Raw genomic sequence first — 72,089 nt, 5'->3', positions numbered from 1 at the left:
AAATAGCAATCATTATCTCTTCCCCTAAACTCTACCCTGTTCCTAACTTCCCTATTTATGGCAAAGCACAAATTTTCCTAGCTACCCAGCTGGACAATTTAGGAATCACCTTCAACCCTTCATTCTCATGGACCATCCCCACAAAGCTTTTCAGTTGATGGTTCTATTTGATTCTATTTAAATATCTGCCACATCTGTTGCCTTCCCTCCATTCACATCAAAACCTCACTAACAAAACCGTCATCACTTCTTTTCTGGATTATTACAACGGCTTCCTAATTGGTCTACACCCACCTCCTCCTTTCTTTAATTTATTCTCCACATAGCCTTTGGATAGATATTCTGAAAGCACAGATATGCTGTCACTCTTCTGCTCAAGGAGATTCATTGGATTTCTATTGATGCTAAGATAAAAGAAACTCATCTGTTTGACATTTAAAGTCATTCACAATTTGGTTTCAGCCTGTATTTTCAGGTTGACTGCACATTACTCTTCCTCAAATACACTGCTCCAGGAAAAAATACCTGCTTGTAGCCTATATAGCATTGCATCTCTTGCCTTTGTTTTTTGGTAAAGATTTTCACATATGTCTATTTGAAGTATTTAAAACTTTTCCTTTATCAGGTTGCTTTTGCTCACTTTTTTCCCTTTTGAAACCATCCTACTATTGTTTTCTCAAAAGTAATGATTCTACTTTTCTATTCTATATTTATATTATATTATGTTCTGTTACATTATGTTATGTTATGTTGTGTCTTGTTATGTCGTGTTGTGTTGTGTTGTGTCTTGTTATGTCGTGTTGTGTTGTGTTGTGTCTTGTTATGTCGTGTTGTGTCTTGTTATGTCGTGTTGTGTCTTGTTATGTCGTGTTGTGTCTTGTTATGTCGTGTTAGGTCTTGTTATGTCGTGTTAGGTCTTGTTATATTGTGTTATGTCATGTTATATCATGTTATAGCTTGTTATGTTGTATTCTATCATGTTATATCATATCATGTCATATCATGTAATATCATATCATATTATATCATGTTATATTATAATGTTATATCATATCATGTTATACCATATCATATCATACTATACTATACTGTACTGTATTGCATTGTATTATACTACACTATACCACATTACATTACCTTACATTATATTATATTATGTTATGTTATATCTATGTAATATTCTATATTATATATTTCTGAAAAATATGCTTTTTATGATTGGATCATATAAATTTTTTCAGAAATCTTTTCTTGGCTGGAAAAGATTTTAATTTCCTTTTTATGCATAATATCATGTATGTATATATGCATAATATTCATAGTATCTGTATACTCATGTACATACATGCATATGGTATATATAATCACATATATTTTAATACATATGTGCATATATGGTATTATACATGAAGAAAATCCATCAATCTTTACTTAAATATATACATACATAATATATATATATAATATGTAAATATTATGTCTGTATGTGTATTTTTAAATGATGGCAAGTATTATCGAATGATTCTAAATGGTATTGTTTTTATCTGATCTCTATTTTCCTGAGTGTTTAATAATAGTCTCTTTAACATAGGAGTTTTGGAGCATAGCAATGACATTTCTATAGGAGTTAAATCCCAAATCCGTTTCTGGTGGTATCTTGTGGATTTTATGGTTCTGCATTCCCCACCCTACTTGACTATATTTTTAGGATAAGTAAAAGCAAAATTATTTTCTTAAATATGGTACTCATTTTTTTTTTGTTTTGATGGTTTGTTTGTTTTTTCCTCATATTTTCCTTCTAGGAGATCAATGACTTAAAAAAATTGCCTCTGTAATTGCTGCCTTCTAGGTAAATTATTCGTGATTACAGATCTCTAAGTAGCTTTGTAAGGCAATGATTGCTTTAAAAAATATCACAATCTTAGTTTTTTAACATTTTCCTTAGCAATCTATCACATAGTCTTCAAATTTGGTATCTTTGGGGGCGGAGCCAAGATGGTGGCTGGTAAGCAGGGACTACTGTGAGCTCCGTACCGAGTCCCTCCAAAAACCTATAAAAAATGGCTCTGAACCAATTCTAGAATGGCAGAATCCACAGAACAGCAGAGGGAAGTAGAGCTCCAGCACAGGACAGCCTGGATGGTCTCTGGGTGATGTCTATCCCACACGGAGCTGGGAGCTGGGAACTGGGAATGGAGTGGAACAGAGCCCAGCCTGAGTGGCATGGAACAACCAAACTTGGAGTCGGGCGAATGGGGCCTCTAGCACCCTGAATATGTGAGCTGCGGCAGTTACCAGACTCCTCAACCCACAAACACCAAAGACTGCGGAGAAGGTTAGTGGGAAAAGCTGCAGGAGTGGAAGGAATTCATGGTTCGGCTTCCAGCCCCGGGGGCAGCGGAGGTGGGGCATCTACAGCTGCTGCTGCTTCTGGCCCCAGGCACACCTGGTGGGAGGAATTAAGTGGCAGATCAGAGGAGGAGTGCACAGCCTGCTGAAGATCTAAGCCCAGCCTGGGCTAGGGTTCTTGGGGAAGGAGTAGTGCTTGTGTGACAGAGCTGGCACCTCCCCCCCAAACGTGGAACATAGAACTCGTTAGTCTACAAACAGTCATACCCCACTGAAAAACTCAAGGGTCAAGTTAGTTGGTTGGGAATATGGCCAGGCAGCGAAAGCACACCCAGATTCAGTCTCAGACTTTGCATTCTTTCTTTGGTGACAAAGAAGACCAAAACATACAGCCTAAAGAAGACAACAAAGTACAAGAGCCTACACCAAAAGCCTCTAAGAAAAACATGAACTGGTCCCAGAACATGGAAGAGCTCACAAAAGATTTGGAAAAGCAAGTTAGAGAAGTAGAGAAAAAATTGGGAAGAGAAATGAGAAGGATGCAAGAAAACCATGAAAAACAAGTCAATGACTTGCTAAAGGAGACCCAAAAAAAATACTGAAAAATACACTGAAGAAAACAACACCTTAAAAAATAGATTAACTCAAATGGCAAAAGAGCTCCAAAAAGCCAATAAGGAGAAGAATGCCTTGAAAGGCAGAATTAGCCAAATGGAAAAGGAGGTCCAAAAGACCACTGAAGAAAATACTACTTTAAAAATTAGATTGGAGCAAGTGGAAGTTAGTGACTTTATGAGAAATCAAGATATTATAAAACAGAACCAAAGGAATGAAAAAATGGAAGATAATGTGAAATATCTCAATGGAAAAACCACTGACCTGGAAAATAGATCCAGGAGAGAGAATTTAAAAATTATTGGACTACCTGAAAGCCATGATCAAAAAAAGAGCCTAGATACCATCTTTCAAGAAATTATCAAGGAGAACTGCCCTGATATTCTAGAGCCACAGGGTAAAATAGAAATTGAAAGAATCCACCGATCTCCTCCTGAAAAAGATCCCAAAAAGAAATCTGCTAGGAATATTGTCGCCAAATTCCAGAGCTCCCAGATCAAGGAGAAAATACTGCAAGCAGCCAGAAAGAAACAATTTGAGTATTGTGGAAACCCAATCAGAATAACCCAAGATCTGGCAGCTTCTACATTAAGAGATCGAAGGGCTTGGAATGTGATATTCCAGAGGTCAATGGAGCTAGGATTAAAACCTAGAATCACCTACCCAGCAAAACTGAGTATCATGCTCCAAGGCAAAATATGGATTTTCAATAAAATAGAGGACTTTCAAGCTTTCTCAGTGAAAAGACCAGAACTGAAGAGAAAATTTGACTTTTAAACACAAGAATCAAGAGAAGCATGAAAAGGTAATCAAGAAACAGAAATTGCAAGGGACTTATTAAAGTTGAACTGTTTTGTTTACATTCCTACATGGAAAGATGACATGTATGATTCAGGAGACCTCAGTATTAGGGTAGCTGAAGGGAATATGCATATATATATATGTTTATGTATATATGTATATATATGTTTATGTATATATGTATATATATGTTTATGTATATATAAGTGAATGTGTATGTATGTATATATCTATGTGTATATGTATGTATGTGTATGTATGTATACATATATATGTGTATATCTGTATGTATATATATATATATATGTAAAAGAGAGAGAGCAGACACAGGGTGAGTTGAAGACGAAGGGAAGATATCTAAAAGAAATAAAATGAAATTAAGGGATGAGAGAGCAACATACTGAGAGAGGGAGATAGGGAGAGATAGAATGGGGTGGATTATCTCGCATAAAGGTGGCAAGAGGAAGCAGTTCTGTGGGAGGAGGGGAGAGGGCAGGTGAGGGGGGAATGGGTGAACCTTGCTCTCATCAGATTTGGCCTGAGGAGGGAATACCATACATACTCAGTTGGGTATCTTACCCCACAGGAAAGAAGAGGGAGGAAGATTAAAAAAAAATAAAAGGGGGGGATGATAGAGGAGAGGGCAGATGGGGGTGGAGGTAATCAAAACAAACACTTTGGAAAGGGGACAGGGTCAAGGGAGAAAATTCAATAAAGCAGGATGGGTTGGGAAGGAGCAAAATGTAGTTAGTCTTTCACAACATGAGTATTGTGGAAGGGTTATACATAACAATACACACATGGCCTAGGTTGAATTGCTCAACTTCTTAGGGAGGGTGGGTGGGAAGGGAAGAGGGGAGAGAATTTGGAACTCAAAGTTTTAAAAACAGATGTTCAAAAAAAATAAAAAAAAAAGTTTTTGCATGCAACTAAAAAATAAGATACACAGGCAATGGGGCCTAGAAATTTATCTTGCCCTACAAGAAAGGAAGGGAAAAGGGGATGAGAGGGGAATGGGGTGATAGAGGGGAGAACTGACTGGGGAACAGGGCAACCAGAATATATGCCATCTTGGAGTGGAGGGGAGAGTAGAAATGGAGAGAAAATTTGTAATTCAAACTGTTGTGAAAATCAATGCTGAAAACTAAATATGTTAAATAAATTTAAAAAATTTGGCATCTTTTTTATTGGCTCTACAATTTGTTTTTGAATATTTTAATTTTTGACATGTATTTACCATTTTTGTTCAGGATATTCTCTGGTTTGCTAGGACTTTAAAGTTTTTGTTATAATTAACAGATTATCCTTCTGAGTTTTTCACTCAAAGCTCAATTTTCATACTTTATGTCTTTCTTCAATTTTTTAATTAGGCTTTTCATCCACTCTTGGATTTCTTGTACCTATTCTACTCTTTTTATTGACATTCTATTTGTAGTTATTATAAAGTTATTTTACTTCATGTGCTGTTACAACTCCCCCCTTCCCTATCTCACACAGATTATGAAATATTTAAGGGAATACATATTATCTTTTTCAATCTTTATTCTCCTTATTCTGGCCTTCAGTCTAGTATATTGTCATTCTTCTGAGAGATTTTTTTTTCCATTTCTTTTTGAAAGTGAGTCAACAAATGGTATACTTGGGTGTTGAGGATTTAGTTATATTCCTCTAAGACTAATTATATTGTATATGTAAAAAACTTAGAAAAAATACCACAAAATGCTTATTGTAGAATTTCCAGGATAATTGTGTAAAATATTTTGGAGAGTATCCAATATTTCATATCTATCTATATGTGTACATATGCATGTGTGTATACACACACACATATACATACACATGTATATATATATATATATGTATATGTATATACTTATGCATATATATACTGTCCACTCCACTTTTTCATAAATTTGTTGTGTGGTACTCCTTTGGTATATTCTACTCTGGGCAAGTCAGGGACAAAGTCCTCTTATTCTTAGAATTTTTTTCGTACACAAGAACAGATAGTAGAGATAACAGTGCTAATGTTTATTCATTAATAATACTGACTTTACATTCTCTAGACTTCCTTTATCTCAACTTCCTCTGTGTTCAATTGACAGAAGAAGCAACTTTTTACATCTGAACATTATCCCTAGGCTCTATGATCAAAACTTTAGCAACCAAACACACTAGTAAGTTAAAAAGGCCCAGGAATCTTGGGGGATACTACAGCTATGCCACTTCCTGTCAGTATTTCTATAGTCCTTTCGGCCCTACACCCAGTGGCTGAAAGGCCTTCTGACTAACTGGCTTTCTTGGATATAGAAAAAAAATCTGTGTTTCTGCTTAGTTCTGGTTTGATAGCTCCTTTCCTAGCTATCCTCTTAATCAAACTAAGTCACGCCTTATTTGATACTCTGTTTTCCCTTCTGTTCTTTATTTTGCTTCCTCAGGTTCAGAAAATTATTAATTCATAGGCACCAATATCCTGACTTGGGTTTCACATTTTTTTCTACACTGTACGGATTAGACAGGAAGATACACACACACATACATACACATATATGTATGCCTGTATATGTATATAAACCCATTGTTTCTCTATTCATTATAAATTCAGCAAAAAAGGGTTCCTTCTGTGAGTGATAGAATATTAGCAAAGGGGAGGAGAAGGAGCTGTTTATATTTCTCTGTCTTCATGTAATTTCTACTGACATCTTTGAATGTATCTGCTCAATTCTCATGGGAGCCACATGGCACATGATGGAGACAGAGGACAAAATTCAACCTCTTGTAGTCTATTTGCTGACTTTATCATAATTACTGCATACAGTTTCTTAAAGTAGGAGAAATCTTTAATATATATATTTATGTATTTGTGTGCCTGTATAGACATACATACGCACATATCCATACAAACACATATACATGCATACATATTTATATGGAGAGAGAGAGAGGAAGAGAGAGGGAGAGAGAGGGAGAGAGAGGGAGAGAGAGGGAGAGAGAGGGAGAGAGAGGGGGTGGAGAGGGAAAGGGAGAGGGGGGGGACAGGGAGAGGGAGAGGGGGGGGACAGGGAGAGGGAGAGGGGGGGAGAGGGAGAGGGAGAGGGAGAGGGAGAAAGCAAAGTCAATGTTCCATTCTCTGGAGGGGAAAGCTGTAGACTGAAAGAATAATTGAAACTCTAGCAAACCTCTTGGTATTTGTTTTAGCCAAAACAATAAATGGGATTTGAATCCTTTCCCTTTCACTGTGATTGAAGTATAAACTTTTCTTCACAGCTCTCTGGTTTTAATTCAGCCTGGACTGATTCTCCACAAACAGCACTATACCAAAGATCTTTTCAAAGTTGCTTACTCACTTATCAACTTAGGTCAAGCTGCTGTGAACCTATATTCTGAATCTAAAACTCAAAAATATTTCTATTGGTTGAAAATTATGACATGAAAGAATAGAATTTACACAAAGACACTGACAAGAGTTTTTTTTAAAAAAAACTCTATAAAGCAAATTTATAAAAATTAGTCTGAAGAATAAATTGATAAAATAAAAAACAACTCATTAATGTGTAATCCAAAGATTTTGGGGAAAAAAAACATACTTGAAACTCTAGATAATAAATACATTTCACAAATCTCAAATTTTCTGCACCATGGATAAACCATAGGGTACACTGCAAGTAAAAAAGTGAAATATATAAAACTCTTCTTATCTCTATTCACAAATAGCTAGATAATTAATGTTTCAAGTTTTAGCTTTAACCGTTTTAGAAAGGAAAAAAAAAAGACAATTGCCATAAAATAATGAAGATGAGTGAATGATTTGTTTTTCTCCAAAATTTAGAGAATTTGTAGTGGCTGTCTTGAGCCACATACTTACTTGAATTGCACCATGATTAATAGCTTCATAATTCTAATTTTAATAATAAAAGATTTCTCAATTTCCCTTATTTAGCTGTCCTGCAATATCTAAGAAATTATTTTATCCATTAACATTACTTAACCAGATGTGCTTGTGTGTGTGTGTGTGTGTGTGTGTGTGTGTGTGTGTATTTATGACAGACTATAGGTTATGGATGACATAGCCATCTTTGCATTAAGATTCTGGCACACACTTTCTGATTTTCTCATTCTCTTTGATCTCACTCCCCTTTTTTTTTGAAAATGGTTATTGATTTTTCGAATAAACAGATATGCAATGCAATCAAGCCTGGAGAATATTTTAAGAGTACCAAACAGTGCCCCTCCCCCTCCAAAAAAAGAAAGAAAATTACGTGAAGAGAAAAACTGATAATGATAGCAAAGGGGTATGGCAAGGGAGCAATTATCCAAACAGAGAAGACAGAAAAGCTATATGCTTTGCATAGAAATTGGAGTAGCACAAATAGTATAACCCATTTCAGATTTTGACCTCTCATTTATTAGTGTTCCATGACATCATCATACTACAGAATAAAGAAAAATAATTTAAAACAAGATGACAGAATTTCTATTACTACTTTTTCCTTCTCATGAAATGATGATGATATGAGGGGTGGGAGAAATTGTTGATATTTTCACAGCTGCAGTGAGAGATCATTGTAAAGCATGTTCATCCCAATCTTTCCAGTGCCTGAGATATTTTCTAGGAGAAAGTGAACTACCTTTCCATAGTGAATTAACTCTTGGGTTTCTGAATTCAATATCACACCAGGGTGCTTCATGAGTTACTGAATAGCACTGAGTACTATTTCTTTTACTAGTGGTATTCTATTCCCAAACATTTTGTTGACCTGATAGATCTCTCTCTCTCTGTGTGTGTGTGTGTGTGTGTGTGTGTGTGTGTGTGTGTGCACGCACGTGTGTGTGTGTGTATTTCTTTTAGTTCTATTATTAACATTGAAAGACCAAAAAGATTAATCTACATTTCTTGTGATGCAATGTATTGAGGTACCATCTAAAGGTATTGTAATACTCTGGATAAATTTTAGAACTAGAAGGAAGCATACTACTACTTTCATAGTGGGGCAGTACAGCTTTCATTTACATCTAAATTTTTTAATAAGCTGAGAACAGATTAAATTATTTCTTTCAACCTGTACTTCCATAAGAGGACAATGTGCTCAGGTGCTACCATTGTACAAAAACAAATAAAGAAAGAGAAACAAAGAAAGGAAGGAAGGAAACTAATTTACATAAAATAATAATCTGAAGAAGTCCCTGAAAAATAGATAAAGGGCAAAGCCTAAACTATCTCTATTAGAGTTTCCATAATATATTTGTTTCATATTCTACCACAAATTGAATAGAATGTGGGCACTCTTATATGCTGACCATTACTAGTATAAAAGTTATTAGTTTAACAAGTAATTTATAATGAAATACCTAGCCAGTCATCAGAATCCTGAGTCATATGTTTTTTAGTTTGACCAACACATTTGCATAGTGTTTATGTATAATAAATTACAGCAAATTGAAAAATCTGCTGACAAGAAATAAGTCGCAAAAAGGGTAGAGACGTGTATTAAATCCTTCATTCCGGATCATTTAGGTAATGTTCCCTTCATTTTAGATTCATGAGTAGGGGCCTTTACAGACTGGGTGTGCATACCATAAATCTGGAGTTATCCATTATTAGGTGGTGTTTTGCTGTTTGCAATTGCACATGTTTACTTTGTGCATAATTAACTGCATAATAGCTGTCTGTGTTGTGCACAGAATTTACGCTCTGGCTCTCATCGAAACAAATGACTCCAGAAACTAGGCCACTTCCATTAAGCTTCCTGCGATCAGCATTTCCCTCATACACATTTACAGGAATGGCTTTGTTGCCGGCTGTAGTATAGGAATGCTCTTAGAGCTGGGTTTCCACTGTGGAATTTAATTTATTAAAACCTGGAAATGTTTTAATAGCTCCAAAGGCTTGTGATAAAAAGAAGCAGAATATACCAGTAATTCTGGAATTTCCATTAAAATAATACATGCCAAGCTACTGAGGACAGCCGACTGATCATTGTATAGCACACTGTTACAGATCACAGACTCCTCCCAGAAGTTTTTCTGTTTCAGCCTGTGATTACCATCTGGAGGTCAAGTGCCTGGGGCACAGTGACTTCTCCATGCCCTATTGGAAGAGAAAGCAACATGCCATCCTTTTCTTGCAATTTAAACTTGAGAAGAACAATAAAATGGATTGATCAAAGGAAAGACTAAAAGGTATTGCCATAAAGAAAACTGAATTTAAAAAAAACCCTAAACCAAGAATTGTGGCTAGAATAAAGGCTTTTAGAAAGATATTTATTTTCCCATGCCTATTTGTGCCAGCTGGTACACGTGGCCAAATCATACAGTCTTAGATCAAAAGCTTGAAGGGACCGTAGAGGCTGTCTAAAGGTATTTCACCTCCCTCCTCTTATAGATGAACTAACTCTGGCCCAAGGAGGTTAAGCAAATTGTCCATGGCCTTATAAATAATGTGTCATAGTTGGGATTTGAACCCAGTTCCCATGAATTCATACACCAATGCTCTTTACGTAGCACTAAGCTATTTCTGAGATGCTCCATTAGCATAAGTACTAAGGATAATTGATGGAAAAAGATCTATTTAAAGTATGTATTGTTTCACTCTTGATTAACATCTTAATATTGTTCGGCAATGTATTTTTTTTCAAAAATACATTATAACAGAAAAAGAAAGGGGAGAGAATGGAAGGCCACATAATGACCCACTTAATGCCTCAGAAATATGTTAGAATTTGCTCACAACAAAATGTTCTACTTTGAGGGTGGAAAATATAAACCTTAAAAATAAAAATATTTGCTTGGTACAAATTTAGGGTAAAAATAAACAATATGTGTGTTAAAAGTTGTTTATGTTCTTCATTTCTCACCTGCAATCATGGCAACTAAGCTGAAAAATGTTAACTTACTGTAAGAATTGCTGTAATTTATACAACCTTTAGGTTTAATGCAAGACAACAGAAACTATCACACATTTTCTATATTATAGTTGTGATAATACATGAACTAGCAGTGAGAAAGTCTGAATTTTACTTTAAGCTCTAACAGTAACATGCAAACTAACTCTTATAACTCACATTGTATCTTCTTGAATACTATTTCTAGACTTCCATTCTATTACAATTACTCAACCACCTCTCTTCGTTTAAGGGAAATGCTAATTAAATACAGCAACCAATACATAGATGAAGATTACTATTCTCAGCGTATCCATAATAAATTTTCCCTTGTTTCTCAATGTCACTACTAGATTCAAGATCTCCTCCACTACAGCTCCAGCTCTAACACTGTGGCATTTATATACATGCTTTGTTGCTCCCTCAAATGCCCTGACTTAAGTTGCTCAATCTACCCAGCTCCCAACAGCTACTCTTCTTCTCTAATTCAGCTACATATAGGAATGGTTACCCTAGTGTCTCCTCCTTCTACCTTTCTGCAAAGAAGATTCTAATTCCTGTCAAGAGGGACAGCAGATGGGGATAAGCTAGAAGCATTTCCAATAAGGTCAGGGTGAAACAAAGATGACTTTATCACCACTGATATTCAATATGGGGCTAGGAACCTTAACTTTAGGAATGAGAGAAGAAAAATAAATTGAAAGAATTAGACTAGGTAAAGAAGAAACAAGGCTATCACTCTTGCAGATGATATGATGATATACTTAGAGAATCAATTAAAAAAAGTACTTGAAATAATAAACAACTTTAGCAAAGTTGCAAGATATAAAATAAGCCCACATAAATCATCAGCATTTCTATATGTTACCAACAAAGCCCAGTGGCAAGAGATAGAAAAAGAAATTCAATTTTAAAGATACTCTAGACATTAGAAAATATTTGGGAGCCTACCTGCCAAAACAAACCCAGGAACTATATGAACACAATTACAAAATACTTTTCACAGAAATAAAGTCAGATCTAAATAATTGGAAAAACATTAGTTGCTCATGGGTAGGCTGAGCTAATATAATAAAAATGACAATTCTACTTCATAAATTTACTTATACAATGCCATACCAATCAAACTGCCAAAAATTCTTTTGTAGAGCTAGAAAAATAATAACAAAATTCATCTGGAAGTAAAAAAGTCCAGAATATCACAGGAATTAATGAAAAGAAATGCAAGGGAAAGTGGCTTAGCCATAACAGATATTAAATTGTATTACAAATCAGCAACCATCAAAACTACTTCATATCAGCTAAGAAATAGAGTGGTGGATCAGTGGAATAGGTTAGGCACACAAGACACGGTTGTCAGTGACTATAGTAATCTACTGTTTGATAAACTCAAAGACTCTAGCTTCTGGGATAAAAACTCACTATTTGACAAAAACTGCTGAGAAAACTCAAAAATAGTATGGCAGAAACTAGGCATAGAACAACATCTTACACTGTGTACCAAGATAAATTCAAAACGGGTACATAATTTAGACATAAAGGGTAATACCATAGGTAAATCAGGAAAGAAACAAACCATTTACCTGTCAGATCTATGTAGAAGGGAATAATTTGTGATGAAACAAGAGATAGAGAACATTACAAAATGCAAAATGGATAATTTTGATTACACTAAATTGAAAAGTTTCTTTTCTCACAATGCTGGAAACCAGAAGAATGAGGATTTTTCCTATCTTTAGCTCTCACTGTTTCTCCCCACACCTTAAGCAGGCACAGAGCAATCATAATCAATCGGTAGAGCATCAGTAATCAATATTCACCAAGGAGGAGAGAGTTTCATTCAACTGGCCCTTTGAGCTAAAAGTTTCACCTAACTACCTATAAATCTATGGGTCCTCACTGTAATCAATAATCCCTCCACCTTTCAGTCATTTAGCAGAATAGCAGACTCTCTTCTCTTTGCAGCTCTGATTCTTCATTGATAGAGTTTAATTGTACACTATACTCATAAATTCCTGGCTTTCTGATTCTAGAATTGTTCACAACTTCAAAGCCTCAGCTTTAGATTAATTCCTCATCTTTCCTTCTCATTCTTGCTATGCTTAACAGACCAAGAAGAAATCATAAAATGATGCTAACTGGATCAAATTTAAATAACATAATTTCAACTTGGGCCTCAGTGCAGCAAAGCAATACTTCTTCTCTTTACTAATTATCTTTCCCACTCATAACAGCAACTACTCCAAAGAATCTATTGTCAAGAATCTCACAGCATATTTTCTTCTGAATCTCTTACCTAAAAGTATCACCTCATACTTCATCACATTGAAATCTTTTACAGCAGTATCCCTCTTCACCCTTCCTATTGATTTATGTCTTCTTTTCACTATAATTTCTATGTTCTTATTCTTTCTAAGGTCAGGTCTTCTATGTGTACTTTTCTTTCCTCTCTGATGTTCTGCAGAAGATTGCTATCACCATCACTTCTCCCTCTTTAATTAATTCATTCTCTTTCTACTAATTCTTTCTTTGCTTCTTACACACACATCTCCTCCATCCTTTAAAACCAAACCAAACCAAACAATAACATCTGAAAATGCTAAGTAGCTTCTAACATTCCCTTTGAGTTATTGTTTTTTTAATTCTTCCTTTTCCCCCTTCTGCACTAAAGTCTGAAAAAGCATATACTTGTTGAAACTATTTCCTCTTCTCTCATATTATTATAAAGCCTCTGCTGGATTCTGACCTGATCAACCAACTGAATGTGCTATCTCAAAGCTTTAAAATGTATATCTTTTTAAAAATAGTATTTATTTATTTTTCACAATTACATTGTTCATGGATAGGACAAGCCAACAAATATTGTACAGTTAAACTCTGTCAATAAAGAATCAGAGTTGGAAAGAGAAGACAGACTGTTATCCTGGTAATACATAGAAAGGGTGATGATTTATGTAGGTATATCCTGCAAATTTGGTAAATTGCTTAAATATTTCAAGTAGTTTTTAGCTGATTCTCTAGTGTTCTCTAAATATACCATCATACCGTTGGCAAGGAAGGATGGTTTTGTTTCCTCATCACCTATTCTAATTGTTTTGATTACTTTTTCTTCTGTTATTGCCATAGCTAAGATTTTTAGCACAATATTGAATAATAGTGGTGATAATGGGCATCCTTGCTTCACCCCTGATCTTATTGGGAATGCTTCTAGCTTATCCCCATTATAAATAATGCTTTCTGATGATTTTATATAGATACTGCTTATCATTTTAAGGAATGCTTCCTTTATTCCTATGCTTTCTACTATTTTTATTAGGAATGATTGCTATATTTTGTCAAAAGCTTTTTCAGCATCAATTGAGATAATCATATGATTTATGGTGGTTTTGTTATTGATATAGTCAATTAAATTGATAAGTTTCCTAATATTGAACCTGGTATAAATCCCACCTGTTCACAGTACATAATCCTTATGATATATTACTGTAATCATCTTGCTAGTATTTTGTTCAAAATTTTTGCATAGATATTCATTAGGGAAATTGGTCTATAATTTTCTTTCCATTCTAGTTCTTCCTGATTTATACATCAGCACCATATTTGTGTCATAAAATGATTTTAGTAGGGCTCTCTCTTTGCCCATTTTCCCAAATAGTTTATATAGTATTGGAATTAATTTTCCTTTGAATGTTCGGTTGTATTCACTTTTGAACCTATCTGGCCCTGGAGATTTATTTTTAGGGATTTCATTGTTGGCTTGTTCAATTTCTTTTTCTAAGGCAGGGTTGTTTAGGCATTTCATTTCCTGATCTGTTCTAGGTAATTTATATTTTCATAAATTGTCATCAAATTCACTCAGATTGTCATATATATTGGAATATAATTGGGCAAAATATTTCCTAATGATTGCTTAAATTTCTTCTTCACTGTTGGTAATTTTACCCTTTTCATTTTTGATAGTGGATATTTGGTTTATTTCTTTCTTCTTTGAATCAAATTAACCAATAGCTTATCTGTCTTATTGGGTTTTTCACAAAACCATCTGCTAGACTTATTTATTAGCTCAATAGTTTTTTTCTTTCAAACTCTTTAATCTCACCTTTGATTTTCAGGATTTGCTATTTGGTGCTCAGCTGGGGATTTTTAATTTGTTCTTTTTTCTAGTTTTGTTGTTGTTGTTGCATGGCCAATTAATTGATCTGTTATTTTTTTGATGTAAGAATTTAAAGAAATAAATATTCTCCTAAATACAACTTTAGCTGCATTCCATAAATTTTGGCATGTTGTCTCATTGTTGTCATTCTCTTTAATGAAATTATTTTGTGATTTTTTTTCTTTCACCCACTTATTCTGCGTCTCTTTTTCCATTTACCCAATTCTACTTCTTAAGGAGTTGTTTTCTTTCTCCAAGCTGCTGAGTCTTTTTTCCCCGTTATCCTTTTGTGCCATTCTCATTTCTTTTCCCCATTTTTTCTACCTCTCATATTATTTTTAATCTCCTTTTTGAGCTCTACAATGAGTTCTTTCTGGGCTTGAGACTACTTACTGTTATTCTTTGGGGTTTTGCCCATAGGTGTTTTGACATTGTTGTCCTCAGTTTGTTTCTTGATCTTCTCTGTCACCACAGTAACTTTCTGTGGTCAGAGTCTTTTTGTTTTTTGCTCATCTTTTTTTCCAACTTTTCCTTTCTTTTAAATTTGATCTCTGCCCCAGGGTGGAAGAGGTACTGTTTTAGGCTTCTTGTTTTAGGAGCTCCAGGCACTAGCTGTTTACTTGATACTGCACTGATATTGCCCTGAGGCCCATGAGGAACCATTGTGTCTGATACTTGCCTGACAGGATGAGTTGGAGGGTGGCTGGTGCTGCTGGAAGTTGTAGGGGTCTGGCAGCTTTACTGAGTGCTGAGCCAGGGTCCTAGTGCTGTTGTCTGGTGTGTGCTGAAGCCAGTGGGGTGTTTCTGTGTTTCCCCAGAGCCAAACTGAAATACATGGCTTCTGCCTGCTGATGTCTGCCTGTTTGCCCCAGGCTATTCTGATGCATATTGCAGAGTTCAGAGTTGGTGTCTATTTCCCTGGCTATGCCAAGACAAGTGGGGGGTCCTGGTATTGTTTTTTGCTTGCTCCACTGCACTGTGGCTCAGGAGCTCCTGCTGGTTTGCTGAGATGGGGTTTGCTGGGATGCTTCCTGTCCCAGACTCTGTTCCCCTTTTACTCAAATGAGACAGACCTTTCTTGCCATTCTTCCAAGTTTCTTGGACTCAAATATTTTTTCTCCCCATCTCTTTGCTGGTTCTGCTCTTCCAGGGTTTGCTTTGGGGTGCTATTTTATGGTTCTTTGGAGGTGGATATTAGAGAGTTACTGTTGTTTTCTGCTTACTTCACTATCTTGGCTCTCAGAATTCCTCAAAAGTATTTCTTAATCATCAAGTGTTTTACACTTTTCTCAAGTCTCATATATTTTGAACTTACTCTAGCATTTGACACAGTTGACTACCTTGTCATCTTGGATACACTCAGCTCTCATTTTCCTGAAAAATCTTGCTTAAGTCTCATTTTTGACTGTTATTTCTTGATCTATTTAGTTGGATTTTCATCTGATTTCATGCCCACTAAATTGGAATGTATCAAATGACCTGCTTCTTCTATTTTCTCTCAATAGGTGATCCTATCAGCTCCCCTGGGTTTAATTATCATCTCTCTGCAGATGACTTGTGGTTCTGTCAATAAAGGTATAATCTCTCTTCTGAGCTCTAGTTCTGCATCCATAATTTACTATTGGACATTGCAAATGGGTAATCTCACATTCAACATATCCAAAACAGAACTCATTACCTTCTCCCCAAATCTGCCATCTTAAGGATTAACCAATTATTGCCAAAAGCAGCAACAAGCCCACTTTCCCAGAAATATGAGGCATTATACTCAGTTTTACTGGGTATGTTATACTTGGTTGTACACCCTTGTCATTTGCCTTTTGGAATATCATACTCCAAGTTCTCTGCTCCTTAAAGGTGGTAGCTGCTAAATCATGTGTGGACATGACTGTGGCTGTTTCTTGTCTGAATTCATGCTTTCCTTACTGGGAAGCCATGGATTCTGGCTATGATGATCAGAGGAATTTTCATTTTCAGATTTCTTTCAAGAGATTAGTGATGGATTTTTTTTTCTATTTCCAATTTTGCCTTCTGTTTCTAAGAGATCTGCCCAATTTTATTTTAAAAACTTGAAATATGATTTTTTATACCTTTTATAAGGGTAAATATATTATTCAATGTTTATTATTTATTGATTTCATGTATTATTTTTTCACCTCAATATATTTTCCATGTCAATTGTTTTTGCTATTACATACCTTGTATTATCTTTTCTACTATTCTTTCTATTTTCTTTTAACTTTGTTTTATTAATTTTTGTTGCTACCTAGAATCGTTGATTGCTATCTGAGCCATTCTAAGTTTCATAGGCTTTGTTATACTTGATCAAAGTTTTGTAACTCTTCTACTGAATTGTCAATTTACTTTCCAATGCTTTCTTTCATAGCTCGTATTTACCCCCTTTCCCTGTCAAGCACTCTCATTTCACTCATTAAAAAAATAACAAAATAAACATCTCCACCTCCATCTCCACCAGGAATTCTAATTGAATTTGTGCCCAAGGTCTGTTTTTCACAGAGGTTTTGCTTATAGACATTTTGGAGTAGTATTCTTCTTTGAAATTGTGTCTTAAGCTTCTCAGATATGATAATAGCTCCAGCCTCCTTCCTAATGATGCACTTGACATTCGGCCTAGGCTTTGCAGCACTTTTGGAGGAAAAGTCTGGGCTTGTCCTGTTGCGGTTTTCTTGAGGTATTGAGTTTTGTGTCACTCTCGGATCTCAGGGAGGGCCTAGTGATCTGTAAGCTTTCAGTAATCTCAGAGTGGTCTGATTCAGGGCAAAGTGTTATTGCTGCTTCCCTGACCTGAGTTCCAGAAGTTCCTGATTAGGGTTTAAGTCTGAGCTACTGAGGTACTAAGGAATCAATCTCTATTAGCCAGTTGGGAAGCTCTGTTGGTTCAGAATTGCAGAATTATAGCCATCATTGTAGTGGGAGATATTTCATTAGTCATTGCTCTGCAATCTGAGCTAGATGTGGGAAGCGAGATCCTGCTGAGTCTGAGGTCTGGGCCACAATCGCTCCTGCTGGCTTTTGAACAAGCTCTTTTATGAATATACCATTCAGGGCTTCTGCATGGTAAGATGCCATGACTCTGCACAAATTCTCTTCTCATTCCACCCTGGATCTGTGAGCCCCAAATTGAGTAGTCAGCAACAAAGTTGTCAGTTGACACCTTATCCCCATCACAGTGACCCAAGGAGGGTCTAGTAGTCATGATCTAGGACCTCTTGTTTTTTTTGGTGCAAAGCCATTTTCTGGATGCTGAAGTATTCATGTTAGGGTGCTCCTAGCTGGACACTACCTCAATGTCTGCAAACCTCACCTTTTTTCTATCTGAAGCAGCCAGGTGGAGCAGAGAATGGACCCTAGAGTCAGAAAGACCTGAGTTCAATTTCAACCTCAAACACTAGTTGTGTGAGCTTGTGTATGTCACTTAAGCTCTGTTTACCTCAGTTTCCTCAAATATAGAAAGGTAATAATCACAATACCTATCTCACAAGGTTGCTGTGAGGATCAAATGAGATAATTTTTGTGAAGAGCTTAGTTTAGTTTCTAACACAATCTAATGGACGAAACAACAAGGAAACAAATATGTAAAAAAAAATCTATATGGGGTGGGTAGCGATTAAAAGTGGGAACTAGAATTAAAAGGCATTGGGAAAGGCTTCCTGAAAAAGATGGGATTTCAGTGAGAAACTGAAGGAAACTAGAGAAGATAGTAAGAAGAGATGAGGAGGAAAAGCATTCTAGGCTTGGGGAATAGCCAGCTGTAATGTCCTAAGCTAAGAGATAGAATGTTTTGTTTGAGGAACAGCAAGGAGGTCAGTGTGAATGATCTGAGTAGGTATCAGGGAGTGAGGTGTAATAATACTCAAAAGGTAAGAGGGAATAGGCTGTGAAGTGGTTTAAATGTGAAACAAAATATTTTGTATTAGATCCTGGAATTGATAGGGAGCCACTCAAGTTTCTTGAGGAGGGAAGGAAAATGGCCAGACACAAGCTTTAGGAAAATCACTTTGGCAGCTGAATGAAGGATAGTTTGGAGTGGGGCTAGACTTGAGGCAAGCAGGCTCACAATCAGAGTATTGCAATAATCTGAGCATGAGCTGGTGAGAGTCTATGATCATGATACCTGAATTTATTTATGGAATCATAGTCTTTATTATGGAATCATAGTCCTCATCAGAACAACAGTCTTGTATCTCTAACCCTGACCTTGTGGAGAGTCCAGATTGCTTTGCTCTTTGGGGTATTTCTGTATCCCAGGAATCTCTAAAACTGAAGTTACAGACAAGAAAGGAGCTGCTTCTGGTCCTCTACCTTTATTTGGACTACTTGTTGGATATAGTACACAGTGTCTTTTCCAGGTGAAATGTCTGTTTCGGAACCATTTTCTGATTCAGTCATCCTTTAAAAAATGGGTCAATAGCATTATTTTACTTAGAATTCCCTTAGATTAGTTTCCATCATTTTTTCCTACTCATCAGGGGGATCAGTTAACTATCCTATATGCAAAAAGGGTAATGGAGAACTGTGTTTACAGATACTTCAGTTTTGGGGACTATTGTGTTAAAAAGAAAAGTTGTTCAGAGTCTATACTGGGTTTGGAGTAGTATTCCATTGATCTACTAACTTGCATCTCCCTAAATTCCCAGACTTAGAAAAACTCTCTCTCCTTGTTTAAGGAGCTGACAATCAAAACCAACATCACACTATTGTTTATTTCCTTCAGAACTTTTCATTTTTCAGCTGAGGTGGCACCTAAGTGATAAGTTTCTTTGAGCTTCTCCCTGAGCTAAGAGATGTATTTAGTCTGTCTGTAGTTCCTTCATTGTCAGAGATACTAAAGCACAAATCAATAGAGAGAAGTAGTTCACTCCCAAAGATCTCCTGAACATTTTCCCCATATGTTCGAAACTGTGGAAACATTTAACTTCCTAGCTGAGTATGTTCAGGTGAAATGCCTTGCACAATGGCCAGTTACTATTACAGCTTATTTTCTCTCTTTCTCCTTGGAGAGATATTTCTCAAGTATGCAGCATCAGATGGCAGTACTTTGCTTTGTACATACCAGCACATTTTTCATGACATCTACAGCCATTTTTTTTCCTTAAACAAAAAGAAGCTGCAGTATAAATGTGCCAAAGGAGCAACTAGAGAAAGAAGCTGAAGGAACAGATTAAGTTGTATTGGCTTCATATAATTTTAAATCCAATTTTGATTCTTAGTGAAAAATTGACACCCCAGTCCAAATTCTTTGTATTATCCTACCTTGCAGAATGATAGGCATAAAATTGAACATTATGGGGATGTTCATGGTTAATTCTTCATCATAGCTTTTCCAGTTTGCTTGTGATGCAACACACATTTATTTTAGAATGTCATATAACACAGTAAAGAGAATTCTGAACCTAATGTCAGCAAAATTTGGGTTCAAATCCTGCTTCTGTTACTAGAGGAATAACAAGCAAATCATTTAATCTTCCTGAGCCTCTAGCAATCATATAAAAATAAACTATTAAATTAAAAATTGTTGCGAGTTACGATAGAGGATATTTCCGTGTGTATGAAATGTGAAAACTGGAAACAACAAGGTCAATAAAGGAAGTGAAGTGAACTGGGATATCATAATCATAAATGTCCATGTTCATTTCTAAATCTCCAAAATCAGCTGGGTGTCCCATAAGATCTTGTATTTGAATTATTTAAAAAAAAAATAAGAAAAATGACTTTTTCATTTCATTCAATACTGAACTTCATAGAATTTGGAGTTACGGGGCAATTTGGAAATTCTCTCATCAGACCCATTCATTATGCATATGAGGAAGCACACGCAGAAAGAAGGAAAGAAAGAAAGAAAGGAAGAAAGAAAGAAAGAAAAAAGAAAGGAAGGGAAGAAGGAGGAAAGAAAGAAAGAAAGAAGGAAGGAAGGAAGGAAAGAAAGAAAGAAAAAGAAAGAGAAGAAAAAAGAAACGAAGAGAAGGAAGGAAAGAATGAAGGAAGGAAGGAAAGAATGAAGGAAGAAAGAAACAAAGAAACAGATCCAACAATCAAATCCAGGCCCACTGACTAGCAATTCACTAAGCTTTCCACTAGACTGTTGAACCTTTTATGTTGATCCAGATATAGTAGGAGGTTGCACATCTGATGATCTCTCATGTGGATTGCTTTCATTAAGAAGCGAAGGGCCACAAAATGTTAGATACTGTGTGAAACAATAATGTACAAGTATTCCTGGTATTTGGGAGTTGGTATTATGGGTCAATTGTGCATTGAATCACTTCCAAAGATCAGTATCTGCAAATATGCACTCATGATTTAAATCAAATATAATAGGTCATATAAGGGAATTTTTTATGTCTTACATGTGGAGTAAGAAAAAGGCGTGGGCTACCAAGCTAATAAACCTCATTTAATTAAACTTCTGGAATAATGTTTAGGTTCAAAGTGTTAGTGAAAGTAAAGAGGAGTGCAACAATATGAATGAACAAAACAGGAACTGTATGCTCTATGAGATTGTAAGGTCCTTACATAGGATCACATTTTATAGGCTTAAATAATTTTCTTGATTATTTTAATATATGCTATATGTGTGTGTATGTTGTTAGCAACCTTTCACTCATCATCTGTCCATGAATTCTGGTTCACCCTAAATTCTTTCTTGAAGTGCTGATTCGGTTCCATGATCACCTACTTTGTCAGTTCTTTATGATACAGTAATAAGCCCAAAGATGATTTTAATAGAACTGTTCAAGAAGTTTAGTGCTAATTATTGAAGACATGGTTATAATAATCTTAAAAAGTAAGTAAATTTGAAGATAGGTATTCTTTCAAGGATCATTTGCATACATACAGAATTTTGGAGAAAACTCCTGAAGTTGAGAAGAATCCTTGTGATGCCCATATGCATTAATCAAATACCATCTAATACCCTGAAGTCTTTCTTCCATTTGCTTAATGTGAACATTCTGCTGAACTAATTCTTCATAATCTTTGGGATCAATAAAGTTTATTTTTCCTCAAACTTCATAAGTCCAAATGGACATATCATTAGAATTACAAGTTTTCATTGGACAGGAATAATTCAAGTTTCCTGGAAACTTTGTGAAATAAAATTTCAATAATCAAATATTCTTCCTTCAAAATAATAAGCCTAAACCTTCCTTCTTGGTAGGTTTGGTATCACTGCAACATGGGTAACAACATATTTAAATATGATCCTTTTTATATGTCTGAGCCAGAAGCAAAGCTAGAAAGTATATCTTTAGGGAAATTTAGCAGGCTATATTATCAGACCTAATAGCACCAAAGCAGCTACCAATGTTACCATGCCATTAGTAGTCATCATATCTATAATGCAATCAGGAAGGATGATTTCAGCGTGGTTTTCCAAATAGGTAGGCAAAAGCTTATATGAACTGGGTCTTTTGTCCAAATGACAAGCTCATCTCTTCTCATCATAGATTAAATGTGGATAGATACCATTGCTTTCTCTTTCCCTGATTGGAAGACTAAAATTCACATTTTAATGTATAATTATCTATTCTAGAAATCTGAATTGTACTATCCATGATGGTGATGATAGTCACAATTCATTCTTACTCTTTATGCTATTATTACTATTACTATTAGTTTGTTATATAATATTTTAATGTTTAAAAATCTCTGAATTATGTTATCTTATTTGAACCTCATACAAAATGTGAGATTTGCACTAAATGTATTATTAGGCCCATTTTACAGATGTAGACACTAAGTCATTGACAAGTTAAGCACTTGCCCTTAGGTATGCAGCCAGTAAGGAGACAGCTAAGTGGCTCAGTGGATGGTGCACTGATCCTGGAGTCAGGAAGACCTCACTTCAAATCCAGCCTCTGACACTTACTAACACTGGGCATGTGGAAAATTAACACAACCTCAGTTTGCCTTAATCCATTGGAGTAGGAAATTATAAACCCCTACGGTGTGCTTGCCAAGAAAACCCCATGGCTAGTACGGTCTATGGGATCACAAAATGTCAGACATGACTGAATTCTGAACAACAACAACAACAATGTAGCCTATGCTTGACAGAGGTGGAATTGACACCCAGGCCTTTCCTGATATCTGACCCTCTTTCTGCTATGGGCCAAATATGTTGCCATGTATTCATATTTGAATCAAGGCAGATGTTCATGAAATATCTCTTCAGAGCAAATATATCTTGGGTTAAGATCATGCTTTCAACAGTTATTTATCCAAGCACCTAGAAATACCACAAAACTAAAGTAACATGTCAATTGTTTATTTTAGATATGTTTACAAGCCAGTTTTCTCTATTTATTATACTAATCTGATTCTGAACAGAACATTTCATTTCTTCATGTTCTTCTTCACAACCCACCTCCCAGCAACTCAACTGTTTCATATTAAGGGGAATCAAATGAGAATCAGCCAATAATGGCTGGTTGCTATTCAGAACCTGGAAATACAAATATATGGTCTATCAATGATTTGTGTCAAAATCATGTCAGGGTATTCTTAAACTGTATTTTACAAGGAGGTTAAATTGTTGCAAACAGGGCTATCATCCTCATTGCTTCCTATAGCACCTAGGTACATAATTTTTCATCAGGTTAAGTAATATTTTTATACTTTTCTTTCCATATCCCCAGAACTTTGGTTTATGGTTATATATGAACAAGGTAAAACTGCTTCCCTGGAGCTAGCTGAATGATTTTAAGAGCACCAGGCCATGGGAAGTTTCTTCATGGGTATAAACGTTCACCTAAAGTCTCGGCCATCTCATCGTGTTCCCTGTCTATAAGGTTAAGCCATGGTATGGTTGGAGGAAGGGATCAGTGATTGATGGAAATTTCCTGATCCACTATTTCCACTTTCTGTAGGATATTTTCCATAATATCTTCCTCTTTCATATCCCTTGTTATTCTATATTCTGCTTTTCCTTTATTTAACTTCCCTGCAGAATGAATCTACATATATTCTATAGTCCGATGTCTACTTAATCCAATTCCATTACATTTTAGTGTGTCAATGATGTGTAATTTTGTTGTTGTTATTATTGGGTCAAATCCCACCTGCCATAGAACTCACAATTACACAAGTTTGTAAATTAAAAGATAAATCTTAGAGACTTGCTTAAGGCTCAGAGAGATTAAGTATCTTGCCGTTAGCCACACAGCTTATAAGTGTCATAGATTGATTTGAACTTAAACCCTTCTGACTATAAGTCTAAGACCACTGTGATATATTGTCTCACTAATTCCATTATGTGACACATAAATGTAGTATAAATTTCTGGGATTTATACAGCACTATAAGTTTTCCATGATATCTCATTTGTTCTTCACATTAACCCCTTTGAAGAAGGGGCTATAATTATCTCAATTTTATAGATGAGGAAAATGAGACTAGTAGAAATTTGATGGGTACATCAGTGTCATTTGTTTGAAGGAAAAAAAAATTATTTTCAATGGTAAGAAGGTCATGAGAAAGCATCAAAAAACAAGTTTTTAAGTGCACGGATTGAAGTAAAATGTCTCTGACTTGAAGGAACCTCTACCCTAGAAGGGGAGTTAAATCATGTATATAGATAATCATGATGAAAAATAGAATGTAGAAAGTCCTACAACAGCACAGGTGTGAGACCATAAATTCTGGCTAAAGAATAAGAGAAGAGCAGACAATTGCATTGGACCTTAGAGGACAAGTAGAATTTTCATTGATAGGTCAGATGATAGAAATGTTTTTCTTGGATAGAAAAAAATAAGCAAAAGCCTTAAATGGCATGCCAAGGAGTTTAGATATAAATATTCAGGAAATGAAGATCCTCTAAGAGTTTTCAAATATGTGTGAACGTGTGTGTGTGCGTGTGTGTGTGTGTGTGTGTGTGTGTGTGTAAGAGAGAGAGAACGAATGTGTGTACTTGTGTTTCAAAGTGAAAGGTATCATGATCAGAGAAGTGCTTTAGAATGATTACTTGGAAATGTGTAGGATAGATTAAAAGGGAGAGATACATTAAGCCATAAGAACAGACAGGAAACTATTGGAATGCTTCAACCAACAAGAAATAACAGTTTGATCTAGGTCAGTGATAATGGGAATAGCAAAAAAGAGATTGCATGTGAATAAGAGTGCAAAGATAGAATTAAGAGAATTTACTAAAATTTGGTCACAGATTGGATTTTGGAATGCGGGTTTCAAGGGGGAAGAGTAATAGCTGTTTCTGACATTTTAATTCTGAGTGAGAAGAAAGTTTCTGAGGCTGAGGTCACCTCACAACCAGAGCTGCCCCAGGGCTTATTGTTTGTTAATTCTACAGAGTTGGCCTGGAGGTGTTTCCACTTCATTTGGGCCGAACCTCCACTCCTGGAGTTCTGTTTTTTTTTCCTTGGGGTCTTCTCAAGTTGCCTTAGAAAAACAACTACTTTACCCTGACTTCTGGTTATTTCTGCTGCTCTCTGTTTTTTCCCTCCCTGAGTGGGAGAGGATTGAAGGAATTTCTACAGCCAAGGGATGCTAAGCGCAGCTGTGCTGACCAGATGCTGCAGGGGAGAAAGAGCCAGCACACACCTGGTGAATGCAGTAGCAGAGGGGCATGGGCCCTGAAGGCTGTGGGCACTTGAAGGAGATCAGAGTCCCTGGTTTCAGTTCCAAGGTAGACAGGGCAGCTGTAGTTTGCAGCCACTGAAGGGAATGCAGGGAAAAAGATCATTTGCAGGACAGTGTCTGTGGCTGGGGCGGGGGGAGAAGGGGAGGGGGAGGTGTAACTGTGGCTTAGTAGTGTAGAGGAGAGCCCAATATTGAGCCCTGAGACAGACTTCAAAAAATAACAGTAAGAAGGACTTGAGGCTTTGGGCATCATTCCCTATACCTCAAGATTAGAGCTTGATTATACTAATAGCTGCTAAAAGCAAAATGAAAATGAGTAAGCAAAGGAGAAAGAACCCAACCACAGATAGGTATTACAGGAATAAAGAAGATCTGGGTTCATATTCAGAGGAAGATAATGGATCTAAAAAAGCCACCCTTTTTCAATGAGAAACATCAAATAGTCCCAACAAGAAAAAGAGTTCTTGGAGGAACTTAAAACGAACTTTAAATATCAAATAAGAGTGATCAAAGAAAAATTAGAAAAAAAAATCAGAGCAATCAAGAAAATTATGAAAAGAAAATGAACCAACCTGAAATAGAGAATCAAAAACTTAAGGAAGAAAATAATTCCATGAAAACAGAACTGGCAAAGGGAAACTAATGCCATTCTAAAACACCAAGAAATAATAAAACAAAATCAAAAGAATTAAAAAATAGGGGAGAATGTGAAACATCTCACTGGAAAAACAACATACCTGAAGAATAGATTGAGGAGAAATAATTCAAGAATAACCATACTGCCTTAAAATTGCAATAAAAAAAGAATCAATACAATATTACAGGAAATTACCAAGGAAAATTACCCTGAAGTTCTAGAAGAAGAAGGTAAAGCAGAAATAGACAAAAATCTGTCACCTGAAAGAGATCTCAAGAGGAAAACTTAAAGGAATATAATGTCCAATTTTCAGAACTCCCATGTTAAGGAGAAAATTTGTAAGCAACAGAAAAAAAAACAATTTAAATATCATGGAGCTATGACAAGGATTACATGAGACTCAGCAGCTATTACATGGAAGGACTGTATAGGACAAGATCCTATATGTTGTGGAGCAAAAGAGCTAGGGTTACAACCAAGCTTAACTTATCCAGCAAAGTTAAGTATAACCTGGAATGGAAAAAAAATGGATATTTAATGAACTGAAAGACTTCTGGGTATCTGTGACCAAAACAGTAGAAATTAAGGGAAAATTCAACATATAATATGCAGGAGAAAAATAAAGTAAATATTAAAAGACCACTTATAAGGGACTTATAAAGTCAAATTGTTTACTTTTTATGTGTGAAAATATCACCAGTACTCTTTTGACTGTCATCAGTATTTGGGTAGTTTGGAAGAAAGGATTGGACTGAACTGTGTATAATGGTGATTCTAAAAAAAATAAAATAAAACTGTGTGGGGAGAGATAAAAAGGAGTAATTATCTCATACAAATAAGGCATAAAAGGAAAAACTGATACAGAAAAAGCTAGCAGGGGCAAGGGCAGGTATTACTAGAACCTAACTCTCAGTGGGAATGGGTTAAAGAAAGGTCTAGAAGTCTAAATTCAGAAAGAAATAAGAAGGCAAAGGGAAAGGGCAGAGGGAGAGGATAAAGGAAGGACTCTTGGAGGGGTATGTAGGTTAAGGAATGGGAGGGCAATGTAGCAGGTAGAAGTAAAGCAGAGGAGTGAGGAGAGATAGGGCAAATAAGTTGAGAAGGATAGGAAGGAAAAATAGGGAGAAGGAAAATATGCATGTAATTATAGTTTGGAATGTAAATGGGATGAATTTACCCATAAAATGGTAACTGATAGAATAAAAATTTGAATTCAACAACATATTGCTTTCAGAAAATGCTATAAAAATGAGAGGTACACACAAAGATAAAATAAAAGCCTGGGGTAGAATTTATTATGGAAAAAGCAGAGGTAGTAATTGTAATCTCATACAAACTTAAAATTATATTTTAGCTTTAATCAAAAGAGAACAACAGGGAAACAATACCATCAGCAATATTATTCAATATTATTTTAGACCATTTAAAATAACCAGACAGTATGAAATACCTGAGAGTATACCTGCCAACACAGTCACAGAAACTATATGAACATAATATAGTATGCTCTTACATATATGTGTATGAGTGTATATGTGTATATATTTGTATGTTTATAGATATCTATGTATGTATGTGTGTGGTGTGTGTTTAACTGTAGCCCTCTTTAGGGCAAAGGGGAAAGGGGAAAAAAGTAAAAAGTGCACAGCAGAAAACAAAAGAAAACCTAGAAGAAAGCTAAGAAAGCTGGGCAGCTTTGAAAACAATGTGTAGTATTTATTAAATAGGCTTTCTTGAAATGGAAATTTATTGTTTTATATTGAATTTTCTCATGTTCTGTTGTGTATGTGGCAATGTTTTTTTTTTCTTTTCTCATTTTATATTTAATTTTAAAATAAATTTAAAAATTTAAAAACCCTTAATTTCAGAAAAGGAAGCTATTGTAATCATCCAGACATGTTGACAAGAAAAGAAGTATGAAAAAATAAGAGATAATATAGAAATGAAAAAATCTAAAGTTACCAATGCTCTCTTAATTGGTGAAACAAACAACCATTTTTCAATCTTCATTCTTTTTGCCCACTTGGCAGGTTTTGACACCTCGTTAAAACTCTCTTCCCTTTAGATTTTCATGACAGTCTTCTCTCATGATTCTCCTCCTGCTCTATGAAAGCTCCTTCTCACTCTTATTTGTTGTAGCATCTAAATAATATCCACTGACTGTGGGTGTCTCTTAGGCTCTGTCCTGGCCCTATTCTCTTTTTTCTCTATACTATTTCACCTGGTGATCTCTTCAACTCTTATGAATATACTTGTGACCTCTATGCTGATGATTCTCAGATCTGCTTATCAAGGCCTAATTTGTTTGCTCACCTATGGTCTTGCAACAACAACTGCCTACTAGACATTTTAAATTGAATGTATCATAGACATCTTCAACTCAACATGTCAAAAGTTCAACTTATTATCTCTCCTCTCAAATTCCCCCTTCTTACTAACTTTCCTATTACTGCTGGGGGTACTACATCCTTATGCTTATAATTTAGGTGTCATTCAAAACTCCTAAATGCTTCTTCATCCCCCATGTTCAAAATTTTGCCAAGGCAAGTTGACTTTACCTTTATAACATCTCTCACATATGCCACCTTCTCTCCTCTGACAAAGGCAGCATAGCAGCATAGGCCCTTATTACCTCCTGGCTGTAATGCAATAATAGCCTGCTGCTTCCTACCAAAAATCACTCTTCAATACAGTCCATCTTCCATTCAGCTGTCATAAAGATCTGCCTGAAGAGTAGGTTTGACCATGTCATCTGCATATTCAATAAACTCCAGTGGCTCTTTATTACCTACAAGGATCAAACATAACATATTCCATTTGGTGTTCAAAGTCCTTCATAACCAGTCTCCTCACCCATCTTTCCAATCTTCTCACATCTTATATCCCACCAATATACTCTGTGATCCAATATACAGTCCTCCTCATTGTTCTTAGCTCAAGACACTTAATATTTAGACATAAAGCAATTTCACTCTCTGAAAATTTTATTTTCTATGGCATTTCCTTCCCCACCCCTTAACAGCATTTACTTTTTCTAATTACATGTAAAAATAGTTTGTAACATTCACTTTTATAAAACTTTGATTGCCAAAATTTTTTCTCCCCCTCTCCCTCCCATTCCCTCCTCCAAGATGGCATACAATATGATATAGGCTATAAACATGCAATCATATTAAACATATTTCCACATTAGTCATGTTGTGAGAGGAGAATCAGGAAAAAAGGGGAAAAACCCAAGAAAGAAAAGAAAAGAGCATAATTCAATCTGCATTCATATTCTATAATTTTCTCTCTGGATGTGGCTAGCATTTTCCATCATGAGTTGCTTAGAATTGTCTTAGATCACTCCATTACTGAGAAGAGCTAAGTATGTCAAAGTTGATCATCATAAAATATTGCTGAAAGTATGCACAATATTCTCATGGTCGTGCTCACTTCACTCATCATCAGTTCATGTGAGCCTTTCCAGGTTTTTCTACTCATCATTTCTTATAGCATAATAGTATTCCATTACATTCGTATACCACAACTTGTTCAGTCATTGCCCAGTTGATGGGCATCCCATCAATTTCTAATTCTTTGCCTCCACAAAAAGAGCTGTTATAAACATTTTTGTATGTATGGGTTCTTTTCCCTATTTTTATGATCTCTTTGGGATACAGACCTAAAAGTGGTATTGCTGGGGATCAAAGGAGGTGCATAGTTTTATAGCCTTTGGACATAGTTCCAAATTGCTCTCTAGAATGGTTGGATCTGTTCACAACTCCACCAACAAGACATTAGTGTTCCAGATTTCTCACATCTTCTCCACCATTTATCTTTTTCCATTTTTGTCATATTTGCCAATCTGATAGGTATTGATTTAGAGCATTTTTTCATATGATGACAGATAGCTTTAATTTCTTCCTCTGAAAACTGCCCGTTTGTATCCTTTGACCATTTACCGATTGGGGAATGACTTGTATTTTTAAAAATTTGACTCAGTTCTCTGTATATTTGAGAAATGAGGCCTTTATCAGAGAAACTGGTTGTAAAAATTCTTTTCCAGCTTTCTACTTACCTCCTAATATTAGTTGCATTAGCTTTGTTTGTGCAAAAACTTTTAAATTTAATGTAATCAATTATTCATTTTGTAATGTTCTCTATCTCTTGTTTCATCATAAATTATTCCCTTCCACATAGATCTCTCAAGTAAATGATTCCTTGCTTTCCTAATTTACTTATGGTGTCATCCTTTGTTTCTAAATCATGTACCCATTTTGAATTTACCTTGGTATACAGTGTAAGATGTTGGTCTATGCCTAGTTTATGCCATACTATTTTTGAGTTTTCCCAGAAATTTTTGTCCAATAGTGAGTTCTTATCCCAGAACCTGGAGTCTTTGGGTTTATCAAACAGCAGCTCACTATAGTCATTGACTACTGTATCTTATATGCCAAACCTATTCCACTGATCCACCACTCTGTTTCTTAGCCAGTACCAAGTAGTTTTGATGACTGCTGCTTTATAATACACTTTTAGATCTGGTATGGCCAGGATACCTTCTTTTGCTTTTCTTTTCATTAATTTCCTTGATATTGTGGAATTTTTTTCTTCCGGATGAATTTTGTTATTATTTTTTTAGCTCTGTACAATAATTTTGGCAGTTTGATTAGCACAGCACAAAATATGTACATTACTTATTACTTATAAGGAAAAATATAAGATATATTATATATATACATACATATATATAAGTATATTATGAAAAATAGTGACAAACTTCATTTGGAAGAAAAAAGAGTCCAGGATTGTCCTTTTGACTATATTAGCTCAGCCTACTGATGAGCAATTGATATATTTCAATTATTTAGATTGACTTTATTTTTGTGAATAGTTTTTTTGCAATAGTGTTCATATAGTTCCATTGTCTTGGCAGATAGAATCCCAAATATTTTATATTATCTACAGTTATTTTAAATGGAATTTCTCTTTCTATCTCTTGTTAGTGGGTTTTGTTGGTAATATATAGAAATGATGATAATTTATGCTAAAGTTGTTAATTTTTTCAAGCAGTTTTTTAGTTGATGCTCCAGGGTTCTCTAAGTATACCATTATATCATCTGCAAAGAGCAATAATTTTCTTTCTTCATTGCCTATTCAAATTCCTTCAACTTATTTTTCTTCTCATTGCTAAAACTAACATTTCTAGTACAATATTGAATAGCAGAGGTGATAATGGAGGACCTTCTTTCACCCCTGATCTTATTGGGAAAGCTTCTAACTTGTTCCCATTACATATAATGCTTGCTAATGGTTTTAGATAGATGTGATTTATCATTTTGAGGAAAAATCCATTTATTCCTATGCTCTCTTATGTTTCTAATAGGATTGGGTGCTGTATTTTGTGAAAGCATTTTTCTGCATTTTATTAAGAAAATAAAATACTTTATATTAATTTTGTTATTGATATGGTCAATTATGCTTATACTTTTCCTAATCTTGAACCACTTCTGCATTCCTGGTATAAATCCTACCTGTTCGTAGTGTATGATCCTTATGATATATTGCAATAATCTATTTGCTAATATTTTATTTAAAAAAATTTCTATAAAAATTCATTAGGGAAATTGATCTATAATTTTCTTTCTCTGTTTTGGATCTTCCTGCTTCAAGAATCAGCACCATATTTCTGTCATAAAAAGAACTTGGTAGTACTCTTTCTTTGCTTCTTTTCCCAAGTAGTTCATATAGTATTGGAATTAATTGTTCTTTAAATGTTTGATAGAACTCTTTTGTAAATCCATCTGGCCCTGGAATTTTTTTTTCCCCCCTTAGGGAGTTCATTGATGACTTGTCCAATTTCTTTTTCTAAGGTGGGGCTATTTTATTTCCTCTTGTGTTAATCTGAGCAGCTTACATTTTTGTAAATATTTATCTACTTCAATAAGATTGTCAAATTTGTTGGCATACAGTTGGCAAAACAACTCTTAATTTTTATTTTAATTTCCTCTTCATTAGTGGTGAATTCACCCTTTTCATTTTTGATACTGGTAAACTGGTTTACCTTTTTTAAATCAAATTAACCAAATGTTTATCTCTTTTATTGTTTTTTCATAAAATCAGCTCTTAGTTTTATTTACTCTTAATTTCAATTTGGTTAATCTCTACTTTGGTTTTCAAAATTTCTAATTCAGTATTTAATTGGGGATTTTTAATTTATTCTTTTTTCTAGATTTTTTAGTTGTATGCCCAATTCATCAATCTCTTCTTTCTCTATTTTATTGATGTAAAGATTTAGAGATATAAAATTTCCCCTTGGAATCACTTTAGCTGCATCCCATAAGTTTTGGTGTGTTGTCTCATATTCTTTTGGATGAAGTTATTGATTGTTTCTATGATTTGTTGTTGGACCCATTGATTCTTTAGTACTAGATTATTTAGTTACCAATTAATTTTTATTCTATCTTTCCATGGTCCTTTATTACATGTCATTTTATTGCATAATTATCTGAAAAGGATGCATTTAATATTTCTGACTTTGTGCATTGGATTGTCAGGTTTTTATACCCTAATACATAGTGAATTTTTGTGTATGTGTCATGTACCACTGAGAAAAAGTTATATACTTTCTATCCCCATTAATTTTTTTTTCCAGAGATCTGCTGTATCTATGTTTTCTAAAATTCTATTCATCTCTTTAACTTCTTTCTTGTTTATTTTGTGGCTAGATTTATCTAGTTCTGAGAGGGGGAGGTTGAGGTCACTCACTATGTAATTCACTTCATTTCTCCTCTAAGAATTTGGATACTATATCACTTAGTACATATATGTTGAGTATTGATATTTATTATCTATGGTACCTTTTAGCAAGATGATGTTTCCTTCCTTAGCTCTTTTAATTAGATCTATTTTTGCTTTTGCTTTGTGTGAGATCAGGATTTCTACCTCAGCTTTTTTTTTATATAAGCTGAAGCATAACATGTTCTGCTCATCTTTTGCATTACTCTATATTATCCCTCTGTTTCAAATGTGTTTCTTGTAAACAACATGTTTTAGGATTGTGTTTTTTTCTGTTCAATTAATTCATTTTTAGTTTACAACATTTAGTTCCATAAGCTTTTGATTTCCAAATTTTCACCCCTTCCCTCTCATTCCCCCTCTCCCCCTCCCCAAGATGGCATGAAATCTGATATAGGCTCTACCTATACATTCCCATTAAACATATTTTCACATTAGTCATGTTGCAAAGGAGAATTATAACCAATGGAATGAACCTCAAGAAAGAAGAAACAAAACAAAAAAGAGAGAGGAAATAGTTTTCTTCAATCTCCTTTCAGACTACATAATTCTTTCTCTGGATGTAGATAGCATTTTCCATCATGAGTCTTTTGGAGTTGTCTTAGATCCTTGCATTGCTGATAAGAGCTAAGTCTATCAAAGTCAGTCATCTCACAATTTGTCTGTAACTGTGTTCAATGTTCTCCTGGTTCTGCTCCCCTCACTCAACATCAGTTCATACAAGTCTTTCCAGGTTTTTCTGAAGTCTGTCTGGTCATCATTTCTTATAGCACAATAGCATTCCATTACATTCATATACCACAATTTGTTCAGCCATGCCCCAATTAATGGACATCCCCTCCATTTACAATTCTTTGCCACCATGAAAAGAGCTGCTATCAATATTTTTGTACATGTGGGTCCTTTTCCCATTTGTATGATCTTTTTGGGATATAGCCCTAGAAGTGGTATTGCTGGGTCAAAGGGTATGCAGAGATCATGTTTTTTAATCAACTCTGCTATCCACTTCTGTTTTATGGAGAGTTCATCCTATTTACAGTTACGATTACTAAATGTGTCCTTCTCTCTATCCTATTCCCTCTCTTCCCCATTTATGCTTTTTTCTTTCTTTTCACTCTTTCTCTCCCCACCAGTGTTTTGCTTCTGACCACTGCCTCCATCAATCTGCCCTCTTTTACCTTTTCCTACTACTTCTCTTTTCCCTTCTTCCCTCCCTTCTATCCACTCCCTCCCTTTTCTTTCTGTTTTCTCCTCTTTATTTCCTGTAAAGAAAGATAGATGCATGTGTATTTTGTCCCCACTTTTAGCAAATCTGATGAGAGTAAGGTTCAAACAATACTTGCCCCTCTCTGCCTTCTTTCCCTCTACTGTAATAGGTCTTTGCACCACTTCACGTGATGCAATTTTCCCTATTCTGCCTCCTCTCCTCTTCTCCAAGTACAATCCTTTTTTTCTCCCTTTAATTATTTTTATCATCGCATCAAAATCACCTCTTTTTTCTATGTATACCCCTTGTAACTGCCCTAATAACAATACAGTTCTCAAAAGTTATGAGTATCATCTTCCCATGTAAGAATGTAAACATTTTAACCTTATTGAATAACATGGTTTTCCCCCTGTTTGCCTTTTTATGTTTCTCTTGAGTTCTGTATTTGAGGATCGAATTGTTTGTTTCAGTTCTGTTTTTTCATCAGGAATGATTGAAAGTCCCTTACTTTGCTGAATATCCATCTTTCCCCTGAAAGATTGTGCTTAATTTTGCTGGGTAATTGATTCTTGGTTGTAATCCAAGTTCCTTTGCCTTCTGGAATAGAATATTCCAAGCCCTCTGATCCTTTAATGCACAAGCTGCTAAATCCTGCATAATCCTGACTGTCATTCCATTGTATTTAAATTGTTTCTTTCTGGCTAGTTGCAGAAGCTTCTTCTTGAATTTGGCTACAATATTCCTTGGAGTTTCATTTTGGCATATCAGGAGGTAATCAATGTATTCTTTCAATGACTATTTTACCCTACAATTCACGTATACCAGTGCAGTTTTCTTTGATAATTTCTTGAAAGATGCTGTCTAAGCTCTCTTTTATTTTACCATGTCTTTCAGATAGTCTGATAATTCTTAAAGTATGTCTCCTGGATCTATTTTTTTAGGTGAATTGTTTTCCCAATGAGGTATTTTACATTTTCTTCTATTTTTTTTTCATTCTATGACTTTGATTCTTAATGTCTCATTATCCTTAATTTCCACTTGCCCAATTCTAATTTTGATGGAATCACTTTCTTCAGTGAGCTTATATGTCCTTTTCTTTTTGACCAATTCTACTTTTTAATGAGTTGTTTTCTTCACTGATTTTTTTTCCTTTTTGGCCAATTGTATTTTTTTAAGGAATTGTTTTCTTCAGTCCATTTTTGTCCTTCCTTTTCCAAGCTACTGACTCTCTCTTGAATACCTCTTATTTCTTTTCCCAATTTTTCTTCTATCTCTCTTATTTAACTTTAAAAATCCTTCTTGAGCTCTTTTTTCCAAGAAGACTTTTTGAGCTTGAGAACAAATCATATTCCACCTTGAAGTTTCTGATGTACAAATATTGACAATACTATCCTTTTCTGAATTTATGGTTTGATCTTCCCTGTCAACTTAATAACTTCCTATGGTCAATGTTCATTTCTGATTCTTGCTCATCTGTTTGCCTATTTCCTGACTTTTAAAGTTGGGCTCTCCTGTTGGAGCTTCCCTAAGGCTACACTGAAGCATGTGGAATCCTTGCCCTTACAGGATGCCTGACCACCCTGGGCTGTACTGAAGCATGTGGAGGTTGGTCCACCCTCAGCTGTGCTGAAGGACATGGTGGCTCAAGCTGGAGTTTGCTGGTTCCCATTGCTGTCCTAAAGTATGCAGGGGTCCTGCTGTTGGCATTTGCCTGCTCCACCACACTGGGGCTCAAGATCTCTCACTGGTTTTCTGAGGTGGTGCTTGCTATTGACTTGCTGGTATGCTTACTGTCCCAAAATTTGTTCCCCTTTTGCTTGAGTGAAATGGACTTTTCTTGCCAATCCTCCAAGTTTCCCAGGCTGAAAGACTGCTCCACCCCATCTTTCTTCTGGCTCTGATGTTCCAGTAATTGTTCTGGGGTATTATTTTATGGTTGTTCAGAGGTGAATATGGGAGAGCAACAGTAATGTACTGCTTACTCCACCATTTGGCTTCCAGAAGTCTTTCCATGGCATTTCCCAAGCATAGAGTTATCTATTTCTTCCCTCATCTCTGGCTTTTGGCTTCCTTCAAGCCCCAACTAACATCTCATCTCCCAGGTACACTTCATCAATTTCCCTTAATTGTACTATCTTACTTCTGTTAGTTGTCCTGAATATAGCTTATTTATATGTCATAATTTTCACATCATTTCCCCGTTAGAATGGAACTCCTGTATAGCATGGACTTTTTGTTTTTATTTGTATTCCTTGTGCTTAGCACAATATCTGACACATAGTAGGCATTTAATATATATCTACTGACAATTGGCTGTCTTTTTTGATGATTTCTTAACAGAATGTCATACAATACTTATGGATTCTGTAGGTATTTGAGAAATTGTGGCTAGTAAGTTTATACTTATCTGTTTCAGTTGTGTTAGCTTAGTGCAATAACCTGCTATTAAAAACACTATTAATATTTAGCCTGAGACCACACAAAGAATGCCCTCTGAAGACAATGCTTCATTTCCCAAAAAGGTGCCTTGGTTAGTTGAGGCATCTAAACTGATTTTTCAATCAAAGAATTGAACCACACAAGTGGAACAGTTGAAAGAAATGCATTACTTGAACAAGGCTCATCACCAAAGGGAGGTGTGGGATGAACATTAGTTCTATTCATAAATATTAGGAAAAGGCTAAAATTATGCCAGTCCAATGCTTTTGATTTTAAGCTATCTCTTTATGTTAAAAATAGCATTGTTAAGTTCTTATAGATCATTCTAATAGTACACAAAGGCATATTGACCCTTGATCTATAGAATTATATGCTTGGAATAAATTATTTCAGAGGTTCTTTCCAGTTCTATATTTCAATAATTTAGAATCTACTGAATAATTAAGAAAACAAGATGACAATTTCTGAGCAGTAACACAATCTGTAAAGAGCCAGGAGAGAAAATGAATGAAAATAAGTGACAGAAATAATACACACTAATGGAAACTTTACCAAAATGAAACACAATAATAGAAACATCATTTATATAGAGTTTATTGGAGAGGCAACTATGAGATATATTGGATAGTCTGTATAGAGTTAGGAAAACCTTCATTGAAAACTTGCTGTACTCACATACTAGCAATGTGAATGGGAAAATCACTTAAATTTTCTGTGACTCAGTTACCTTATCTGTAAACTAAGAGGGCTCAACTGGGTGTCTATGGTTCCTTCCAGCTCTAAAATCCATGATCTATATTCCTACTGTTATCAAGCATGAATGGATTATGCCATTTGATTTTACACTATCACTCTGAAATAGCCAAAGAAGTTATTATTATCTCCATTTTGCTGAAGAAGATACAGGTTCAGAGGTAAAGTAACTCAATTCAGTGAGTGTTGCAAAGGTGGGACTTGATTTGATCTTCTCTAAGAGCTTTCCATGACATCAAGAAACTTGTGCCCCAAATCCCCTCAGTCTTTGTCAATTAAGATTTGTGCTGATCTAGCTACTCTGACAGCCTCTCAACATATCCTAAGACATCTCTGCTCTAATTTTCAAAAATTCTTTCCATATTCTCTAACCTAGGTTTTAACCAACAAAGAAAATAAAGAAACCATTGACCTAAAGTTTTCTGTTGTAAAGGAAAATTACATTACAAACTCATTAATAAAACCTGTAAATATAATAATCTAAGTTACCTGTGTTGGTGTTCATCATTTCATTTCTACTTAAGAAGATGAAATGACACTGAAATGTGTGTATTTATAGAGGATTCTGGGAGGAGTGGGGAAATGAGTTGGGCCAGGGCAATTAAGAAGACCATAGGACTCAGAAGTAGAAGAAATCTAATATGCCATCTAGCCCAGTCCATCATTTTTTTTAATTTGAAAACAATATTCATTTTTTAAAAATTTTTTCTTTTTAAATTTAAGTTAAAAAATTCCATATTTTCTCTCACTCTCTCTCAAATATCCTTCACCCACTAAGAAGATGAATGATATAATATCAGTTATACATGCAAAATCATGCAAAACCTATTTCCATATTAACCATATCTTGCACCAAAAAGGCACAAGAATAAAAGAAAGCAAGAAAATCATACTTCCGTTCATTAGTTCTCTCTCTGGAGGTGGATAGCATTTTTTCATCAATAGTCCTTTGGAATCATCTTAGATCATTGTATTGATGAGAGCAGCCAAGTCTTTCATAGTTGATCATCATTACAATATTGTTGTTACTGTGCACAATGATCTCCTTGTTCTTCTCACTTCATTTTCCATCAGTTCATATAGGTCTTGCCATGTTTTTTTTTACCTGAAACCACTCCCCTTTCACCATTTCCTATTGTAAATAGTACTCCATCACAGTAATACATCATGACTTGTTCAACCATTCCCCAATTCATGAACATCCCTTCAATTTACAAATCTTGCCAATACACACAGAACTGCTGTATTTTGCTATATACAGGTCTTTTTCCTTTTCTCTGATGTCTTTGAGGTTGGTTGATTGTTTTCCTTTATTCTTGAAGAGAACCAAAATGACATCACTAAGTTGGGGTCATGGTACAGTGTTTCTGACTGTGGCTGATCAGACCAATATGAGCTCAAAAGAGTTTACCATAGATCAGGCACAAGTAGTCCATATGAACATTGCGAATGGATATGTCTAAATTTTTGAACCTCACATTTCTTTTAAGCTATTCCAATTCTGCTTTGCTCAGGGAACATGGTACCATCTTTCATGTGGGAATGTCATGCTGCGCAATCTTGTGCCATGTCTCACAATCAATTCCAAAGTTCTTCAGAGAGACCTTGAGAGTGTCCTTGTATCTCTTCTTCTGACCATATTTGCTTTGTGTGAGTTTTTGCAAAATCATCTTTTAGGCAAATATATGTTTGGTATTCAAATAATGTGGTAGTCAACCTATTGGAGTTGTGTTCTCTGCAGTAGAGTTTGAATGCTTTGTAGTTCAGCTCAAGAAAGGACCTCAATGTCCAGTACCTTATCTAGCCAAGTGATCTTTAGAATCTTCCTAAGACAATTCAAATGAGATGATTTAGTTTTGGATACCATCCAGTTTTCACAGGCCTGCAACAAGGTCAGCACAAAGGCTCTGTAAACCTTCAGTTTGGCAGGCAGTCTAATATACTTTCTCTCCCACACTTTCCTTTAGAAGTGAGCTAGCTGTGGCATTGTGTACATCAAGCTCATCATTTATGTGTACATCTCTGGAAAGTATACTGCTGAAGTAAGTGAACCTGTCCACAGTATTAAAAAATGTCTCCATTTTCTGTAAGCAATGGTTCCACTGTGGCTGGTGGTGGTGTTGACTGGTAGAAATCCTGTGTTTTCTTAGTGTTAACTGTTAGGCCAAAATTAGCACAAGCAGTAGAGAATTGATCTGTACTCTTGCATCTCAGCCTCAGAGACTGAATTGTGTGCATAGTCATCTGTGAACAAAAAGTCATACACCAAGTCTCCCTTCACTTTAGTCCTGGCTTATAACAAGCTTTTCAAGTTAAATAATTTACAGTCAGTGTGGTAGCTAACCTCGATGCCATTTTCGTCCTCATTGAAGACATACAACAACATTACTGAAAAATCTCTCTGGGGCACAGACTTAGTAGATGAAACAATATGTATAGGTTTTTAGCCTGTTGAGCATAGCTCTAAATTGTTCTCAAGAATGGTTCAATCAGTTCATTAATGAACCCGTTTTCCCTCATCCCCTCCAGAATTTGTCATTTCCAATGGGGGTGAGATGGTACCTCAGAGGTGTTTTAATTTGCCTTTCTCTAATTATAAGTGATTTAGAACATTTTATATTACTATAGATAGCTTAGATTTCTTCTTCTGGAAGAGAGATTCTTGTAATTATTATAAATTTCCTTTCCATAACTGAATTAGATTTTACTTATTCCTAAATTACTTCCTGATTTAAACAAACTTTTCTATTTTCGTGGTCATTTTTTTTATTTTTCTCTAATCAGTGAAAAGTCCTACCTTTATTGTGCAAAAACAATAGATTATCATTCACCAGAGAAAGAGTGATTCTGCTATTTTCCCTATAACTTCCACAGAATTTAATTCTTATTTTTTTTCCTTAAAACAAATCCCATAGAGTGATCTTCCACAACTAAGACATTTCATCTTATGTTAAACTTCTGCTAAGTGTGTCATCAGATACAACAAAAAGAAGGGGGTGAGTTCTTGGAATTACCCAAAGTCCCATGCATTCTCCCTTTAAATCTTAAAATTGTTAATCTCCAAACTCTTTAATGGTTAATCTCCAATCTCAGTAATCTCAAACATCTAAAATCTACAAAATGATAAGATTAATCCAATGTTGGTGGAATTGTAAACCATTTTGGAGAGCAATCTTTTGCCCTCTGTAATATCACATTCCTAGCCTTCCTCTTCTTTAAGGTGGAAGCCACTAACTCTTATGTTATCCTGACTGTGGCTTTACAATATTTGAATTTTCCTTTTTGGCTGCTTTCAATATTTTTGTGACCTGGGAGCTCTGGAATTTTACTATAATGTTGTCACAACAATTTGGCTAGCAGCTATTATGGGGGTGAAAGACCAACATAAGCTCAACAACAAGAATGCTGTCAGCACAGGTTCTTTTGATCTGCTTTACTAAGGAAAGCAACATTAAGGGATTAACAATCTTACTTTAATCTGACACATACATATAAACTCACTTAGTTCAGGAGGAAAAGCCAGCATCTTGAACTTCAGAGCAAATACAAACAAATTACAAACATACGTTAGAAACAGACCAAATCACAATTGATAGTTACCAATAAACATCAACATCTGGATTCATGAGCTGGGAGGTTCTTAGAGCAGCTGCCTAGAGTCTCCACATCAACACTCCTCCAGGAGTGAGAGCCCCAAGCAAACAACTCTGTTCTCTCTTTTTATGCAGTCTTTAGACATCACCAAATGTCATCTGAGTGACCAGAACTTAGGCCCATACTATTGGCTCTGGTCTTAGCAACTCCCCTTGGGGCCCTGGGGGCTTCCTGCCTCTCTCAAACTAGCAAATAGTTTGCTAACCAGCCAGGGGCACCTAGTAAGACTCAATCAAAGACACTTAATTAATTTATCATTCTAAAACAGTAAAAAAAAATTCCCACATTAATTACCAATACAAATGTTCATGGAAATCTATATTTTGAGATCTCTTCCAGGAAGCGATCAGTGGATTCTTTAAATTTTATTTTGCCCTCTGGATCTAAAATATTAGGACAGTTTTCCATTATAATTTCTTCAAATATCATGTCTAGGCTCTTTTTAGTCGTGGCTTTGAGGTAGTCCGGTAATTCTTAAATTATTCCTATTGATCTATTTCCCAGGTTAGTTATTTTTTTTTAGGGGAGGGTATCATTTCTCTTTTTTAATGTTATTTTTAATTTAAGGAATAAAACAAGCATCTCTGTAACAGTACAATAAAAAAGATGATTGCACATGAAACTGCAAATCTACTAAGCACAACTTCCTATTCCTTTCAGATATACAAGATTATCATGTACATTTCTTTTGTTTTCTCTCCCATCCTGCCCTAGAAATGGCTACTCATAGACACAAATAGGTGTACATATGTAAAATTATTGTACATATACTTCTATTTATCAGTTCTTTCTCTGGATGCAGATAGTATCTTTCCTTACATATCCTCTATAGTTAGTTTGGGTATTTATGATATTCAAAATATCTTATTCACTCAAAGTCATTCCTAAAATAATATTGCTGTTACTGTATACAATGTTCTCTTGGCTCTGCTCATTTCACTCTTCAATATTTTGTTCAAGTCTTTCTATGTTTTTTTTTAATCATTGAGCTCATAGTATCTTATAGCACAATAGTATTCCATCACAATCACATACCATAATCTATTCAGCCATTCCCCAATTGATGGGCATCCCTAAAATTTGGAGTTCTTTGCCACCACAAAGGTTGCTGCTATAAACATTTTAGGATATATAGGTTCTATTCCTTTTCCCCTAATTATCTTTGGAAAAAGGTCAAGTAGCAGAATTGCTGGGTCAAAGGGCATAGGTAGTTTAATAACTCTTTGGGTAAAATTCCAGATTGCTCTCCAAAATGATGGCTCAGTTCACAATTCCACCAACAGTGAATTAGTGTTCTTCCCCGACATTTGTCACTTTCTGCTTCTATCATGTTAGCCAATCTGGTAGGCATAAAATGATATCTCAAGGTTGTTTCATTTCTCTAATCAATAGTGATTTAGAGCATTTTTCATAAGACTATAAAACTGCCTGTTCATATCCTTTGACCATTTATCAATTGCAAAATGATTCATGTTCATATAGATTTGACAAAGTTCTTTATACGTTTTAGATATGAGACCTTTATCTGATAAACTATAAAAATTACCCGCCCAATTTTCTGCATTCCTTCTGATTTTTGCTACATTTATTTGTATAAAAACTTTTTAATTTTGTGCAATTGAAATTATCCATTTTATACTTAACTTTGCTCTCTATCTCTTGTTTATTCATAAATTGTTTGCCTACCCATAAGTCTAATAAATAATATGCTCTGTGTTCTAATTTTCTTGTAAAATCTCTCTTTATATCTAGGTCATGTATCCATTTTGACCTTTTTTTTTGGTAAATGATGTAAGATATTGCTCTATGCCCTCTTATTTTTACTCCCTATTTTCCTTCTCAGTTTCTCTTTTCATGCTATCCCTATCTTCTCTCCTTACCCTCATATTCCTTATTTTACCTAACTCTCTAAAAGTCCCTCCTTTGTCTATTATTATTTAATATATTCACCCCACCTTCTTAATCTTAATTTATGCTCTCTTCTAAGAGTCCCTTCCCACCTACATTAGGAAGGCAGAATTTATGATTTCTAAGAGAATCTCATACGTGCCTAAAAGGTCCAGAACCGCAGGATATAAGGAATTCTCTAGGCAGAAGGCAGGAGAACTAAAGCATGTATTTACACTCCACAGTAACAAGCCCACAAACCAGCATCCCCATTTTGATATTTTCATCAAAAGCTTCCAGGCCCAATAAGTCCGCCTTACAAGGGTAACCAGGAGGCCACAGAGAAGCGAGATGGTATAAGGCAAAATCGTATACATGCTTCCCCTCTACGGTAAGAAGATTACCCACTAGCCTCTAGTCAGCTCTGCTACTGGCAGCTCAGCTTCGGCTGTAGGCGTCTCTGGCTCCAACCGGAAAAGGAAAGGAGGATCTTCAAGCTGTCCTCTCCCCTCTTATAGAGTTTTTGACATCATCAAGTGCCGCCTGAATGACCAGGGCTGATTGATTCTTGACTTGGCCCCTCCCCCTAGCGTAGACCACGTTAACACACCTCCCCTCAGCCAACCCCATGACTCATCACACAGGAAGCTCTCCAATCCCTGGAATGGTCACTGGGCCTCCTGCCCCGGAAGAGCAAGCCCCAGCGTCCAGGGAAGCTCAACGAGGCAAGCTGAGTCATTCAAAGAAAACAAAGTCCATTCTGGCTACACCACCCTAGCCTCCAGTTTTTTCTCATCCCTCTGGAAATTCAGAAGAATTCTAAACCTCTTCAGAGGTGTACATTATTTCCTCTTCAACCCAGATGAAAGTAAGGTTCCAATATTACCAGTGCTGGACCCTGACCCGCTTCCTCTCTATTAGTTCTTCCTTTCACACCTTGTTTTCATGAAATAATTTCTCCTTTTAGCCATTTTTTACCCAATTTTTCTTTTAGAATAACCTCACCATAAACAACTCAGCCCCAACCTTTCTTTCAAACTACCTTAGTAATGGTAACAGTTTTGAGAATGTTATTGCTAATAATAATAATCCATAATTAATGATATTCATGTATCATAAATAAACACTTTGACCTTAATCATTGCCTTATAATTAGTCTTTAATGACTTTCTTCTATTTCTTCTGGATCTTTTATATTGAATTTTCCATTGAGTTCTGACCTTTTGGCTACATATACCTGAAAATCCTTCAGTTTATCAAATATTCTTTTTTTTTCCATTCAGGATCATACTCAACTTTGCTAGATAAATTATTCTTGAACATAATCCCAGCTCCTTTTTTCTTCAAAATATAATATTTCAAGACCTATGACTTTTTAGTGTAGAAGCTGCTAGGTCTTGTGATTGTTTTTCCACAGTATGTAAATTGTTTTGTTTAGTTTTGTTTTGTTTTCAGATTTTTGCTTGCACTATTTTCTCTTTAATCTGGGAATTTTGAAACTTGGCTATGACATTCCTGTAAGCTTTCTTAAGATCAGTTTCAGGTGGTGAACAGTAGATTCTTTCTATTTCTACTTTACCTTGTTCTAGAACTTCAGGGCAATTTTCCTCAATAATTTCTTCTAACATTGTATCCAGATTTTTTTTTTGATCATAGCTTTCAGGTAGCCCAAATATTCTTATGTTGTTTGTCCTTGAACTGTTCTCCAGATCAATTGTTTTTTCTAATAAGATATTTTAGATTCTCTTCTATTTTTTTCTAGCTTTATTATAATGTGGTGTCTTATAATGTCATTTGATCCCACCTCCCTAGTTCTAGTTTTCCAGGAGTTATTTTCTTCCTTAAGATTCTGTATCTCTTTTTCAAATTGGTTAACTTTCTTTTCATAATTTTCTTGAGTTGCTTTTATTTTTTTCTAATTTTTCCTCATTTTCCCTTATTTGATTTATTATTAAATTTATAAATATTTATTATTTATTATTAAATTCTTTTTAAGTTCTTCCAAGATTTCTTTTAGGGCTTGTGACCACTTGACTTTTACTCTTTAGGAAATGAGTGACTTTTTTTTTTTTAACCTCACTATCTTCATCTGAAAATGAACCCCAATCTTCTTTTACACCAAAGTAACTATCAATGTTCAGATTCTTTTTTTTCCTTTGCTTACTTATTTTTATTTTTAATTTATCTTATTTTATTTTTTGTTAGCAGCATAATATTGTTACAATAAAGTTTTAATCTTGAGTTGTGGGTAATGTTGCCTTAGGCCTCGGGTCCTTCTTACTATTGTTTTCTGAATTCTCTTGTGGAGATCAACCTCAGGGACTCCTTTCTTCCTGCCCTAAGCATCAGCCATACTGTCCCAAAAATGTTGTTGCTCCCTGTGGTACTGCAGTCACCAGGCTTGTGCTCACACCTCCTCACCCACAGCAGAGCTAGGGATCATGTCTAATCAGCACCATTAGGCCTAACTTCCAGAAACAGCAAAGGGGTCTTTCAGTCTTCCCTCATTCAACCATCTGCTGTTATTTAGATGAATGTGAAGTAAAAGTTTGTGAGATGAAAGTTCCTGAGGTAGAAATTAATTTCTTGAGGAATATACTGCTTCTCTCAAGGCTTACTATTTATTGATTTAGTGGAGTTGACCTGGAGATGTTTAAACTTCATTCAGACCAAACCTCAGACCCTGGAGTGTTTTCTGAGGGCATCTCAAGATGTCTTAGGAAGACAACTACTTTACCTGATTATTTTTGCTGCTCAGCATTCATTTCATGGAGATTTTGTGTATGTTTGTGAAGGAAATGTGGAGACCCTTGAAACGTCTTACTCTGTCATCTTCCCCAAATGCCCTATTTTTCTAAAGACTTTTTTTCTTTCTTTCATTCTTTTGACTTTGTTTGATTGTTTCTTGAAGTCTCATAGAGTCATTACCTCACACTTGCCCAATTCTAATTGTTAAGGAATTATTTTGTTCAGTATGCTTTTATAACTCCTTTTCCATTTGGTTTATTTTGCTCTGAAAGGAGTTCTTTTCTTCAGTAAACTTTTTTTGTGCCTTTTACCATTAGACCAATTCTGTTTTTTAAGGGTTTTTTTAAAAGTATTTTTGTGCATTTTTTATCCATGATGTTAATTATCTTTTAAAAATTTTCTTGCCTCACTTTCATTTTTTCCCCAATTTTTCCTATACTACTCATCTATTTCTTTAATTCTTCCAGCAATTTTTTCTGGTCTTCAGTCCAATTAGCATTTTTTTTGAAGCTTTCTTTGTAGCTATTTTTACATTGTTGACTTCTAAGTTTATGTCTTGTTCTTCCCTACCACCATAGTAATGTTTTAAGGTCAAGTTTACTCATTTTTTGAGCCTATTTCTTGAATTGTTACTTTATTTAAATGTTGGGCTGTACTGATCTGGGGTGGGGAAACACTTTTCAAGTTTCAGACTTTTTTGTGCTGCTGTCTTTAGATCTAGTTCTGCAAGTTTTTGGTGCTTCCAAGATGGTGTTATCCTGCCAGAGGTGTGGTAACTGGTCAGCTGGTCTGTGTTCTGGTCTACCCAGAGCTATTTATGAGAAATAAAGTTGCCAATTAGCACCAGCTACACCTAGTTCCATCAAAGGGTCCCCTGTAATCTGTTTCCAACCAGTTAGCTGACCCCCTTACCTTCTCTTGGCTGAGATCTCCTTCTGCTGTTTCTGTTGATGTTGTCTCAGCCCCCTCCAAGAGTCACAGTTCTCTCATTTAACAAACCTCTTGATTTGTTTTAGGCTTAAAAATGTCATCCTCTGATCTTTTGTTGGCTGTGACACTCCAAAATTTGATTTGTAGCATTATTTTAAAGTTGTTTGGAGGGGAATATTGGGAGAGTGAACTGGGTCCCAGCTTGTACACTGCCATCTTGGTCCCTTTTTATAAATGTTACACCCCTCTTTTGTTAAATGAGAGAACTGGGAATTAGGAAGACAGAATGATCTGCACAAAGTCACATAGGTAGTAAAATGTAGAGCCATGATATAGTCCCTGGTTCTATGACTCCAAATCCAGAGGTCTTGTGATTGTTTTTTCCTTTATACCACATTAGCTTTAAAAATTATTCTCAATAAACAATTAAGGAATTTTAGGACACTGTGTCATAATTCTATAGGTCATTATTTCAATTTGAAACAAATAAAATATATTTCATTCCAATAAAATAATATCTAGAGTGGTATCTTGGCAAACATTTTCCTTGACAACAAAAGAGGTTCTCATGCCCAGTTATCTGTTTTACTTTTGGTTGAAGTAATTGGCCTATATGCACATTGTAATGTTGACATTCACCTCTACACTTTATAAAGTGATATAACAATCAATTGTAACAAAAGGTAATTGAATTTTGTATGCCATTTTAAAAATAAAGTAATATTTGGGTGTGCTATTTCTTCTTATTTCCTTTATTTCCAAAGATTCACTTCTAACCACCTTATTTTTTAATATTAGCATGGTTTTTCCCTTTTTTATTGTTCCCTTAAATTGCTACTTGATTTATTTTTGCTTTGTGGTTCCTTCAGGTTGTTCAGAAGTCTAATTAGATATTCATTTTGACACTCTGGCCCCAGAAGAAATAACATTAGCTTCATACTTATCCATCTGGTTATCAGTTGTAGCTATTGTTTCTCTGCTTATAATTTTCTAGGGATATGTGGGCGACCTTCCAGTTACACCATTAAAATCCTGTATACCCTAAAAACATGCTAATTAATATCCTCTGACACTTGTAGGTGCACAACAGAAATATAGTGCTGCAGAAGAGATTTTGCCCTGCTGTTAAAAGAGCTGATATTTTCAGATTAAAAAGATAAGCCTGGTTCTCTTGATAAAACATGTCTTCTAAGCAGATATAGACTTTTGTCTTCATTTTTAAATAATGTTTAATTCACACAACTCCCCAAATTAAATATCTATCATTTTACAAAATCTGTATTGTGAAGATGAACTAGCCTCTTACTCACACTCAGGAATGGGCGTTACCTAGCAACACCATACAATTACTGAGAACCCTTCACTGAATTAGAATGATTCGGAGAGCTAGTTAGAAGTAATTATTTGCATGAGAAAGATACTAGTGTCTGTTCTGATTAGGAACAACAGCTTTTTCCTAATATTGGTCAGCAGCAGTCCAGAATCTGCCAGCTGTTTAGAGATGCCTTTGTTTTCCTGAAATTTTGCCTGAGGAAGACAAATATCCCTAAAGACACATCACAAGAGCCAATTCAGCATCAGAAATGAATGCAGATGCACACAAGACTTTTCCTTGCCTTCTATAATAAAGAAGTGCCATTTCTTTTAGACATTTCCTTTCATTAACTTCTTTTTATTTAGAACGGAGGGAGAAGCATGATTACTTTTCACATGTGCATGTGTGTTGTGAGTGTGTGTGGTCAATTTGTTTTCAATAATATATAACTAATAAATTCATTCATTAGTTCCCCTTTACACTTACATTTTAAGTTCACAAATTTCAATGTCTCTTATGTTCTTTATATTTAATGCTAAAATAATAATTTGTTCAAATGCTACAGCCACACCATTCAAAGCCATGACAGTAGCATGGATTTAAGGTTGAAAAGAGTTTTAATCTAATTCCTTCATTTTCTATAAGAGGAAACTGAGTTCAAGAGAATTCAAATGATTTGCCCAGAGTCACACAGCTAATAAATGACAGAGCCAGGATTTGAACTAGCTCTTCACACCCCACATCAAGTATTCTTTCTTTTGTACCATGCTTCCCAGGACCCTCTCAGCCAGTATTTTCACACCAAAGTATTTTGTATATTAGGCTGTAGCTTGATTCTGCTTGAGAAAAGTAATAGTAAAAGGACCTTAATTTATGAATCTCCTAATGTCTCTACCCTGCTGTGACTATTAGACTCAACTTGGTTTTTAGCCCTAATAGACACATAAAAAAAATTGAGCAAAGAAACTGGCTGGTTATTGACTCATATCTAGTTCTTTGGGATGGGGCTGACTCTCTCAGCAAATGCAAACTTAGCTGAATCAAGTGAGCCATGCTTCCTAATGGGAGAGGAACCAATTCACACTGGAGCTCATAGATTGGACAATAGGTCCCTGCCCTCCTAGCACAGAGTAAATGTAAATACTAAATAGTAACTATTTCTCTTTTGGCCAGGAACCCTAAGGGTCTTCCCTTCCCAGTTTGATTTTTTTTTTTGAGTATCGATTAAAAGGTCCATCCTTGGATTAACTTCTTAAAGAGGCCTATTCACTGAATGAGTATTACCTCACTCAAAGTGAGAATCTGAAAAGACTTTAGCCTAAAAGGGTCAGGATCTCCCAGGACATCCTAGGCCATCTCTAGTTATCCTGTTGAATATCAGGCCACAGGAACCAGATGGCTCTGGAGGAGAAAGTAAGGCTGGTAACCTTGCATAGCACTCCCTCATTCAAGTCAAAGTCAACTGCAAGTCATGTCATCATTTCACTGATGTAATAGTCCTCTTCAAAAATGAAGGACAAACACAACAATAACAACCTTGAGCCAAAAAAACTTTTATTTTTTTTTAAATTGGTCATGAATGCACACAGATCCAAGCTTATAGGCAGCCTAACATAGTAAAAACGAAAGAATCGGTCTCTTACTATATTCTTCTTTGAGCCTTGAATTCCCATGTTTCTCAGATGCTAGGTTTCCCCAGACTGATTTTTCCTTTTCCATTTCATTTTCCAACCTAAGGTCTATTAGGCATCTCCTCCAGGTGCCATTTTTAATAATAATCTGTGAGACCTACCTCATTGGCAATGCTGACATAAAAGATTCTACGGCCAATGAAAATCCACTACTTTATATTGTGGCATTTACAGAATACACCCTTGAAATGAGAACCAGATAAAGGCTTCACATGTAGGGAGTAGAGTCTTGATACAAGATTTATATCTAAAAACTACATACGATGAGGGAGTGTGATTGAGTTATGACCTAAACAAGTGAAGTAAGCACCCAAACTCAGAAATACTGAGGCTTAAATAAGAAAAGCATTACAAAAGCACTACATAAATGCTAGTCACTTTTTATTAGCCTACAGTCACCAGTACTTCAATCTGCTGATGACTTTGTTCCCTGAACCTTCTACTACTGCTCAGTAGTAGTAGTAGAATGTACTGCTGAACTCAAGTAATATGATAAAAGTGTGTGTTAGCAAATATTTAACAAGTGACTCCAGAAAAAAAGAAATAGAGAAACAGTTTCATGTTTAATTTGCAATATTGAAACTTTCTTAAAACTAGACAACAAAACAAAACTATAAATCAAGTGCTGATTCATAGTGACTGCTGATTTCAGGGTAAAATACTCATCATTAATATTTAACAATAGTAACTCTCAAGGTGGTTTAAGCTAGCTCCAGAAAACTTCTGCCCATACCCATGAAACCAAGGACCTATATGACATCAAATTATAAGTAGTATGACACAAGAAATGCTAATTTCAAGAAAAAGAACTACTTATAATAGCACAAATTATTTTTTATGTTTTTATCTTAAATTAATATAGTTCTCCAACAATACAAAGTCATGCACTCTTTTTAGTAAATTCAACTGTTATATGAAGTCTATTCGCATAACACTGAGGTCCACTCCTTTATAGGGTTACTAAAGGATTCACTCACTGCTCTTGGATAGTTTCCATGTTTCTAACCTATTCCTACCCAGCTGATTATTAGAACATAATGTCACTATCCTTTTTAACTCTCAATGTTCCTTGTGCTATCTGTTGGAAAAACCTCTAATGTAAACATTTCCCAGCAATGGCTATTCTTGTCCTTCTACTCTAGACTCTTATCTCCTGGTTGTCACTGTGCCCTGTGGCTAGAAGTATCTGAATCTCCAAAATACGAAAGTGTAACTTGTATTTTCAGTGGACCTTCACTCTCATTCAATTCTTACTTCTTCTTTATTGATACTTTGCCTCTATTTTTAAATGCAGTCCTAGTTAATATTAATACACATGCATACATATATGTATATATGTATATTAGACAGTGTAAATTCAATGGGCTAACCATGTAGTTTGAATGCAAAATGTACCCTTGCCAAAAAGACTATTTTATGGAGAACTCACACAGGGTAAGTGCTCACATAGTAGTCAGAGGAGTGATACAAGGACACTCTCAAGGTCTCTCTTAAGAACTTTAGAATTGATTGTGTGATATTGGAGACACTAGCACAGGACTGCTCAGCATGGCGTGCCCACATCATAGAAGATCTTGTGCTCTATAAGCAAAGCATTAATTGAAGTAGCTCAAAAGAAATTCAAGATGTGCTAGAGAATCTACCCCAAATGTTCACATGGACTATTTGTGCCCAACCTGTGGTAGAACATTCTGAGCTCATATTAGTCTGAACAACCACAGTTGGAAACAGTATAAACTTGACTCTATCATACTGATGTCACTTTGGTTCTCTTCAAGAATGAAGGATGACAACCAACCAGCAACAAACTAAATGCAGCCCCATTTAATAGATAGATAGATAGATAGATAGATACAGATATAGATACACATACATGTTTATGTGTGTATCTATGTGTAAATATATGTGTATATGACACATGTGTGTGTTCCCTTTTTCTTTCTTTAAATACAATAGAACCAAAGACAAGGATTTAACAAAAAACATACAGTAGATTTTGTCTATTGTGTTAGGCTTTTAAAAATCTTGTCCTAATGACTTTTTCAGGTAGTGTAACTAGTATAAACCCAGGAACTGAGAACCTTGTTATTTTCTTTGTGTGTGTATATGTATACATCTCTCTCTCTCTCTCTCTCTGTATGTGTGTGTGTGTGTGTGTGTGTGTGTGTGTGTGTGTAATCTGAGTTTCCCAGCAGCAGCAGTCATTTGTCAACTGTAATGAATTTAGGTGCCCATACTTGGGCAAAATTTTGAAGAGGTAAATAAAGTAGCAATATCTAAGTTGATTTAGAAACTCATGTTAACTATGTTAACATTCCACAAATGTGTGTGTATACATACACACACATACATACACATATACACGTATATACACATATACATATATGTATAATATATTTATATGTAACATGTACATATACATACATATATGTGTATAAACACATATATGCATGTGTGTACACATACTATATATACATCTCTGTGTGTATATACATATATACACATGTGTATATAATACACATGCACATATATGTGTATATATATTACCCTTGACTTTTTTTTCTGTTTGTTTTGTTTTGCTTCTTTGTTGTTTTGTTTTTAGAGAAGCAGCATGTGGTGATGGATAAGTGTAACAACATTGTTGCTAGCAGCTACTGTAGGTGTGCAAGACCAACAACAAAAGCACCCAGAAGGGCGGTCAACATAGATTCTTTCATCTGCTTTTCTAAGAAAAGCAACTTTAAGGGGTTAACAATCTCAGTTTAATTAAACAAACATATTTCATTCACTTAGTTCAGGCGGAAAAGATCATCCCCCTGAACTTCCGGGCAAATACAAACAGAAATTACAAGCATATATTATAAACAGAGCAAATAAGACAAACTAGTTTATCCATAGCAATACATAGTTACCAGAGAAGCACCAACATCTGGGTTTCAAAGCCAGGTGGGCTATTTTAATGGCTTGCCCAGAGTCTTATCACTCTTTCCATGAGTGTACCCCACAAAAGTCAAATGTTAGCCTTCCAGTACATATACCCTGTTCAGGACCCTGAGGGCTCCAGGCTCACCATTTAGAGTGTGAGAAACCAGGGTATGGGGAAAGTTGTTCAGGTGCTCACTAGTACCACATCATATACAAATTGATGACTCTCAACTGCCCCAGTGCTGAGAAGCATTCCAAGACAAAAGATCCCACTTTATCTGCCCCATTCAAACAAAAGTCAGACTCATCAAAGGCATTTGACAGCAAAAAAAAAAAAAAAATCCTGCCCTGATTACCATTACAACAAGAGAGTCAGAATCTCAGGAAGATGTTGGCTCAAACTTCACCTCTGACACATAACTGTGCAATCCCAGTCAAGTCATTTAATATCTTGATGTTCTAAGCAACTCTGTAAGGCTAAACATGGTGGAGAAAGTGCTGACCTGAATTGATTGTAATAATAATGTCTAATAAATAAATAAACAAATAACATTATATAATACTTTATGTTTTGCAAAACATTTTTAATATATTATGTCTTATTTTATCGTCATAATTCTGAGAGGAAGGACATATGAATACCCATTTGAAAAATCAGGAAACTGTTCCAGAGAAAGGTTAAGTGGCTTGACAGTATTTAAGTGAATTATTAGTCATACAGCTAGGAAGTGTCTCAGGAAGAATTTGAACTGAGGTCTTCCTGATTTCAAATCCATCACTCTATCTACCATTCCAGCAAGCTACCAGGATTTTCCTCACCAGAATGTTCCCAACACCAGTAAATCATGGGTCCATTTTCTATTTTTACTCCTCATTTTATTGCATTAAGTATTTCTTTAAAAAATTAAATTATTATTGCTATATCATTGTTAACATTATTTTTACAATAGTTATATATTGCCACCACCTCATTCACTCCCTGAGCCATCATTTATAACAACAAAAAAGTGATTAACCTAGTCTAGCCTGAACAGTAATCCATCTAGCAACAGAGGAAATGTTTTGAGGTCAGAGTCCCCAATTTCTCTAAGGAAAGGAAAGGGATGGAAGTGCATATCCTGATTTCCTTTCCAGAGCAAAGATTTTTCATGTCACTAACCTTAATTTTAGTATGATTTTCACTAACAATATACACATATGTGTCTCTGGGGACCCCCTTGATCCTGATGGAGTACAGTCTCTGGGTACCCCCTTGAACTCTCCTTGAATCTTCCCACTAGATATGGCCTTCACCTGAGGCCATAAGCCTTTCATTGTCTAGGCCCAAATATCTACCTAGCCTAGCCCTCTACTGTCCAGTTGCTTCCCACTCTTAATCTTATCAAAATCCCATGCTCTTTTTTCCTGGAATCTTGACCTGTAGTCACCCCAGTCCAATCAAGATCCTGCTTAGACTCCTTCCCAAGACCCTCCTTAAACCCCTCCTCTAGTCACTCCAGACTACATGACCTTCCCACAATCTTTCTGTATATAATCTCCATCTTGCCTCCATGAAGGAACTCAGATTCAATCTAGCTCAGTAGATTGAATCTGGCTGGCTTGTTTTGTCACAAAGGGTGGGATTTCTTAAGACAACCCATTATGGTGAATGCTTAATAAACTTTGTGTTTTTCCTTGGCTGAGAAGGCTTGAGTCGAATTCATTTGGCAGGACTTGGTGCATCAGTATTTTGGGGTCTTGAGCACCCCTAGAAACTCATGGTTCCCTACCATCATCACTTTTCTTTAACATATATATATTATAAATATTATATTTCTATAAATATTATATATAGAACCTTAAGGAATGAGATAAAGCAAATAAAATAGAATCAGGATATATATGTATGTGTATGTGTGTGTGTTTTGTAGATGTGTATATATATATATATATATATGTATGTATGTACATATGAGAGTAAAGTAGAATACATATATATATTTCATTAAAGATTCTTTACATTTTAAATGTAAATTTAATCTTAATTTTAAATTTAATATTACATTTAAATTTAAGTTTACTTTAAAAAATTAATATATATTTATATCCTGGTTCTATTTACTTCACTTTATCTCATTTCTTAAGGTGATTATATATATTTGTTTATATACACGTATAATATTAATGAAAATCACACTAAAATGAAGTTGAATGTATGTGGGTATCCTGAAAAAAAATTTTAACATTCATATATACAAATGTGTTCTGCTATTCCTCAATCAATAAGCATCTAAATTACTTCCACTTTGTTGTTATTGTTATCCTCCAATGTGAAGACCTGTCTTTTGCCCAATTAAGTGATTTATTTATCTGTTGTATCCCTACTCCCCTACTCAATAAACTCCAATGATTTCCTTTTAGGATCAAATATAAAATCATCTGTTTAGCATTCGAAGTCATTCATAACTTCCCCCCTCCTCTCCATACATGATCCAGTCCTCTTCCACCTTACAAATCCCTCTCTCATCTCCTCTTTAATTCAGTTTCTCTGACATCCTTTCTGTTACTGCAACAGGAAACTCCTTCTCCTCACTACTACTTACAGCTGTACTCTGTTCCTTGAATGGTCTCTCTCATCTTTGCCTCCTGGCTTCTCTGACTTCCTTCAAGTCCCAGCTAAAATCCTACTTTTTGTTCAAAGCCATTTCCAGTCCTCCTTAATTCTGGTGCCTTCCCTCTGAAATACTTATTTATCCTGTATACATACTGTTTGTGTATAGTCATTTGGCATGTTGTTTCTTCCATTAGATTGTGAGTTCCTTGAGAATAAGGACTGTCATTTACCTTTCTTAATATTCCCAGTACTTAATTCATAACAGGAGTTTAATAAATGTTTATTGACTATATATTTTCTGCAGCAGCAGAATTTTGAGGAATAATTAAGCAAATTGTGTGTGGGGGTGGGGGAGGGAGCAGAAGCAATGCTTAACTTTAAGTAGTACTAAATTAGGAGGCTAACAGAGATCATTAGTCATGACTAATTATGGTAAGGTTAATTTCAATAAATCCAGGGGGAAATATAGCAATGAAAAGCCATGCAGTCAATATTATTTTATCACTCTTCACAACATTTGGGAAAAAATGGAGAAAATATAGAGGATGGAAAAATGGATGTTGTATATTTTTCACTACAGCAAGTTCATAGGCTTTTGCTAATCTGGCATTTATGGTGATTTACATTTCATTAAAATTAATGGAACAAAATGTCTCCTCCATGAGGGAAACAAATCTGGGATTAGCTATATATTCTGACCTTGGAAATGCTAGGCAGGTTTGATAAGTCTCTTAGGAGAGAAATGTAAGGGTCTCATGCTCTACTGATGCCCAGAATTAATTGTGTCAGATGGTTACCTCAAGGTAACATAATCAAAAGAAAAATTTGCATTTGAATTGCCTCTCTGTATATGTCTGTCACCTCCCACACCCTTCTCTCCTTCTTGTCTTCAATTTCCCTTCTTTTTCTTTTACCTTTTCCCCCTTCTATCCCACACTCCCTCTTCACCAACCCTATGCCTGGTCCTCTTTATGCTGAGGAATATAATATCCATTCCTAGACTAACCAAACTTTAATTCTTCCTGTTAATTTAAAAATTATAACCTCCTCTGAGAGAGGTAAGGCACAGTGCCCTCTGCCTCTCCCTTAAAAGGCCCATCTGCTGTAGAACTATGCACATTATCGGTAAATTATTCAGTCCTGAATAGATCCAAGCTGTAAAGAACTCCTTTTCTTGAACTCTTGGGTTCTTTATAACAACATTCTAGCATTTTGGTGAAGATTTACTTATAGCTTAGGTTTTATCTCATGTCTAAGTGCCCCACCCCCCATGAAGAGACCAGTAGAAATGTACTTTCCATATAAAACAAAGCAGCCGTGGGACAAATATTTCCTAAACACACACACACACACACACACACACACACACACACACACACACACACACACAATGGCTAAACACAAAAAGCTTTTACCGACTCACATTGATAGAAAATTGGATCTATTGGATTTATTTATAGTTGTTTTTTTATTAGTTTTAGTTTAGTTAGTTTTTTTAGTTTTAGTTAGTATTTTTTATAGTTATTTATTTATAGTTAATACCATACCCATTTTTCTAATGACAAAAGCTTAAACAAGCTAAACAAGCACCATTAATAACTCCTGTTATACTGTATTGAGAGGCTGTGACTTAAAACCACCAAAACATAGAACATTTGTTGAAGCTGCTGAATAGGCATTTTATATTTCACCTAGCTCATAGTAATCACTTAATACATGATTGATAATTGATTTTAATAAAACAGAACCCATTATCTTTTCCTCTCATCCCCCTCTTCTGAATTACTGTTATGATGACTGTCAAGGGTAACAATATTCCCCCAGGTTCTTGCCCTTGGTGTTGTTCTTCATTTTTCCTTCTCTCTCACACCACATATCCAATCAGTTGTCAAATTTTGAATTATTTTGGCGTCTATATCATCTTTCACATTTTTGCCTTTCTCCTCACTCACATCCTTATTCAGGTCATCATCATATCTCAACTAGACTGTTGAAATAGACTCTTAATTGTTCTCCTTGCCTGAAGTTTCCTTTTTCCAGGCAATCTTTCAATCAGCTGCCAAATTGATTTTCCTGAAATTCACATCTGATCATGCCACCCCCCACTCAATAAACTCCAGTGACTCCCTGTTATTTCATCCCTTCCCACCTTCCAAATCTTCTAATATATTGAAATCGACTTGTCATTGCATTGCCACTTGCCATTAGTCACTTGAAACATTCCATCTCTTATCTCTTTTCCTTTGATTTGGCTATATTCACTTGATATCACTCATTTCCAATACCTTCATGTATTTATTTTTTTATTTTGTTTTGTTTTTAAAACAGCTCAACTTATTCTTCTACATGAGGCCTTTCCTGGTCCCTCTGACTTCTAATGCTTTTCCCTTCAGAGTAGCCTTTAATCTGCTTTGTATCTGCTTTTGTCTGTTTTGTGCATGTGTCTATGTTTCGTGTGTGTGTGTGTATGTGTATTGACAATCCTTTCAGATTATTTGAACCCCAATAATATCCAAAGCATCCAAATTGCTTTTGCTCTATTCTAAAAATGTCCCTTTCTGTGTCAGCAACTTCAAAGACCAGATAAGATTGACAAGGAGTATCTTTCCTGTTGGTGACAGGATGTCTGAAGCCATAACAGTGGGATTTCTCTTATCTTGATATTCTAGAGACATTTGCACCTTGTGATCATAATCTCTAAGTGACCCTACCTTGTCAATTTTCTTGTTCAACTGAGAACTTCCTCTTTTTTATATGGAGATCATAAATTGCAGTTGAGATTGTTACTTAAACCTTGTCTTTCTTCTTCAAGTCAATCAGAAGTTCCGTGATCATGTATCCATTAACTTTAAGGGAATAGACTATACAAATTTATATGTCACCTAGTCTGTTCGCCTCCTTTAATCAAACTTTCAGGTCAACAGTATAGCCATATATGTATAGCTTGTCTCAATTTAAATTTTTTGAAAGCAGGGATAGTCTCTTTTGGCTTTATATTCACAGCATCTAATACAGAGTTTGGCATATAATAGATGTATAATACTTGCTTGCTTCCTTGCTTGAATGATGTAAAGACATTGTGTTGGCCCTCATAGAGGTTACAATCTAGTGGAGGCAGAAATAGCTTTCCTTCCAATTAGTCCACATGCATATAAGAGAGGGATAAAATGTCATGTGAAGTTAAAAAGGGGAGGTAAGGTGGAGCTGAGGCAAGATTTCTCAGAGAAGGCTATATTGGATTCAGGTCTCAGACACCAAAGCAATAATCTCTGATTGTACCAACAGGACAATTCCTTTTGTCTAAAATGATATATTTAGCCAAAGCTGCTAAAGTCATATTCAGGCTTTTATTATTATGTTGTTTTAGATCATGATCATTGTAGGCAGGGTACACTGAAGAGATTAGCATCAAATCTGGTCAAGTAGTATCACCTCTAAGGGAAGAGTCTACGTAATATAGGCCAAGCTCTTCTCTAGGGAAACCTGTCAGTGGCACAAACTCTACTGTGTTTCTGATATAACCCAGGTCTTCTGGTCTTCTTCAGAGGGCTGAGCCTACTAACAACTCTATGCCTATCATATCTCTCTCTCTCTCTCTCTCTCTCTCTCTCTCTCTCTCTCTATATATATATATATATATATATATATATATATATATATATATATATATATATATGTGTGTGTGTGTGTGTGTGTGTGTATACACACACATGTTTTCTCCTAGATTAGAATGTAAACTCCCTCAGGTCAGAGACTGTTTTTGCCTTTTCCTTTGTCATCAGCTCTTAGCAGAGTTTGGCACATAATAAGTATTTAATAAATGCATTAATTATATGATTGTCTTACTTAACAAGAGCCTTAGTGCCTGGCCTGTACCTCATCTTTAGCATTCGTTGTAGCAGAAATACTGCATGTCTTTCACATTTTTCACAATGTTATATGTGCTTATTTGTTCTGAAGACTCAGTTTTGATTAATCTGTATTTCAAATATTTTTTGTTCTTTTGGCACAGAAAAAAATGTTGTTGTTTTTTGTTGATTACTTATGGTTTCCATCAACAAATAAAAAGAGAGAGACTGGCTCTTTTTTTTAACCACTAAACCTTTCATATTTCAACATTTCAGTAACACATCTAAGAACTGGAAGAATGGTACTTTTGCTTTTTTGTTGTCTATCTAGATCTATGCAGAGAACCTATATGTAGATAAGGCATAAATCTTTTAGTTCCCTTAGAGTTCTACACCTATCATTCTCTTGTAACATGGTATGCCCAGATCACCTCAGATGGAGGGACATACTTCTGGGAGAAGACATTTTGCATTTCTCTACTATGTAGGCAGAAGCAGCCTTTTTTGGTTGGCTGCATAGCTGGAACATATTGCATTTTTAAAACTACCAGACTGGGACAATCTCATTCTCTTTCCTGTGGCATGTAGAGGACAGAATATAGATCTTTTTTACCCACAGTATAGGCAAAAATAAATTTAGCTGGGTAGGGATAAGGGCTACTTTTCTCTTTTAGGTCCTGTGGCTTTAAGAAATGAGTTTGAGGTTTTGGTCTAGTCTGTTTATTTTGTACTTTTCGCTTCTGGGAACAAAGAGTGGAGTCCCTAGACCCAGACATGAACCATGGTGACCTTGGAGACAAGATTCTAGAACAAATATTTCTGTTAGTCCAGCAAGGAAGCCCTAAAAAACAAGGACGTCCAGAACTTGAGCCCCAGGAGTTGAGCTTTTTACTTGGAACTTAGTGTAGTCTCACTAAGTCTATATTATATAGGCATTGAGGTAAGCTGTGAACATAACCTCCTTTCCCTTCCCAGGGAATAAAGTGGTAGGATTATGTTGGGAAGGTGTTTGTATATTTGTTCTTGCTGTACCTATGAAGTATATATTCCATAGTAAAACGGAACCTAAGTGATTATAAGTGTGATCTAAGTTAAGTGGTTAAATAGAACAAGGGACCCCTTAAAATGGGATTGCCATAATTGGAGGGTGTGGCCAATGGGAGAAAGATGAGATACTCTACCCCTACCCTCTCTTAAGGGTACCAAAGCACCCTGGGAGAAAGTTGGAATATTGTATACCTGGCTTCTAGGCAGTGGCAGGGGTGGGGGTGGGGTGGGGCAATCAAAGTAAAATCAGTCTTGTCACTCTGGGCAACAAAAATGATTTATAACCATTAATGGAAAAAACAAAACAAAACAAAACATGGGATTCCTCTGGGATTGTAGGGAAAGCTGATATTTAACAACTTAAAGCTCCTGCTCCATAAGGTTCTTAACAGATCCTTGTAAATTCTCTTGATTTCAGTAAAATAAAACAGTTGGCCAGGAATCTGAAAATGTTACAACATTGGAGAGGGGAAAATGTTTTGAAGTTGAGCCAACCAATGTCCCTTGAATTAGAAGAGCCATTTTAGGATCAGAACATTGTTTAATTGTTATTAATATTATTATTTAACCTGCAGTCAAGGGAGGAATTTTAGACCAGGTGAAATGCAATTTGATTAATTCTGTCCTTTTCACAAAGAGCCTGGCAATGTTGTCCTTCACCAGCTGGAGTTTGTGTAAGGCCTTATGGAGCAAGTCAGCCAAAAGGGAGTAACAATAATCTAATCTTCATGGGTTGAATCTTGCCTTGCCTGAGCACGTCAGATAATTAAGGCATTGTTCGACCCCTCACTAGGGGGCTGTGAACACAAAGGTATTATACTGGTTATGCTTGTCAGAGCTGTCAGAGATCTCACTATTGCTTCAGATTCTTCTCATCCTTTTTTCCTCTTGGTTATCAGACATAGGGGGAAAGCTGGAGAATTAAGGCATAGTTCTTATTGTAAAAGAAACTACTGGTAAATTTAGGGGATTTCCATATTTCTACTGTTTCAAAATGAATTTTAATTGATGCCAATTATCAACAAAATTTTAAATAACCATTGCCACATGTTATATTAGGTTATATTAGGAGCAGCATTAGGGATGTTCCTTTAATTACTTATATTTGAAAACATCTGCCTGGTTGATCTTCCCTATCTTTTTTTTGAGATTTTTTTAATTTTTAGTTTACAGCACTTGGTTCTACATAATTTTGAGTTCCAGATTTTCTTCCCCCCTCCTCCACTCCCTCCCCAGGATGGCATGGAATCTGATATATCTTCTACATATAACTTCACATTGAACTTTTTACAAAATAGTCAAGTTGTAAAGAAGAATTATGACCAATGGAATGAATCATGAGAAAGAAGAAATAGAACCAAAAAAAAAAAAACCCAAAAACAAAAACAAAGGGAAAAAAAGGCAAGCATAAAGTGTGCCTCAATCTGCATTCAGACTCCATAGTTCTTTCTTTGGACATAAATAGCATTCTCCATTGTGAGTCCTTTGGAGTTGTGTTTGCACCTTGTATTGCTGAGAAGAGCAAAGTCTATCAAGGTTAGTCATCACAGAATTCATATTTCTGTGGTTGTGTATAATGTTCTCCTGGTTCTGCTCTGCCTGCTCAGCATTATATCTTGTAGGTTTTTCCAGGTTATTATGAAGTCCGTATCATCCCCATTTCTTACAGCACAATGGTATTCCATTACCTTCATATGCCACAACTTGTTCAGCCATTCCCCAATTGATGGGCATCCCCTTGATTTCCAATTCTTTGCTACTACAAAAAGAGCCACTATAAATATTTTTGTACATATGGGTCCTTTTCCGACTTGTGTGATCTCTTTGGGATACAACCCTAGAAGTGGTATTGCTGGGACAAAGGGTACCTTTTTACTAAGACATGATGAACTTAAAATGACGAGCATATCTTCTTTTGTGTTTAATGAATTTAATCCAAAATACATTTATAAAATGCCTACTATATATAAGGCGCTGTGTAAGACACTAAGGATAACAAGTCAAAAATAAAATAAGCTTTGATCTCAAGAAACATTTATTCAATCATGGTAAACAATGTGATCATACATAAATTCACTACTGTGCAAATGACTTGCAAGAAACACTAATTTTCATATGTTCTATTTTGTGACAGCAGTGGTCATATTGTGGTCATTCTACTGACACTAGACTGACTAAGTATCTGGATATAGATAACACAAAATTAGATGGAGCTAATTGAACTCATATTTAGTTCTTTCTCAGCTGAGTACTGGATTTTGTCCAAGACAGTTCATTAATTTCATTTATTATATTTTTAATTCTGTGTTTTTTAAACATGGTTATTATTCTAAGGAAAATTTCAAAAGTTTCAGCTCTTGAAGATCATACAGTTATGCTTCTATTATGTTTAAGTAAAATGGCAGTATATGTGAGAATGTCATGTGTTTCAAAGATCATTCAAGACCACAATGAAATAGGATCTGTTGCACTAGAATACAAAGGAAAGTGGGGTTGAGAATGATAACTCCCAAAAGAGACAAACTATAGGCAAAAAAATAGCCAAATTAAAGCTCAGAAAACAAGCAGATCCTTCAGACAGATTACTATTGAATCTTTTACACTTTGGCAAAGGTTTCTTAAAGTTTGGGAAAAGCAAGAGGAACAGTGGGAAAAACAAACAAGGAAACAACAGCAATACAAAAAACTGCTAAGCATTGTTTCAGTAACTAGGTTGCTATACACTGGAAAAAGGCAATTTTTACTGTTGAAACACACCTTTTCATTCAATACCATACAAAAACCATTGTCAGAAGTCCAGGAGAGCTTGTATGATTTGGTTATCTTTATTATACTGTAAAACATCCACTCAAACATACTTTTGGGATTTGTTATTTTTAGTGAGCCTGGAAGTCTTGTCTCAATGGAAAGAAGATGCAGCCTGATAAATATATTGATATACTGAGAAGCAAGATTGTTCTGGAATTACAGAAATTCCCAATGGATGGTGTAAGATAGCAACATGAAATCATATCATATAACGTGTCAGGAAAGATTAGAAATATATCCAAGAGATGGAGATAAATATGCTTCAATGACCTAGGAACAGATGTGATTTAAATCATATTGAAAACTTATTGGCTAAAGTCAAGGCTAGATATGGGGGAAATGGATCTTTAATCAATAGGATGCTTAATATCTAATGTGATATAAATGAATTTTTATTAAACACACACACAGACACACACACACATATATGTATATGTATGTATGTATATATATATATATATAAACACACACACACACACACACACCTTGTGAACTCTATGTCAAATCACGTAAAACAACCACTAATTGAAGTAAGGAAGCAATATGCTGATTAAGATTTTTAAAGATAGAAAATGCTATAATGTTAATAGTATGTGAATACGTTCATAATTATACTCTTGTGTAAGAATTCAGATGCTAAATATATTAGAATATTTACAAACTGATTTGGGGAAGACAAAACAACCTCATGTAGGCAATGTCATGTGAGGTAGGCATTGAAGGAAATTAAATATTTTAAGACATAGAGGTAAGGAGAGAGTAGACTCTAGGCCTGGGGATGAAAAGCAGGAAGACAAGAGATTGTATGTTCTAAGTGAAGAATAAAAAGTCATGTTTGGTTGGATCACAGAGTGCACAAAAGAGACAAATGAAAGTGAACTATCTTCAGTTTCATCTTTATCACACAATAGTTTCTGGTTGTTGTTTCAGTCCTGTCCAACTCTTCATGTCCCTGTTTGGGATTTTCTTGGCAAAGATACTGGAGTGGTTTTCATTTCCTTCCCCAGCTCATTTTACGGATGAGGAAAGTGACTTGAGTTAATTGCCCAGGTTCACACAGATATTAACTCTCTGAGGCCGGATTTTAACTCTGGTCTTCCTGACTCTAGGCCCAGGACTCTATCCATCGTTTTGCTCAGTTGCTCCGAACTGTGTCCTAGAGCACTTTACATTGAAGTCAAATAAAAAAGCCTTGAATTTAGAATCAGGGAACCTAGACTGATATCCAAGTTCTCATACTTATTACCCTTGTGATCTCAGCAAAATCTCTTCACTTTCATAGGCCTGTTTCCTCACCTATAAAAATAAAGGTGTTGGATCAGGTGTCTCTTCTAGATATTTAGTCCTATAAATATTTTCATATTTTACTTGCCTGATATTTAAATAATCCTGAAGTATCAAATTAATTCAATTCAATAAACATTTGTCATGTGACTTCTTTAAGCCAGGTAGTGTGTAAGGTGATTTTTATACAAAGAAAAAATTGATGGCAATGCCTGTTCTCAATAAACTTGGATTCAGTGGGGAAGGGTGGGCACATCATGTACACAGATGTATAAATGCAAGGTGTGACTAAATTAATAGAAAGCAATAACATTAACTAGAGAACATTAATATGTGGGAGTATCAAGAAATACCTTGTATAACAGTTGTGCTTATAAGTAGGAAATTCTATGATGTAAAAGTGAGAAGGTAGTATATTCTAGATATTCCTCAATACCCTCTTTCTCTTTCATTGAAGAGTAAATAACTCCCCCCAAAGGCTCCATTTAAAGAGGGCTCCTAGACTAGACATATCTATATTTCCAACCTCTTATACTTTTTTGTACTGGTGTCCATCATACCCCTTCACTGGGTAACTTCCCCACTTCACCTCCTCACTCCCTTCAGCTTCATTTTATGTGTCATCTTCTCTCCTTAGATTATAAGCTCCTTGAGGACAGAGGTTGTCTTTTTTTAAGCCCCAGAGTTTAGTACCTAGCATATAGTAGGCATTTAATAAATGCTTATTAAGATGCAGTATATACAGAGAAGATAGAGAGCAGGCCACTTTGGTATAGAAAGGGTACAGAGGAGGATGATATGAAATAAGACAGAAAAGGTAAGATGGATCCATACTGAGTAAGACTTTAAACACCATGCTGAGGATTTCACTTTTTGTCCTAGGGGCAATAGAGAGACATTGGAGGTTTTAGGGGAAGGTTTAATATGCTCATACTTAAACTTTAGATTTATAAGATTCACTGGATTTTAGAGTTGAAAGATACCTTAAAAGTTTTCTAATCCAATCCCTCTCATCTTGCAGATGAAGAAATTACAGGCCATAAAGATGGCCTGGTTGGCCCATATTCAGACTGTATGCAAAGTAGGAATTCAAATTCAGTTCACATGGTTCCAATTACAACATTTTTTCCAATACAACATGTAAGTCAATATAAGGTGTCACAAAAGTATTAGTGAAGTTGTGCACTTTTGGGAGATACACTGTATTTTTACCTAGCTCCCTTCCCTCAATATGTGGTTGTACCTTGTTTTGTGTCTAGCAATTTATTATATTCTGTCTTAAAAAATGTTATTTAATATATTGAATATAATTAAAAGTGTACATTAAGCAGGAGTAGGAAAGGCTTCTCACCAAAGGTGTGATTTTGTCTGGACATGAGGGAAGGCAGGAGGTTGAAGTGACAAGAGCAAGTATTCTAGGAATATGCCAGATAAAATGTATGTGTTTTGGGGATGGAATGTCTTGTGTAGCTTAGTGCTACTGGATAACAGAGTATGTGGAGGGAAGTAAGATATGAGTGAAAAGTTAGGAAGAATGAGGTTATAAAGAGCTTTAAAAGCCAAATGATTTTTCATTTGATCTTAGAAGGAATAAATAGGGAGTTACTTGAGTATATTTAATAAGAAACTGGAAAGATTAGAAGGAATATCATTTTGATGAGGGGCTGAAGTATTTTCTCCTTTATTGATTTGTTTGGCTTTTTCCCCCTTTTTTCTAATTTTATTTTCTGTTTTAAATATTATGAATTTGATAAACATCAAAAAACGTAACTGTCTAAAAAAGAACATAAAATGAAGACTACATTTAAAAGCATGAGTCTCCACTATGTAAAAGATAGGTTGTTTTTGAAGAGTATATTTAATTTTTTACATGATAGTTCAAGCATTATCATCCCTCCAGACTTCCTTCTGTTCTCTTCTGTATATTTCTTTTAAGTTATTGAATAAAACTCTTTTATTCCTATTTTTTTGTTATCACCATTATAAATTGACACATTGGTTGTCTCTGAAAATACAATTAGTATTCCTCATCTCTACTCCATCTACTCTCTGTCTTTCTGACACCTGAGGGTGGTGGGAAGAGAGAGGTACATGATTTATCATCACTCTTCTGGAGTTGTAAGTCTTCATTGTCAATGTAGTGATCTTATTTCTTAAATCATTCACAGTATTTTTAAATTTATAATATCATATTCATTTTATAAATCATAGTCTTGATTTTGCTCACCTCGTTGTATACTAGTCAATATGAGCCCTTCCAGTATGAATCTGTTCCTTGTGTCATCTTCATTTCTACTTATCAAATCATTTATGATTTTGAGAATATTTATATGGTTGTTGATTACATGCCTTTCTTTTTTTAAGAAGTACCTTATTACCTCCTTTGAGCACCTATCTCTTGGGGAATGACTTTTGTTCATATATATGTGAATCAATTTCCTGTGTATCTCAAGTATCATAATTTTATCAGGGAAATATGCTACATAAAATGTCCGCAATTAACTGAATACATTTAACTCTGTTTATTTGCAGTATTTTTCCAATTTAATAGCATCATAATTTTTCATTTCTTCTTCTATGATCCTATATTCCCTTATCAATACATTCATTCCCTAATACTCTAATTTCTTTATGACATCTTTCATATCTAGTTCTGATTTTGGTATATGGTATGAAATTGTGAGATGAGATGAAAATCTAAGTTCTGTCAGAAAAATCATTTGGCTTTTAAAGCTCTTTATAACCTAGTTCTTCCTACCTTTTCACTCATTCTATTTTCTTTACAAGTTCCCAGCAGTTTTTTGGAGTTAATCCTTATCACTATAGTTGGAATCCTTCCATTTATTGAATACTATTCCACTATGTTCAATTGATTATGGAATATATATCTATTGCTTCTATTATATAGCATATACTTCTACTATATAGCATATACCTATGCCTTCTACTGGTAAATTTTTTCTATTTTTAACCAGAACTCAAGAGTTTTTTGCTTGTTTTTTTTATGATTCTTACTTTGTATCATAGTTTGAAATATGGTGCTACTACATCCCCTTTCTTCTTTTTTTATGATTTCTCTTGAAGTTCTTGAATTTTTGTTGCTGCAGAAGAATTGGTTTTATTTTCCCTACTTATATATTTTTTGGAGTAATTTGACAGGATATGGAAGCTATAAATGGAGGAAGAACTGCTATTTAAAAAAAAACATTTTGGCACAACCCAAACAAATGCAATTAATAGAGCCTAGCTCCAGTGCTTAGCACAGTTCTTGGCACATAGTAAGTGCTTGGTAAATGCTTGTTGACTGACAGAATGACTCTCCAATTTGACAAATGGTTTTCATTGTCACTACTGATGGAGTAACCCATTTGAAATATTAGCCCCAGTTTAATCTAACATCTCAGTATTACATTGAGGCAATGTTATCTATAAAGATAGCAACCAACTTAGACAACAACAAAATATACATGTGTTGGGTTTAAGTATATCTTTGATTGTTAAATGACTTTCATTGGAACACCCAGGTAGCAGTTTCTATAGGAGAGCTTGAAACCCAAGCAATCTGACTCTAGAGCCAGTGTCCTTTCCAGTATAACACATAGCGTCCCATAAATCCATTTCCAAAAGCTTTAATCCTTGTCCCATAAACCAACCTTAGTAACCAAAATGTCTTTGAAACAATTTAGAAAATATTTAAATGAATAAATGAGTGAATAAATAAATGAAGTGATAGATATACATATATTTGTTTATGTATACATATGCACATATATTTTTATACACATATTTCAAATTACTATATATAGCATTATGCATTATGTTTTTAATTTTTATTATACTTTCTCATTCCTTTAAGGTTATTCATTAAGATACTTTATTATTTTATTATTGAGTATATATTATACATATGTGTATATATAATATATGTGTATACATATGTGTATGTATCTACTTCAATTTTCTTGACAGAAAACTACTTAAATTTCATTCATTTATATTAACTAATCAGGACCCACAAGATCCTCTAAGATGAATAATAATAATGAACAACATTTATGTAATCCTTTAAAGTTTTCAAAGTACTTTCTGAATATTATCTTATTTGATTCTCCCAACAGACCTATGAAATATATGCTTTATTCTCAGTTTACAAATGAGGAAACTGAGGTTGGTGGTAGTTAAGTGACTTGCATAGGTTCCCACAACTAGCAAATGTTTGAGGTGGGATTTGAGTTTAAATCTGCCTGATTCACAGTTTAAAGCTATCCAATTAGTTTAGGCCTTCCTTCCCATCCTTTCAAATGGTTCACTCTCTCCAAACAAGTTGTTGTACCATTGATAGAAAGGAGAATTTACAAACAATTGCCAAGTAACATCATACACAATTCCCTTCTCTCCACTGAATTCCTTGTGTGTCTAGTACTGCTGTTACCATTTTTTTCCCCACGGGCAATCCTAATTAGTTTGTTGGTCAACTTCTGCTCTATCTAAGAAAAGACTGATTTGTTCAAACACAGCCATCATAGAAAATTGTTTTCTTTCAGTAGGACTCTGTTATTATAGGCCTTGTCAGATGGGCTAGGTACTTGCTTAATTTAATCCGCAGGATAATCATGAAGTTTCTTTAGTCTAGGAAAGTCCTTTCCATAGGCAATCTGTATTGACTATTGCTTACCTCCTAAAGCAATTCTACTTAATAGATTTTACTTAGTTCTTTACATCCATATAGAAAGAATTCTTATTCATCATTTGAGCTGGTACATGGAATTTAAAATGGTACCAAATCAGTCCTTGTGACCTTGCTCAAAGTAGGATGGATGACTTAGTCAAGCATATTAGTATTCTGCTTGCTTTAGTGGTTGCAAGGCCTGAAGGCATTTTCTCAGTAAGCCTTTGCATTAGGAGGACCTCCCAGGGACTAGGGGTTCTTTAAGCAGAATCCAGGAATCTGCAAGTGTGCCTGATATGAGGTATGAATTGCCCCCACCCTTTGTTTTTGTCTAAATCATTCTTAATTATAATACTGAGAACTTGTTGAAGGATTGTAAGACACCTCTCAGTTTTCAAACTTATCTCAGTTGAATTTAGTTAGGACTTTTAGTAATGGCCCACAGGTTTGGGGGATGAATAGAGATATGACTAAAGAATCTCAATCCCGGGTTTACCTCAAGCTTCTGAATTTATCATCCATAGAAACTCTTGAAGACCATTTATCGACACCAATGGAGGAAGCACCCATAATAATGGAATACTAGTTAATTGACATTAAATTCCTCCTTGTGAGACTATATTTAGATATGATCTCCATCAGTGTAGGAAACTACTTGACATTTGTCTTTGTAACTTCAGTGTTTAGCACAGGGCTGGGCACAGAAATATCTCCTAATAGATGCTTTTTGAATAACGTATCTAGGAATGAATGAAAGTTACTTCTCTATTGCTACCAAGTCTCCTTTTACTTCTTCACCCTTCCTCATTGCTATAAGGCTAATCTATAAAATGCTTCAGTGTTGGTAGGAATGGATTGGAAAGCTTTCAATAGGACAATAAATCTATCATATCTAGCAAGCCATATGAATACCAGTCATCCATACTAAGGATAAATATATGAAATTTGTTGTTTACTATTAATTCTTAGATCATGAAGTTATTTTCATACCCAATTAACTACCTTAGGCTTTATGCTCAATTTAGTTCATTCTGGTGCTTTTTTTGAGGGGGTATTAGAATGTATGTTCTTGCAGATATACATGACTGAAAAGTAGATTATGGACACATTTGAGTTACTCTACAACATGCCTTAAGGCAACACAGCAGTTCAATTACTACTGGTAATAATAACATAAATTTACTGCTACAATTTTTTCTGATACATTTTTTCTGTAAAAGAAGACAGAACCATTATAAATCGAATTTCAAATGTCTTTTTTTCTTGGAAATCCACAAATAGTAATATAGTTAAATATTCAAAGCATCAGTTCTTCCTCCAAGACATTTTGGATGTTCTAATGCTAAAAAGGATTGTAATGCATTGGATCAAGCTATCTGGGTTTGTATTTTTATAAAGATAATTGCATCAACAAATTCAATTTTACTGTGAAATTTTGTAAAATAATTCCAAGTCCTATCCAAAAGGGAAAGCAGCATGATTAATCCTAATTCATTCAAATTCATCAGCATGGACGGGTTACATGGCAGATACAATCCACTGGATGATATGCATGGGGCATTCTGTGAGCCAAAGAAAGTTTGCTTAAATGGCCATTGTTATTTTCTTTAAAATATTTGCTTGTTGGAAAAGTCTCAGATATTTGTCTTTATAGTTATTTAATTATAAGAAGCAAAAGACTTGAGGTGAAAAAATAATGACAAAGGAAAATGACCAAGTTAATTCAGTCTAACTTAAGGTTTGGTGTGCTGTAATGTTTAAATTAATCCAGTAAACATTTGAGACCCTCTTATGTTCAGAGGACTATGCTAGGGACAGGTGAGTCAGAAAGATTATATATAACTCTTCATTCATGGAGCCTAGGGTCTAGAGACTCTCGGGGCAGCTAGGTGGCACAGTGAGTAGAGCACTGGTCCTGGAGTCAGGAGGACCTGAGTTGAAATCTGGCCTCAGACACCCAATACATTTACTAGCTGTGTGACCTTGGGCAAGTAACTTAATCCAAATTGCCCTGCCTTCCCCCCTCAAAAAAAAACTCATAAAGACTCTAGATTTAGTAAGAGAAAGTATCAAATGCTATATATTATCTGAAGAATGGTCAGGCAATCAATAAACATTTACTAAGTGCCTACAATGTGCAAGGCACTATGCAGAATAAAAGGATAAAAGCTAGGGGGAAGTAGTTTTTAGATTTTATGATTAGAACAATACTCCCTCAGTGCATTTTTCAAAGTTAAAAATAGGCCTAAGATATAAGGCATATCTTTATGTGTTATGGACTAGAACTGGGTTCTCCATTCATTTATGGAGAACTAGTAGGTAACAAATGAGCTTTAAAGCTTAAAGGGGGTAGGGGGGATCAAAGTGATCCTTGTCCATGTGAGAGTAAAATCTCAACTGAAAACCTCTGTAGGAAGTTGACAGAGAGCTTCAGTAGCTGGCAGAATCACAGGATCATACAATTTATGGGTTATGTTTCTGAAATGCTACTTTTCTAGTGGATAATATTGGAATTCTTCATGCTTCTTTCCACTTTAAAAAGTTAATTATTTTTAGGTAAGAAATATATTTTAAAATTAATCTATCCCTTCCTGACACCTTGTTCTCCTATTGAGCAAATAAAAATAAAATGAATTAAAACAAAACAAAACAAAACGGAGCCCTCAAAACTTATCTCCAAATTGTAGAAATACAAATTCCTACATTACACGTGATGGAAAATGATTGTCTCTTTTTGCATTTTAAGTTCATCACCTTTCTATCAGAAGATAAGTGTTGTGTTTCATATTCATTCTTTTGGTCTCATGGTTTACCAATGAATCAAAATTTAGTGTTTCAAAGTTGTTTTTCTCTACAATGATGTTCCTAATTTATAACTTCTCTTCTACCTAGTTCTCTCTGTATCATAAGCATCTTCCTAATTTCCTCAGAAATTCTCCATTTCCTCTTTTATGTTACAATAGTATCCAATTACATGAATGAGCCATAATTAGTTTAGCCATTTCCCAACAGAATGGAAATAGACATTCCTAGTGTCCACTTTTTGGTTACCACAAAAAGAGCTGAAATATATCTATAGATCACTATAGTCATTGGCTATTGTGTCTTATAAAACTAACCTATTCCACTGATCCACTGCTATTTTTTCTTAGCCAGTACCAAATAGTTTTGATGATTGCTGCTTTATAACATAGTTTTAGATCTGGAATGGCTAGGCCACCTTGTTTTCCTTTTCAATTCCCTAGATATTCTGGACTTTCTGTTCTTTCAGATGAATTTTGTTATTATTTTTTCTAGCTTTATAAAATAATTTTTGGTAGTTTGATTGGTATGGCACTGAATAAATAAATTAATTTAGGTAGAATTGTCATTTTTATTACATTAGCTGACCTACTCATGAGCAACTGTTATTTTTCCAATTATTTAGATCTGACTTTATTTGTGTGAAAAGTGTTTTGTAA

This window comes from Trichosurus vulpecula, chromosome 7 (assembly GCF_011100635.1).
Source record: "Trichosurus vulpecula isolate mTriVul1 chromosome 7, mTriVul1.pri, whole genome shotgun sequence".
In the NCBI taxonomy this organism is placed as follows: Eukaryota; Metazoa; Chordata; class Mammalia; order Diprotodontia; family Phalangeridae; genus Trichosurus; species Trichosurus vulpecula.
This window is presented reverse-complemented; position numbering follows the sequence as displayed.